The 72089-nt window shown below is 34.1% G+C and overlaps 1 long non-coding RNA gene and 3 pseudogenes across 1 annotated transcript; 3 read left to right on the top strand and 1 right to left on the bottom strand.

Annotated features, from left to right (window-relative positions):
- The first annotated feature begins 9430 nt into the window (after positions 1–9430).
- Positions 9431–15998, top strand: LOC120159001 (annotated as a pseudogene).
- On the top strand, positions 13623–14664 carry LOC120159002. The gene is made up of 2 exons (XR_005519304.1): positions 13623–13905; positions 14239–14664. It is a non-coding gene; the product is annotated as an uncharacterized LOC120159002 (long non-coding RNA).
- Positions 15999–36771: 20773 nt separating the features above from the next.
- On the bottom strand, positions 36772–40585 carry LOC120158986 (annotated as a pseudogene).
- Positions 40586–46866: 6281 nt separating this feature from the next.
- LOC120158987 lies at positions 46867–61616 on the top strand (annotated as a pseudogene).
- The last annotated feature ends 10473 nt before the right edge of the window (positions 61617–72089 follow it).

Here is a 72089-nt window from a genome sequence, read left to right on the forward strand (position 1 = left end):
AATCAATATAATTGAATATTAAATTTAATTAATGAGAAATTTCACTTTTACCATTAATGAACCTTGATAATTACTAAATGTCATTACATTATCCTACATTAAAATATTCCATGGTCAAAGATAAACCAATTTGGAATTGACTTTCTACTTTGACCATGCAATTTTCAAAAATTGTATTTTAGTCACTAAATTTCCACTGTTCGGTCAAATTAGAAATTTTACAATATTCTATACTAAATTTCTCTGATCTAAAATATGAAAATAATATTTCAAACCCTTATCTATCATCCGTCAACTTTTTGTAAAATTCTAAAAAATTTCCATTAGACTATCCAAATTCTATACCGAACGTTTTCAAAATTAAACATTTAGTCCCTAAAATTTTACAAACTTTATATTTTAACCACTAAACTTTCAAAACTTATATTTTAGTTACTAACCAAAATTTGGGGTATTACAATCAGTAATCTCTACAAATAGAATAGAACCTTGTGTTCCATGAGAGAACAAACCACATTGAGATATATTTTCATTTCATTCGAGAGATATTCAAGAAGGCCTTATACGAACATAACATGTGAAGACAATCGAGCATCTTGTAGACATAATGACTAAGGCTTTTAGTTCACAGTAGAATAGTTACTTTTTTTAATAAAAAAAAGAATGTGCTTCATTAAAAACCCTTCTACCAACACAAGGTTGGGGTCCTATAAAGGGAAAAGAGTACCCAACGAAATATCATTAATCTGGAAATAAATCGTTCTTTACATCAAATTCGATGAACTTGAGGTAATCCCGCCCAAAGAAAAAGGATATGTTCCAATCAAGTGCTCTCTTAGCTAACCGATGAGCGACTCGATTCATATCTCTACGGACGTAAATCTCATCAACTCCCAAAACAAATAACCCTTCACTATTTGTATTGCCAACATCCACCAAGTAAATGTCACAGTCGGAGGAGAATGACGAGAAAGCGAAAAGGAAATTGGGGAAAGAGATAGACAAGGGTTAGAGATTAAAAGTAGAATTGGGAATTGATACCTAGCATTTGGCACGTGAGAGGCACAGGCGATAATTAATCCAGCAACAGAGCAGCCCAAATGTGAAGCCCAATCCCTGTTAAAGTAACCAAATTAGTTAGGCAAGGACAGTCAGCTAGCTTTGCTAGATTCTCGAGTACTATTGTATACAAATAAAATAAGTACCTGTAAAGGGAGAATTATGCATGTTTTGAATGAGTTCTTAATTCCTTATCTCTTTTATGCTTCTTCTTCCTGCAATCTCTTCTCTTTATTTTCCAATATCTTGCAACCATCACAATTTAGTATCCAGAGCCAAATTTTTCTGGCAATCATTGTTGGAATGCCAAAGAAAACCCAAACCATGTCTGAAACACCTGATTTCACTGCTTTACAAAAATAACTTGAAGAATTAGCAACTTTAGTCAAACAATCCCAAGATGATACTAAAATTCCTAAATGGTGGGAGAACCAAGAGAACAATATCACTTGTTTGGAATCCAAGATGGCCACAAATCAAAGGTACTTGGAGGAACTTTTGAAGATTCTAACTGGAAGAAACGGGGATTAAAACCAGTCTGCTAATGACCAGGTACAGACCCCTAACACTTCTATAACAGATGGAAAATAACTTGTAAAGGTTACAGTGATTAATGATAAGACCAGGTTTATATATAAACCTTATGAACCTTGGATTTTAAGATCCAAACCGGATGATTTGCCTAGTTTTAAAATTGATAACCAAATGGGTAAGAACGGTGCTGTTAGAAACAATATAGTTGGCCTGGAGGAGGATAAAAGAGGTATGGGGGTCTTTTAACGCTTCAGGATTGATGTGGCATAGACCCAAGATTGAGATGCCTTTTTTGAAGGAATTAATTCACGAGGGTGGATACAAAAATGTCTTAACTATTTTTCTCTATGTAGTATTGCGGAGGAATAAAGAGTGGAGGTGGCCACGATGTATTTAATGGGTAAGGAAGAAATTTGGTCTGATGGTTACATCATGCAGAAACACCATGTAACATGGCATGAGTTTGAGACAGACGTTTACCATAGGTTCAGTGAAAGATCCTTTGCTGACATAGTAGAGGAGTTTACAAAATTAATGCAGAAAGGGTCAGTTGGGGAGTACCAGGATAGATTTGAGGAACTACAGCGTCACATGCTTTTACAAAACCCTACCCTAGGTGAAGAGTTCTTTGTCTCTCTTTTTATCAGTGAATTAAGAGAAGACATTAAACACAGAGTTAAGGCTCTAGAACCTAAGAAACTTTCTAAAACATGCAGGTAAGCTAAACTGTATGAGCTCTTTGTTGAATTTGAGAATAAAAGAGTACGAACATCTTTTAGAAACCCACCCTACCCAAACCAATTACCTAATTCTAAACCAAATCCCCCACCATTACCTCAAAACAGTCCAAGCATTATACCTCCAAAACAGAATCTTCTAGACTACAAAAGACATAATAACTTATGTTTTAAGTGTGGTGAAAATTTTTCTCCAATCAACCAATGTAAGACAAGATAATTGAAGATGAGATTGTTATACCTTCAGAAACCTTACCCCAATGATTCAGATCAACAAGTGTTACAAGAAGATGAGAGCCTAAAAATATCTATGAATGACATCACTGATGTATTGGCCATAATACTTTGAGAATTCAGGGAACCATTCAAGGCATACCATTAACCATTTTAATTGACAGTTGTAGTACCCACAGTTTTTAACACCACAATGGGTTGATATTGGTATTCAAGTGACTACACCTTACCCTTTGGCTATTACAGTTGCTAATGGCCAGCAACTCTACAGCTCAGCAAGATGTAATAAGGTAGAATGGCAGATGCAGGGACATTCTTTTATTCATGATTTTAGACTCCTTAAATTAGGTGGCGGTGATATAGTGTTAGGTGTTGACTGGATAAAATTATTCAGTCCAATCTTGATGCAGTTCAATAAAATGACACTAAGTTTTGTACATCAAGATGAACATATTATTATACATGGCCAACAACCCTTAAATTTTTTGCAGCAAATTTCAGGGGCTAATTTATTGAAAATGACAGCTTCAGACTCTGCTATTTTGGGGCATGTAGTACTGTTGAATATGAAAAAGAGTTCAAAACCCATTCCTGCAGCTATTCAACCTCTATTAGAGAGATATAACTCTATTTTTGCTGAACCTACAGGCCTTCCACCTACAAGAAATCATGATCATGTTAATCCTCTTAAGCCTGACTCTATTCCTGTTAATTTAAGGCCCTACATATTTCCCCATAACCAGAAGCTGAAGTGGAAAGACAAATTGCTACCATTCTCTCCTCCTCTATTATTCAACCTAGCAAAAGTCCATTTGTTTCTCCATGTCCCCTAATTAAAAAGAATGATGGTACTTGGAGGTTCTGTGTAGATTACAGACAACTAAATAGTATGACAATCAAGGATAAACTCCCTATTCCTGTTGTGAAAGATCTATTGGATGAACTATATGGTGCTGCCTATTTTTTAAAGATTGGTCTATGATCAGGTTATTGGAAAATCAGAATTAAGAAGGAAGACATTTACAAAACAGCATTCAGAACTCATCATGGCCACTATGAATTTAAGGTAAGGCCTATTGGTCTCACTAATGTCCTTGCTACATTTCAAGCATTAATGAATGAATTATTTAGTTAATTCCTTAGAAAGTTTGTCTTGGTGTTTTTTTGATGACCTCCTAATTTATAGCAGTTCTATCAGACCATATTACTCATTTACAATTGGTTTTGGAAGTTTTGCAAGCTAACCAATTATTTGCAAAGTTGTACAAATGTTTCTTTGGACAGACTCAAGTGGAGTATTTGGGACATATTATTTCAGCTGCATGAGTAACTACTGATCCTAGTAAGGTAGAAGCAATTTGGAATTGGCCTATACCTAAATCCTTAAAATCTGTACGTGGGTTTTTAGGTTTAACAGGCTACTACAGAAGGTTTATCAAACATTATGGCACTATTAGCAAATCTTTAACACAGATGCTTAAAATAGACAGTTTTAAGTGGGACAGTGCAGCCTTGACTGCTTTTGAAGATCTAAAACAAACTATGTGTGTTGCCCTTGTTTTAGCTCTACCAGATTTTGGTAAGAGTTTTTATTTAGAGAAATATGTCGGTTCTGGAGGCATAGGTGTTGTATTATCTCAAGATGGCAGACCTATTGCGTATCTTAGTAAAGCTCTTAGTCCTAGACATGCTGCCCTATCCATTTATGAAATAGAGTATCTTGCTATTTTATTAGCAGTTTCTAAGTGGAGAAATTACTTAGAAAGCAAACCTTTTGTCATCAAAACTGACCATGAACCTCTGAAGTATATATTGAATCAAAAATTAACTACCACTATTCAAAAGAAAGGATTGACTAAACTACTGGGGCTAGATTACACTATTCAATACAGAAAAGGAGGACATTTATAAGGAGGACCCAATGGCTATTAATACCTATATGGGAGGACATTTATAAGGAGGACATTTATAAGGAGGACCCAATGTCTATTAACTACAGTGGGAAGATCAAGGTCAATGTCTTGCTATGGGAACTACCTTATTAATACCTATATGGGTTCAGGAAGTTGAGGAAATTTATAAGGAGGACCCAATGGCTATTGAATGGATTTCTATATTGGCTGTCAATTCTAATGTTGATCCTAAATGGAAATATTCAAAGTGTATCCTTAGATTTAAAGATAGGGTGTATATTGGTGCTGTTGGGTCTCTTAGATTACATATTCTTCAAACATTGTATGATTCACCTCATGGAGGTCATTCTGGAACCCAATCCACCTATCAAAGGATCAGATCTTATTTCTATTGGCCTAGGCTTAAGGCTATGGTGGCTACTTATGTAAGATCATGTTCAGTTTGCCAACAAACTAAGGTGGAGCATATACCTAAATCAGGTCTGTTACAGCCTCTACCTATTCCTCAACAAGCTTGGGAGGTAATCACTATGGACTTTATAGAGGGTTTACCTACATCCTTCAAGAAGAATTGCATTATGGTAGTGGTAGACAAGTTTACTAAGTACATTCATTTTTGGCACTATCTGACGTAGCTAAGTTTTATTTGGATAATGTTTATAAGCTTCATGGCCAGCCTAAAATGTCCATTTCAGACAGAGACAATACATTCACTAGCCTCTTTTAGAAAGAACTAATGAAGTAATTAGGGACTAAAACCCTATTCAGTACTTCTTACCATCCAAAAACGGATGGACAGATAGAAAAGGTCAACCAGTGTCTTCAAAAAATATCTAAGAGGCCTATGTTTTTTTCAACCAAAACAGTGGGCTAAATGGTTGCCTCAAGCTAAGTGGTGGTATAATACTACCTACCACGCTGCCCTAAAACTTACACCTTTTCAATATCTATATGGTTACAAACCTCCAACAATGGTATGGCACACAGAGACACAAGTACAGACTATCAGTGAGTTAATGCATAGCAGAGAGGAAATTAGACAGCTAGTGAAGCTACAGTTAGAACACGCTAGCAATCGCATGAAACAACAAGCAGATAAGAAAATATCAGAAAGAGTCTTTCAAGTTAGGGATGAAGTTTACCTGAAATTGCAACCTTATCGCTAAACTTCCCTTGCCCTACGAAAAAATTTGAAGTTAGCAACCAGATATTATGGACCTTACAAAATTAAGGAGAAAATTAGAAAGGTCGCATACCGTTTGGACTTACCGGAGACATCACGCTTGCACCCAATTTTTCATGTGAGTCTCTTGAAGAAACACGTTGGGGACTCGGCAAAATCCTCAACGGATCCTCCTGCAGTGGATGAAGATGGTCAGTTCTGAATCGAGCCCTGTAAGATACTGGGCAGAGAATCGTGAATCGACAAAACAAACATGTCACTCAATTGCTAGTGCGATGGACAAACCTAGATGAGACGAATGATACTTAGGAAGATTATACCATTCTCAGAGGACAGTTTCCAACCTTTGATCCTTAGGGACAAGGATCGTCTCAAGCAGCGGGTATTGTCACCGTCGGAAAAGGAAGAGAAAGCGAAGAGGAATTTGGGGAAAGAGAGAGACAAGGATTAGGGATTGAAAGCATAATTGGGAATTGATACATGGCATTTGGCACGTGAGAGGCACAGGCGGTAATTAATCCAGCAACCAAGCAGCCCAAATGTGAAGCCAAATCCCTGTTGAAGTAACCAAATTAGTTAGCAAGGACAGCCAGCTGGCTTAGCTAGATTCTCTAGTACTATTGTATACAAATAAAACGAGTACCTGTAAAGGGAGAATTATGCATGTTTTGAATGAATTCTTAATTCCTTCTCTCTTTTCTACTTCTTCCTGCAATCTCTTCTCTTTATTTTCCAATATCTTGCAGCCATCACAATAAATCTCATCATCCGAGGCCAGAACCAAGTTGAGCTACCATAACCTCGTTGAAACGGCAGCAATTTGCCTCGAAATCGAAGCGATTGCAAGAGGTAAACATCAAAATTGGTCATCATGGAAGAAACCGCCTCACAAAAAGTTCAAGAAACTGATTTCAGATAAAGGGTTTTCACTATAATTGACAATGGTGATGGTTTATGATAAAGTCAGGTTCTGTAGCTGTGGCCACCAATATCCAGGAACCAACCAAACCGCCACCATAATTCATGTTTGACGTTGGAGAAATCAATGTGAAGTACTTTATCTGGTTCAACAGATACTGCGATGAAACTAAGTTTCCTCAAATTGAATATGAACTCCCAATTACTTGTCGGTTGTTGATCCGAGTATGAACCGAAACAACCTTCCGCCATGACACTTTTTCTCCTCCTTACCATGGTACACACTTTTTTCCTGGTAAGAAGTACTGTATGTTTAGATCGATTTTGAGGTAACTCACACTGATATGAAGTGCAGTGGCTGGATTGGATATCTACAGTTTACTAGTATATACTTGCATTATAATAATATTATGTCTTATTATACAAATTGTTTCTATATTTGATGCGTGGTTATCTAGTCTATGAGACTTTATGATGCAAGATCTCTACTTCTTGTTTGTGCGCATCTGCACTGGACTTTATAGTTCAATATTTTTTATTATTTCATCTTTAAACGATACTGAACATTAGGGGATTGAGCTCAATTTTCGGATCCTGAAATTTGATATAATAAATATTATTTTATTTGTAAATTCGACGAATTGTGACATGAGACGTTAGACTCATTTTGACATTTACTTCTACACACTGTATTTCATAATAAATATTAGATGGTCCACCTTATCATATTATATGTGGTCTCAACTAATAATATTTGTTCATATCATTTTTTATAAGGTGAATATTCACCTCTTTCCTGCATGTAAATAAGATGTGGATAGTAATTTTAAAATGTGTGACTCTCATTCACTAAGACCACAAATAACATGATGAACCGAGTCTATGAAATAATTTCTCGGTTTTAAGGCAGCCAAGTCAATAAATTGTGTGGTAAGTCATTTTGATGGCTTGTAAGATTGTATAGAAACGGTCATAGCGTTTGAGTTAAGAGGGTTACAGGTCCTCCAAGATTGAATTAGTTTTATAAATATGTTTTTTTCCGCTCAGTATCAATAGCTAGTATTTGTTTTCATTGTGATATAATGACCTAGCCTAGGCTTATCAATTTCAAGATAGAGCAAGTTTTGGCCGAATCAATACTTAAAAAACAGTCAATTTTGTCAAAATCAATGTCAAATGAGACGAAACATATCGTGAGCTATACGAAATTAATTCGATCAAATCTTAATTAATTATCAAATAGAATGGACTCAGACTTGAACTTAACTCGCATTCTCAATGAGCCGAAATAAGCTACTTGATACTCGACTCGAAAAACCCACAAGCAATTCAAAAAAATAATATATTAAAATTTTAAATTAAATTATTAATAATATTAACATTTATATATATATATATATATAATATTATAAGATTTCATGTGCTTAAAGTTCATGTTCTTGCTCAAGTTTGAGCTTCAATTAATTTCCGACTCGAAAATCTCGCAAGCAACTCAAAAAATAATATATTAAATTTTTAGATATTTAAATTAAATTATTAATAATATGAATATTTATATATTGATTTTTTAAATGTATAGTATAAGGTTTTATGCGCTTAAAGTTCATGTTATAGCTCATGTTTGAGCTTTAATTGAGTCAAGTATGAGAATATTTCGAGTTTAAGTTTTTTCGAGCTCAAGTTAAGCTTTAATTTTTTTATTTCGAGTCAAAATTAAAAATTTTAAGTTCGCAGACTTTCGAGTCGAGTCGAATTTTAATTATTTTATTTTAAATTCAAGTCGAACTTGAAAATTTAAACTCATGAGTTTTTAAAACAATCTAATCTAATTTTATACTTTTAAGTCAAATCAAACTTAACAATAATTAAACTTAATTTAATTTAACTCGACTTGTTTACAGCTCTACAAACAAGGATGCTTCTTACCATCAACTAACTTCTTTGAGGGTATGTTATGAGCCCATGTTGGATCTAGTAGATTTTGATCCATTGCGATATACATTTTCCTTATTCCTTCCAAAGACAATGATAGATGACCATGCGTGATGAATTTTGATTTAATACGGTACGATTGTGTTAATTTTTTATTTTAAAAATTTGAAATAGAATTGAGTGAGTCAAATTAAATTTATGATGAAAAATATTTAATTCGATTTGATTTAACATAATATTATAATTTTTTATATGTTTAAAGATAATTGTAATAATATTTTATTTTTCAACTAGATTATTATTTTACCTGATAATAATATTTTTATATACACTTATTTAGATCATGTCGAGTTAGCTATAAATTTTAATCAAAAAACCAAATCAAATTTTGAATCAAATGAACCTTCTTAAACTAAATCGGGTCGAACACAAGTTAAGGACTTTAATTTTCAAATGAATTATATTTTTTATTAATCTAATATGATTATAAGTGAGTATGTATCTTAAAGATTCAATCATTTGACAATCATTATTCAAATGTTCTATAATCGGTGACGCTCGAATCCAGAATTTCAAAATATAACAATTATCTTCTAAACTACTAATATTGTATTAAGACTTACATCATATATTAAATATTTATATTTATTAAGCATAATATAGCTGCAATATCTATGCACTAAAATCTGACTCGTTCATTCATCCCACCGAGTAAAATAAAATTAGCGACAAATGTACCAAACCATCCCTGTCAATCTATCCTTTATTGTTAATGAAATTAAATGCAAATTGAAAACTTTGTAAAAACCGGATTTATCACTAAGCAATCAATTAAACCCATTTACACAGGCTAAACAGTTTTTTTTTTTAATTATAACATTGGGGTAGCACCCCATTAATGGAAATTCATTTTCATAGATTGTAACTTGAAAAAGCCTCCAACCAAGACTCTTTCTTCTCCACTTCAGTTTTTCTTTTTGGGTGGTTTCATTATTGACTTTTGTCACCTCCGAGTCTTGACTACCATTCAAAGGATCATCAAATCAACAAAACCCAAGGCAAGGAATTGTCATGGTTTGGCTGTTCACGTACTCTTCATCCCTCGATAAGGTATGGGTTCATGGCCTAGTTTGCTAATTTTTCATATCTTTGCTTAAAATTTCACTCTTTCTTTTTATGGCTGTTTTATGCTCTTTGGGTTCTTTCCATCTTTCTCTTCTTTGTATCGATTAGCTTTTGGGGTTTTTTTTATTATGTATAAGTAATTTGATAGAATCTATTTAATATGTGATGGGTTTTCATGATCTGTGTTTATATATTCGGATTTATCAACTTTGTTTCTGAAGAATTTTTGTTTGTTAAAAAAACTGGGGAGAATGATTTGGCAGTGCCCTATATGTAGTGGCTGATAGTTGAAAACTGTTTGATTGGTTGTCTCAACTGTCAAGAAATTATATGGACATAACCGTTCAGCAATGGAAAACATAGTTTGGGTGCCTCTTCTATTTTTGCAACTAATGATGTAGGATTTCAAGTCTTTCTAATAGCTAAGATTTGGGGTTTTGAAGGTAAGAATAGGATCTTGTTTGATTCTATTATTTATTGCAATTTTCCCCTGATTCTGCCTTTCTAGATAGATGTTAAAGTTCATGTCAAACAATAAATTCTCACATTCGAGTTTTATTGTACAGTGTTTGATTATGGTGTTTGTATGTATTTCCTAAGGTTTTCCTTGTCTTAATGTTATTGTTTTTGTTCATCATTTTGCTTGGCTTTTATTTGCTACAGTTTCCTCTTTGTCTGCCCGCCTGATTGCCTTCAATATAATTAGGGCTATCAAAGGATTTCTAATTTGAACTGGATATTATGTTTTTTTTCCCCATCTTATGACAGTGACCCTGCTGAACTTGTGCATTGCAAGATGTTCTCATCGCCCAGATACTTAAAGAGACCAAAGCATGGTTCATGAAGCTGACTTAGTTTTCATCGGCAACTCCGTTGGCTTGGCCCTTGGTATCTTGATAGCTACACTGGTATTTTTGGGGATAAGGTGGTACAGAAAGTATGCAAAACTGAGATGTTCAAATGCATGTAGTGTTACGGTTCTTCCAATAAGATCAAATGGCTTTGGTACAAGCACCGACTTCAGTGCATCTCTCTCGAGTGCTTTAGCCGTTGAGGTACCAGAATATCATAAGAAAAGTTCTTCGAATTCTTGGTGGAGTCCTCGTATTAAAGATCAATTTGCTTCTGTTTCTGGCTTGCCAAAGTATTCTTATAAGTAAGTTCATTGCTAAATTGAGCATACACGATATACTTAAGTAGAATATCAAAGGAAATTCTTGTGTTGAGGTTTACCAATATTCAATTGGCTTGCCAAAGTATTCCTATAAGTTCATCGCTAAATTGAGCATACGCATTATACTTGAGTATCAAAGGCAATGCTTGTTTAGAGGCTTACCAATTTTCACATTTCCTATAATGATATGAAATTGATATATGAATTTTAGTTTACTGCTCCTTCTATTTTAATCTAAATGATTAATGTTCAATGTTTGTTTGTGATATTATGTTTAACTCATTCACTATACTTTTCAGGGATGTACAGAAAGCTACACAAAATTGTACAACTATTTTAGGAGAAGGATTATTTGGTCCTGTGTATAAAGCTCAATGCCTACTGGCGGCGTAGCAGCTGTGAAGGTGCTTGCTTCTGATTCTCACCAGGGTGAGAAAGAGTTCCACGCTGAGGTAAGCTGCACTAACCATGCAAAAGAAGGCGTCCTACAATCTTGGGAATGTATAGTTTCCTGGAAGTTTTTTTTCTATCATAATGGTACTGCCTGGATTAATCCAACTGTATGAAGAACTGGTCTATTTTAATTGAAATAAAAAATATTATTTGAATTTGTTTTGTATGAAAGCATTTTTAGCAAAAGTCCATTGACGTATCGCTGATTACCTTTCAGTAGCCAGTACAAGTAGGTTAATATAACCGATAATTCTGTCTGGACAGATGCTAACATTGCAATTCCATTCTTTGAACGAGTGGAATGAGATTACTTCTGAGAATATTTTAGTAACAAACATATTGGGTTAGCATTTTTACTATTAAACCTTTTTCCCTTTTTGCTTTTTTTCAGATTTGTCTACTAGGACGGTTGCATCACCGGAACCTCGTGAACTTGGCAGGATACTGTGTGGATAAAGGGAAATGCATGTTGGTTTATGAGTTCATGAGCAACGGAAGCTTGGCAACCTTACTATATGGTAAGCTTGGGAGCCACTTCTTTTTTTGCAGCTCTCGTATTATATGGTCAATTGTAGACGAGGCCTAGAACATTTATGCAAAATCATACCTTTTCTTTCCAGTGGTTTCTAGTCTAGGATCGTGGCCACCCGTACGACTTGCTGTTACTGCCCATTTCTGTTTTAACTAGTAATATAGACCAAAATATCTTATGTTATCAATAATAATGTCATAACCATTTTTTTACAAAAAAATTAAATATTATTTTAAAAAACAGTTATGATTATTTATTTTGAAAATTTGGTGATTTGAAATTAATTTGGAAAACGATTAAATTTTGGAGTCGCCACCAACCATTAAGTTAAGTAGGATGGAAACCTTAAACGTCAAAAATGGTATGCGTTTTACCAAAGATTCATTTTTAAGAGTTTGGGAGTCAGTTACGTGTGGGGAAGGGTGAACACCCCCACAACATCCAAATTTTGGTACTCAAATGATTATATATTGTTTAAATATTGGGAATTATAAACTCGAAAATATATTTAAATTTTGATCTTCTTATTCATTCGAATTTATTTAAAAAGTGTAAACTTTCAGATAACGAATGATCCTTTGTGTGAACAATCTTCGGGAATGCACTTCCTTTGCAGTTAGGAGACTTTTTCATAGATTACCCTCACAAAAATATCATTTCACAAATTTTTATAAAGATAAAATAAAATAAAATAAAACAAAACAAAATAAAATTGAAAATGAAAAGCAATGAAATATACTCAAAATAAATAATCGTGGAACAAAGAGAAATATCGAATACATAACAACATTTATGCGAAAAATCTTCGTAAAGACACCTTTCCTTGTAGTTGAGAGATGTCTTCATAGATTCCCCACACCATGAAATTTTCCAATTTTTATACATATATACATGAAATTAAAACGATCAATAAAACAAAGTTACAAATTTGGGACTAAATTATACATTTACAAACATGATAAATTAAAATACAAATAAAATTAGACATGCTTAATAAAATAAGGGACTAAATAGTAATAATAGAAATTTACAGGACTAAAACAACAAAAACAGAAACTGAAATGACTAAAATAATAAAAATAGAAAGTTAAAGGATTCAAATAGAAAAAACAAAAAGTTAAAGGGCTAAACCATAAATAGAGAAAGTTAAAGGACCATAATAGTGAATAAAAAAATTAAAGGACTAAAATAATAAAAACAGACATTTAAGGGATTAAAATAGCAATAACAAAAACTTAAGGGGCTAAAATAGTAAATAAAAATAATCAAGAGCCAAGAACAAAATATTAAACAGTATATGTACTATAAATGCAAATAACTCAAAAATAATATTAGGGACCAAAATAAAATGAATGGAAACATAAAGGACCAAACAATAATTGAACCAAATGCCAAACAGAACTAAAATGAAAAATACATAAATCACAGGGTCTAATTCGAACATCAGCCAAAATACAAAAACACACAAACCAATGACTAAAATGTAACTATTACAAATAATATAGCCAAAGTCAAACAATAACAAAGATAATATAACAAATAATAACAAGACTAAAATATAAATATAGAAACATAGGTGCTCAAAATAAAATAAAATAAATTTTATTAACTGAGTGAAAAATAAAATTACAAAAGTATGAGGACCCTAAGTGGGATTTACCCCTAAACCCGATGACAAATACAGGTAAGATTTACAAAAGGCAGGGACTAAACATGCTATTAACCCTAAAGCTTTAAAAACATGGAGATTGGGAGACGAAACTACATCGTTACGCTGCCAGTATATATAAATGTATTTTAAAGGCCAAAAATGACCTAAGCCTTTCATTTGATTTCATTTTGAAATGAGAAGAGAAAGAGAGCTCTAAAACTCTCAACTCTCATCAGAAGAGAGAAACTTCGCTGCCGCCGCCGGCAGCCCCGGCTGTGCTCACGGCGACGCACGGCGACCGACACAACACTGAACACCCTAAAACATTCTCCTCACCACCCTATACCTAAATCCCAAGCCATCTCAACCTAAAAGTGACCCTAGCCCCATAGATCTTCCATTTACCTTTCGAATGAAATAGAAAACATGACGATCGTGGGGCTTCCACGGCGGACCCAAGGTAAAAAGCCTCCCTCTCTCTTTTTCTTTTTGGTTCTTTTGGTGTTTGGTTCGAATGGTTTTTTTCTTGGTTGTGGTTGTTCTAATCCCCTTAATTTTTTTGGTTTTTCGAATGGGTTTTCCTCCCCGAATGATTCTCTCATTTTTTTCTTTCTCTAGCTTTTTCCCCCTGAATCCCTCTGTTGAAATCCTCTCTTTGATTGCATGTTATTTTTTATGGTCTCTTTGGGTGAGATGATAACATCTATGGGGTAGGTTCATTATTTTCTGATTTTCTGACTTGAATAGGTTATGGGTCACTGTTTGATGGATTGGTGTGTCACTGTTAGTGCAGGGGAAGACGACGGCGGCGGCGACAGCAATGACAGGCGGCTGGGGAAGCCAGCAGCGACGGCTCACGCGGCTCAGGGAACGAATGGTGGAGTGCACGTACGGCTGGGGAAGCCTAAGGGTTGTTGGTGGCGGCTGTTTTAGGGTTAAGGGATTAAGATGGAAATCCTAATATGCTTAGGGTTATTGGGACGGTTCGGGCTTCGGGTCGAGTCCGATCATTTGTAACTAGGTCGGATCCTGGGCCGGTTGGGTTGGGTCTCAATTTCATATTGGGTTGTTGGCTGTTGGGTCAACAGCTTGGGTTGATGGGTTTTGGGGTTTGGGCCTTGTATATGGGCTGTTGGGGCTTGTTGGGCTTCCGGTATTAAACCTGCAAAAAAAATGTAATATGTATTAATAATAATAATTAATAATAATAATAATAATAGTAGTAGTAGTAATAATAATAGATTAATTTTTTTGGTAGACCCGGACAACAATTGGTGTCTACAAATAAGCTTGCTTCTGATGGTTAATGTTCTACTATTATCTTCTTGCGCCAAGTTCAATTCTGTCAGATGCTTCTAGCTAGCAAGCTTTTAAATCCATCAAGATTTTAATGTTATTTGGACCCATAAATGGCATGGTGCTAATATTGTCATTCCTTAACAATAACCGACCTGATCTATTTGTAATCAGGTGAAGGGGAACGTGGTCTGAATTGGGACGAAAGATTTCAAATTTCTCTTGATATTTCACATGGCATAGAATATCTTCACGAAGGGGTAAATGATGGAATGATTCAAAGTTGGTATTCTCCAACTTGTCATTTGAGTTAATATCAGCCATTCTTGGACAGGCAGTCCCTCCAGTAATAACATCGTGATTTGAAGCCTGCTAATATATTATTGGACCATGAGAGCCAAGGTGAGCAGCCATACGATGTCTTGCCTTTTTCGATTTTTCTCCTTTTAACCTATTGAAACAACCAAGATAACAATAATGGACTCTAAATGGCATGACTTTATGACTTCACAACTGTTCCTTTGCTAGGTTGCTGATTTTGTGCTGTCAAAGGAAGAGGTTTATGATGGCCGAAACTCTGGCATTAAAGGTACATATGGCTACATAGACCCGGAGTATATATCCACAAACAAGTTCACAATGAAGAGCGATGTATACAGTTTCGGTGTTATCATCTTTGAGCTAATTACAGCTATCCACCCACACCAAAACTTAATGGAATATGTTAATCTTGTGAGTCTCTTCTTCATATGTAGTCAAAGTGTTGTTTGTAGTTCATATATCAATATTTATGTAACATAAAGTTTCCTTTATAAGGCCGCTATGAGTCCAGATGGTGTAGATGAAATCCTTGATAAGCAACTTGCTGGAGAATGCAATATTGAAAAAGTGAGGCAGCTAGCTAAAATTGCTCATAAATGCTTGCACAAATCACCGAGGAAGCGGCCTTCAATGGGTGAAGTAACACAGGCAATCCTGAAGATAAAGCAGAGGCGCCTGGGTAAAGAAGACACGAAGTCCATGGCTGAAATGGATTTTTCGCTAATTATGAGCTGGATACAGGAGCACCATATAGAGCTGACCAAATTGGCAAGCTTTGAGCGAGAATAACTGAACAACAGCAACTTCCGTTTTACTGTTTCAGGTTTGCTTCACTTCTTCGTTCTACAAAATCCGGATTCTGGCAAGTGATGCCGGAGAGAGATACATAGAAATGAGGTGTTTAAAGATTTTCTGATCCTGCATATGTTGTAGTAATGGTGATTTATTTTGGTCTATGCTCATCAGCAGTGGCCTTTGATTTGGTGACAATCACTCAGTTCATCAACTCGTGAGAATCAAACATTCCTAAAGCTATGAATAGACATCAGAGGTTATCATCCATTCACTTATCTTCATCAAATTTTATATATTTTACACCATATTTGCAAAATTGACCGTTTCTAAAAAATAATAATCAACAAATTGATTTTTTGTCTTGAGACATCAGAATGTAAAACTTTTTCTTGATTATATTTTTCCACCCACATGCTTGTTTTCAAAACACTTTATCAAAGAAATCTCTCTTATAACTTCCTTTTAGCGATGAACAAAATTAGGGTTCTTATTAATTTTGAGTTTTATCGAAATTCAAGACAATGATATATATATATATATATATATATTATTAAACTAAGGTGATTACGAAGTAGCATTTGTTCTAAATAATGTCAATCATTTGACAATGAACGTTCAATCACCTTGCTGCAACCGTTGGTGCTTGAATCCATGACCTCCAAGAACAATAACGATTCTTTTAACTACTGAGGTAAGTTGGTTCGCGCCAATGATATACTTAAGGTTTTGATAGTCGGGACACCAGAGTTTCTTATTCGAAGTCTTTAGGGTCTTATTAAGCCAATGCTAAGTTAACTCGGAATGGTTGTTACTTAGACTGGTAAAGGTATGACTCATACTATTAAATAAATTTATCAATTAGATCATATGAAGATAAAATCTAATATTGAAGCTGAGATCGTGTAGACACCCGTTTTTGTCCGGATCTCGAAAAAAATATTAATTATATTATTATTATCTTTATTATTAATATTGTTAATAATTATTTTGTTTTACATTTTTTGTAGGCTCGAAGTTGGGCCCAATTACATCAACTCAACAAGCCCAGCACCCAAGTGAAAACCCAACAGCCCAACCCAGACCACTCATCGACCTGGATTCAACCCTACTCAGCCACCCGACTTGAGGCAAATAGGGTTTTAAAACCCTAACTATAGCTACTATTGTCGCCAATCCTTGCTGCCGCCGCCGATTGTCCCCATTGCTGTCGACAACTCTGGTCGTATAGTGACACTCATCCATCGAACAGTGACCACCTACAGTGCAAGATATCAGAACCCAAATAAAAAATAAGGAACAAATCACTCAAAATCCCAAGGGGATTTTTCAGATATCAACATGCATCAAATAAAAAACATCAATCAATCACTAAAGCAACATAAAAACGGAAGACAGAGAAGATATCAGGCATTCGGTGAAAGAGGAGAAAACAAAGATATTTAAGGAGCATTTTTCGAAACGAAAAAAGAGCAAAGAAAAATATTAAAGGGGATTCGAGGGAGAAAGAAAAAAATGAGTGCAATGAGACCACAACAGAAAATATCGAGAAAAAAAAGGAATATTACCTTCAAGTCTTCGATGACGGCCGCTCCGACGGTCAGGCGATGAATCCCAACGGTAAAGAGGTGTGTGGAAATGAGGAAGCCAACATACCTCGGCTGTGGGCCCATCAAACGGTGGGTCTAGTGACGGCGTAAGGTATACCTTTTGGTTTTTCTTTTTTAGATCTAGGCGTGTGGGGGGTGTTTTTAGGCCTAGATAGGTGGAGATTTGGGGAGTGGGGAGTGGGGAGTGAGAGGAGCCTTTTGGGATGATTTGATCCCTCTGGCCACCGTGAACCATCGTGGGCTCCATCGTGAGCTGTCGCGGCTACCGCCGATGAACGACGACTTCCTTTCTCGACGACGGGCAAGTTGAGAGAGTTCTCAACTCTCTTTCTCCATTTTCTTGGCTGAAACCAAATGGGGGGAATTAGATTATTTTCCTTGGGTTGGGTTTAAATACCCACACGAAACGGTGTCGTTTTAGCACCTTCCCCTCTTCGTGTTTTCAAACAATGGGGTAATAGCTTGTTTAGTCCTCCTATTTTGTAAACTCACCTATTATTTTTTAATTTCTGAGGATAAATTGTAGTTTAGGTCCCCCACATTTGTAATGTTCTTTTATTAGCCATTTAATGAAATTTCGTTTTATTTTATTTTGAGCACTATTGTTTCATTATTTTTATTTTAGTCTTGTTTTTAATTATTCTGTTATTATTGTCAATGTTTGACTTTGACTATGGTATTTGTAATTATTTTATTTTAGTCATTGACCCTGCGTTATGTTATTTTCTTTAATGTTCGAATTTGGTCATGAAATCTATTTTTCTTTTGTTTTAGTCATTGTGTATTATGAATACATTTTGGTCTAATTATTTATTTTCCCTTTCAGATTTTTGTTTAATTTATTTAGTCCTTAGTTACTTGTGGGTTATTCTCGTTTTCAATCCCTATTGTTTGTTATTTTCGATTAAGGTTCTGGTGGGTGTTGTAATTATTGTTTCATCCCTTTATGTTTCTGTTTATTTCATTTCAGTCCTCTATATTATTTTTGGGTTATTTTCATTTCTAGTACCTTTATTTATTTTAATTTGATTATTGGAGCTCTGATTTGTTCATATTTTTTATTAGGTCCTTTCAGTTTCTATTAATTCTAGTTTAGTCCTTTAAGTTTTCAAATATGTGTATTTAGTTATTTATATTTTGATGTGTAAATTTTATTTGTTTTGTTTTAGCCCCCATGTATGAATATTGTACAATATAATATATTATATTAAGTAAATATTATCCAGGATTATTGTATAAATGTATGTTGTTTTTTTCATTTGTATGTTGTTATTTTTTATTTTATTTTATTTTATTTTTATTTTATATTTATTTCCCTTATGTTTCTTTATCTAGTGTATGGTATTTGAATACTTTCAAGAACGTTAATTGTAGAATGGGCATGGAAAGCATCACTTGATCGAAGTGATGTAATCTGATATGACATTCGAACAAAATGCGATCTTGAAATAAACCGATTTCATCTCATTTTAAGTTGAACAATGTCATGAATGTTTCTAAATAGCTATCTATTTTATTTTATGCAAATCGTTGATCTTCATTTTATATTTGATTCGTATTTTTACATCGAGGGGTAATATTCTTGTAAACAAAGAAATAAACGAGATAACTTTCCCGACGGAGGATTGCTAATCTCGAGATTTCTTTTCGAATTCAAGAATTTTCCCTAATTAAATAATTTGAAGCAAATTAAATCAATCTCAATAAATGGATCATAATTTAGTTTTATATTCAATTCATTATTTCCACCATTTACGATAACTTGTAAGCAATTCAGTACCAGTTTTTGGGTGTTGTGGTGGTGCTTACCATTCCCCACACGTAACCGACTCCCGAATCCTTTTAAAATAAATATTTGGTAAACACATACCAATTTTCATCTTAAAAATAATTTTTCCTTAAAATTGTTTTAAAAGATGTTTTTAAGTATTCGACCTACCTAACTCTATATAAAGTCGCCACTCCATTCAATTTAATTCAAATTAACCCAATCTCAATTTTTTCAAATTAAAGTCATAATCGATTTTTTTAAAATAATATTTAATTATTTTGTAAAAAAATGGTTATGACACATGAATTTCTCAAATATCGAGGTCGTATTATGAACAAAGACAGCATGTGCTGAAGATGATTCTGCGATATGTATCAAAGCTTAGAAAGTAGGATGGTTTAACTATTCAAAAGGCTTCGAGGGTTCAGAAATTGTTGTTGCTTTTTATAATTTGAGGAAGCACGAAATGATTCAAGGTCCACATACGCAACTCTAAAGGATTGTCTCAGGAAAGGCGGGTTAATATACGGTTAATATACGGCGTTACCGGATACATTAAAAGATATTTAATAAATTCGGTTTAGCGCTACCAGAAATGTTGACTAATAATAATGTAGTAGGTCTAAGTCATAAAGAAATATTAAAAAATTGTATAACCGACAAACTTAACTTGTCGGTTCGTGTCGATCCAAATTAAAAATATGTCGATCCAAAATGATATAACAGGTAAAACTATGACAAAACCGGTATTGAAATGATAAAACCGGTAAAGCGCTACCGGATACATTTAAAGTGTCGGTACTTTAATATAAGGATCGACACTTCATGAATTTAAAAGAGAAGCAGTTTTAAATCCTATAAAGTGTCGATACTTTTAAAAAATGTATCGATCCGAAACGATATATCAGGTAAAAATATGATAAAACCGGTATCAAAATGATAAAACTGGTAAAACGTTACCAGATATATTGAAAGTGTCGGATACTTTATATAAGGATCGACACTTTGTGAATTTAAAAGAGAAGCAGTTTTAGCGCCTATAATGTGTCGATACTTTAAAAAAAATATATCGATCCACAACGATATAACAGGTAAAAATATGATAAAACCGGTATCAAAATGATAAAACCGGTAAAACGATACCGGATATATTGAAAGTGTCGATACTTTCGTAAGTACGTGTAATAAATTATCGACACTTTCAAAGAAATAGGTAATTATCCTTTCGAAAGTATCGACACCTGACATAAAAGTATCGACACTTTGTATTTGTATCGATTAAATATAAATAACATATCCGATGAAAATATAAAGGCCATATCTAAATATCCTCTGAAAATCGATAGAACGGACGAGTTTTTGAAATCGAAGCGTAATTGTTGCTGCATTTCAGAAGGCGTTTCTAAAGCGATGCTTGTTTGTTTGTTGATGCAGTCGAATCGAAAAGTATGTTGTCGAAACCATAGTTTTTTATTATTACAGTAATCGCGAATAAGGTTTTTATGTGTTGTTTGGGGTTTTGGAGTAAAGAAGCATTTGTGACCGATTGCAGATAGAAAGTGATATTGAAGGTAAAATATAAATGTCGATACTTTTATTAAATATTATAGGTAGAAAATGATATTATAGGTTGTATAAATGTGCCGACACATTTTGTAGTGGCCATTCAAATTCTTTTGAAGAAAACCGTTTTACCACAAGAGTAGTTATCTATATTTGTATATTGAATAAAGTGTATGTAACAAAATAATTTGATTTGTGTAAACTGATATATGAAGGAAAAATGGAGTAAATGGGTTGGAAAATTGTTGGTGGCACAGATGACTTTGAAATTGAGGTCGAGACTCGAAAGCAACCAAAGGGTGGATATATGTACTTCTAGTAAGTATCAATGTCTTTTTGTTATTATTGTTAAAATGGTAATTGGATTAAAGTATCGATAAACTTTAAATTGATTACAAATTTTAAATGTTGACAGTATGGCCGAATGCAAAAGAATGAAGGAAGATGGCACACAGAGCGGTTCGGTATGTAAAATGAAATTGACATTGAGTAGTATTTAATGTTAATGTATTGATTAAGAAACGTTTATGTTTAATATTAGGTGACAAAAGATGTGAGGTCCAAATGGAATTCAATGAGTGATGCTGAAAAGGAACCTTACATCACACAGTTAAGGAATGATAGTAAAGAATACAAAGAACGGAGGAAAGCACATGAAAATAAGGTATTCATTAAACTTGTAAATACGTTAATACAAAATATATAAGAACTATAACATTATATATTGTTAAAAAATGTAGGAAGTGTCGACAAGATGCAGCATTAAAAGGGTGAATTCATTAATTAAACACCTTAAGGAGAATGGTCAGTTGAATGTGCTGGGAGAAATAGGTTTTGGATCGTTGGTAGGAGTAAGGGATCGACCTATTCGGAGGGAATTGTGTCGATCCTTGATGGCGCAATTTGATGTCAGACAATGTATTGCTAAGTATGGTGATTTTCATTTCCTCTCGGGATCCCATGTGCTGCAGCCGTATTGGGGGTAGAAAATGAAGGCAAAAGTGTTGTAGAAGTCTGTAAGAGTAAGGACTGGAAAGCACTTGCCTCCAAATATGGTTTGAAGCAGAAGGTGACATATGCTGAAATTGAAGAGGAAATAAAAAGTGGATCTTACGTTGGGGATGAGCTGAAGGCCAGAGTTCTATTATACCTTGTCGGTATCTTTCTTTGTCCAACGGGTCATACGTCAACGAACAAGGAACATATGAAGCTCATTTGCGATGAAGGCTTGAAGGGTGAATTCAATTGGGCTGAATATATCCATTCGAGATTGATTGAATCAATAATCACCTTTAAAAAGGGCAGCCAGAGATACCTCAAAGGGTGCATAGCAATCTTAGAGGTAAATGAGTTGAAGAACTTTTTTGTGTTTTTATATAAAAATATAAATTTTATTATAAATGCAGGTTGCACTGTTCGATTTTTGGTCGGGCTGTGAGGCAGTGCCGACTTATGAAAGAACCGGAGTGGCACGCATCCGTGCATGGGGGAAGGAAGAGGTGGTTAGAGTGATGGTGAAGTTGAAGTTGGATAGAGCGAAGAAGCAAGAAAGGGTAATAAATGTAATTAAATAATATTAAGAATATAATCAATGTCTTAATATTGTAATTTAATTTTGAAGGTTATTGGCAAGGATGTAGAGGAGGCAGTGGAGGCAGAGGAGAAAAAAGGAGAGATGGTTGTATTGGGGGATGACGGTGAGTGGGACGAAGGTGAGGGAAAACATAGTAACTTCGACATTTTGATGTCTGAATTGGCTGATATCAAAAAAATCCAATTTGATATCATGCAAATACAATCAAGAGTCGAAGAGAAACTTGAGAGAGTCGAAGATACACTTGAGAGGCATAAGGGGGTAGTGGAAGGAAAAATAGAGGGGTGAAGTGGTGAAAGAAGTTGAGGTGTTAAGGGGTGATATTAAGATAGTGACGGGTGAAAAATTTGAGGGAGTGGTGAAGGAGGTTGTGGAATTGAGGAGTGAACTTACAGGGGTGAAGGGGGTGGTTGATAAATACTTGGATGAAGGAGATCAATTGAAGGGTGAAATAAAAGAGATGAAGAGCTATGTAGAAAAAAATACGATGAACTGAAAAAATATGAAGAAGAAAAGAGGGAGGAGGAAGAAGAAGAGATGGAAGAAATGAGGAGGAAGGAAGTCGATGTCATTTATACACCGGAGTGTGTTATAGCAGCAGATTTGGATTTGGAATGTCCTGCACCCCAGAAGAAGAAGCAGAAGGTAAGTTGAATAAAAGAAAACTTAATTTTATTTTTATTATGTTGTTGTGACAAAAATTTGTATGCAAAATTGTAGGTTGAAAAAGCGGATATTCCAAGCGGAATTGATGACATCGAAGCTGCAATTTGTGATTATATTATGGAATAGTGAGTTAGAATCGAAGTAAGTGAAATATATTGCTTTGTGAGTTATATTTAAATATTTCATGACAACATATTAATCCTAATGATTCATATAAATATTCTGTAATCTCAATGGGAAATCAATTCGCTAGTGTATACGACGTTGCAACGTTGAAGCCTACGAAATGGGTTGGCGGTGTGGTAAGTAGAAAGTAGAAAATGTTAAAACTTATTGAATATATTCTGATTGTGTAATTAATTTTGTTAGGTTATTTATTTGCTTGCCTGGACAGTATGCTACGATTCTCAGAAGTCACTCCGGAGGATTGGCTACCTTTCATACCACTTAGCGGTGAGTTAAATTAATAAATGGAGATAAGTAGTGTTATAGACGGTAAATTAATAATGTTTGTTGCGTAATTGCAGCAGCAGGCGTTGGATGCCAACAACAAAGAAAATGTTGAGAGTATTGCTACCTTCTGGGGTCCCATATTGAATAACTATGTGAAATTCACCGACTGTGAGAAGGTAAGACACCATACCAATAGCAAATGATGTTTTCGGATATAGAATGTTGAATTTTGTCAAATTGGGTGTGAAATTTGTTGCAGATCATGATCACAATAAACTACCATAATTCACATTGGTATCTGTTGGTGTTGGATATGGTAGATCGTGTTGCAATAATATATGATAGTATGTTTACAACTGAAGCAGCTAAACAGAGAGTGAAGGATGCTAAGAGATTGGTATGTATGTATGTATGTATGAAATGACATTATGTAAATTATAATGCATAATTTTTTTTGGATCATAACTTCTTCTATTTTAATGCAGATTAAAATATTAGATTTTTATAATAAGAAACGCATTTGGGTTGAATCCTATGGATCTCTAGGAAAGTATCCCTTGAAAAATTTCAAATTTGTGGAGCATAAGAAGAATAAGCAATTGAATGGGTATGAGATGTTATCACAAATAGAAAGCTTAATTTATGCAGTATTCATCATAATTGACATGTGTGGTTTTCAAATTTTGTAACAGACATGATTGCGGCATGTATGTGATGATGTGGATGGAATCGATCGGTTCTACAGGGGCAACTGGTGATTTTGTAAGTGGAAAGAAAAAATCGTTTGTGGTAAAATTGTTAAAAGTCGTAGATTGAATGCTGTAGTTTACAATACTTAACGTTCTGACAATTTGAATATAGGTTGTTGGAGAGTGGGATCGATCGCGAATATTAAACGATCTCGTAAGCCACAATCAAAATCAACGAAGACAGGAGATAACAAAAGCTGCCATGATACATAAGAATAACAAAAGGATGCAATGATGTAAATGTAGGGTTAATTTTGTATAAGATTTATAATTTTGTATATGATTTATAATTTTGTATGTGAATATAATTATGAATGAGATGAGAAAAGTTAGCAGTATGTTGTTGTAGTTTCTTATACACATTAAGGGTCATGTGATACTTATGATATATGGAGATTGTTGTCTGTATTATACCAAATGTCATCATAATTGTCATCATGTGCGAGAATGAATGGCCATTCCATATATATTGAGGGTATGTACAATAACTACAAAATTCACTTTAAAGTAAAAGGCAAATTTACAATATGGCAAACAGGGTGCAACCATAAAGTGTCAATCCATATATAAAAAGTGTCGATCCCATAAACATCGAAACCCAAAAGTATAATGTAATAGGTAATTTTTCAATCTAATCGGTACAAGTATATCGGTTTTATGAGAGAATAGGTCTAAATAATGTATCGACACTTTTGTAGTTTGTGTCGATATTTTTGGTCCAGAATGAATGGCAAACAGGGTGAAACAATAAAGTGTCGATCCATATATAAAAAGTGTCGATCCGATAAACATCGAAACCCATAAGTATAATGTAATAGGTAATTTTTCAATCTAACCGGTACAAGTATACCGGTTTTATGAGAGAATAGGTCTAAACAATGTATCAACACTTTTGTAGTTTGTGTCGATATTTTTGGTCCAGAATGAATGGCAAACAGGGTGCAACAATAAAGTGTCGATCCATATATAAAAAGTGTCGATCCCATAAACATCGAAACCCATAAGTATAATGTAATAGGTAATTTTTCAATCTAACCGGTACAAGTATACCGGTTTTATGAGATAATAGGTCTAAATAATGTGTCGACACTTTTGTAGTTTGTGTCGATATTTTTGGTCCAGAATGAATGGCAAACAGGGTGCAACAATAAAGTTTCGATCTATATATAAAAAGTGTCGATCCCATAAACATCGAAACCCATAAGTATAATGTAATAGGTAATTTTTCAATCTAACCGGTACAAGTATACCGGTTTTATGAGAGAATATGTCTAAATAATGTGTCGACACTTTTGTAGTTTGTGTCGATATTTTTGGTCCAGAATGAATGGCAAACAAGGTGCAACCATAAAGTGTCGATCCATATATAAAAAGTGTCGATCCGATAAACATCGAAACCCATAAGTATAATGTAATAGGTAATTTTTCAATCTAACCGGTACAAGTATACCGGTTTTATGAGAGAATAGGTCTAAATAATGTGTCGACACTTTTGTAGTTTGTGTCGATATTTTTGGTCCAGAATGAATGACAAACAGGGTGCAACAATAAAGTGTCGATCCATATATAAAAAGTGTCGATCCCATAAACATCGAAACCCATAAGTATAATGTAATAGGTAATTTTTCAATCTAACCGGTACAAGTATACCAGTTTTATGAGAGAATATGTCTAAATAATGTGTCGACACTTTTGTAGTTTGTGTCTATATTTTTGGTCCAGAATGAATGGCAAACAGGGTGCAACCATAAAGTGTCGATCCATATATAAAAAGTGTCGATCCCATAATTATCTAAACCCAAAAGTATAATGTATTAGGTAATTTTTCAATCTAGCCGGTATAAGTATACCGATTTTATGGGAGAATTGGTATATAATATGTATCGACACTGTTTAATGTTTTGTCGATACTAATTTAAATATCAAGTGTTTTTCCACCGTTCATTATATATAGTACTCTAAATCAAAAAACCCTAAACATAAAGACAAGCAGGCAGAAGATAACTCTTCCTCTTCGAAGAATACTAGCGTTATCATAACAGTGACGATCAGATATTCAGGTAAATTTATCGATATTTTATGGGTTTGATTGATTTCTATATTAGAGTTTTTTTCCTGAATGTGTTTGTGTTCCATTGTAATAGCATCCAACCAAAATGGCTCCAAAACGTCAGCGTCAGAAGCGCGGTCTTTCTCAAAGCTCTTCTCAACCCAGTTCTTCTCAACCACAACCTCCTTCTGAAACAAACGATTCTTCTGAGGAAATCAGGTCCTTCGAAACTCTGAACTTTAGATCCGATATGGAGAAATAAAGATGGCAGACGAGTTTTAAAGTAAGGAAGATTCGTCCCGAACGTGTCATTGACCTGGGTTTCTTGTTTGATGATAAATATGCATTTAGTTTTAAATCTACATTTACATCTTGGGGTTGGCTTGAATTCCTTGGTGTAGAACCAAGATATTATCCCAACCTAGTTAGAGTCTTCTACAACAATGCTTCCTTACAGCACGAGCCTAATAAGACTAATATAATAGGAATTAATACACATATCATGGGGAAGGATATATATATATCTCCAGAAACTATTGCGGAGGGTTTAGGTGTAGCGAATAAAGGGGATTCAGATGAAAATGGTGTAGATTGGTCTACAATTAAACGGGTTGCTAGAAATAGCCCAATTCACCTCGATGTAGAGTCGAGAGTGTTTCACAAAATTCACCTCGATGTAGAGTCGATTATTGGTGGATAGCAAAGTATAAATCCAAATCCAAAACGGCTCCAAACATTGCAAAACTCATATTTAATACAATTGTATATATGGTCACAAAGGGAGCAACAATTTCAACTACACTATCATATGGATGTGTCATCACCCATCTGTTGAAGAAGAAGGAAGTTGATTTTTCGCATGACGCCCCTGTTCGATTAACCCGCAAGATTGACATGGTATTTATTAAAAAAACGGGATATGATTTTGTTGAAAAAATCGATTGGAAGCGTGTCAAAAAGGTCGAATTAAATCAAGAGAGGGAGAAAATGGACCCCGTTGGCCATGAAGAAGAGCAACCAAGTGGAGATGCAATGATGGAAGAAGCTCCAGTTGTAGAGGATGTCACAATTAAGACCGTGATGGAATACATGGTCAATTTTCGGGAGCATATTGATTCCCTTGTGAGTGGAATGCGATCCGATATTTCATCATTGCAACATGAAGTCTCCATGTTGCGTGACGAATTACGTCAACAACATCAAACGAGTTAGGTAATTCATTATTTATGTTTCAAAACATTTACACATTCTGAACTGTATTTTATTTTCTTTTAACAGATGTGGACAACCAAGCGGTCAATGAAGATGAAGCTGACGATGAAGATGACGATGAAGATGACGACGAAGATGATGATGATGATGATGATGATGATGATCCAAACAAGTATACCGTGTCTGCAACGCCGCCTTCAAGAAAACTTTTAATTTTTGATCTCAATGGCGTCCTTGCCTACATCCCAAGACTGCCTGCAGGTTTTAATTCTATTCTTTTGTATCCATTATTTTAACATATAAGCGTAGAACTTTAATCTCATTTTCTTCATGTTGTAGATGTTGTCCTCAGAACAGGATTATTTGAATTTATGCAATTTTGTGTCGACAATTTTGTTGTTGCCCTTTGGACTTCAAAGATGAGGTTAGAACATGTTTGGAGCAATTGAATTACTGTAGTCAAAATCGTTAATATATATTTGAATGTTAACATTCAAACTTGATTACAATCTCAGGCATAACGTCGACCGTGTACTTGAGAAACTACCTTTATTTTCTGAGCATTTTCTATTCGTGTGGGTAAGATGAATGTCATTACAGTTTGCTGACTTTTCGTTGTCTATGATTCCTACATATTTATGTTCGACTGTTTGTGAACAAGATCAAGAAAAATGCAAAACATACGATACTATTACCTACTGTAAAGATCTCAATGATGTTTGGAACGCGTGTCCAGATTTTAACGAGCTAAATACACTTTTGGTCGATGATTCAGCGGAAAAAAATGATTTATAATCCGGTAAGTTGCATTTATGCAATATGTTTTTCCAGTTGAACAGGTGTTCAGACATGATTATTTTAACAACTTATGTGTTTATATAGAAATATAATTACATATGTCCACATACCTTTGACGCTGCTTCCCATTCGAACGACAATGCTCTAGGTATGACACAAATTTATTCATGCTTATACGAATTTAGTTTATTGTTAGTAAAATTGCACCTCATTAGTTTGATAATTGAAATTATTTATGTATGTCCTCAGAAAAAGGCGGAAACATACGAGAGTATTTGGAATATTTGTTGAAGGCCTCTAATGTTCCGGACTTCGTTAGAAATAAACCTTTTTCATCGGATTAATTTCGTTTGTCGGTACATTATTTGAACATTCTTGTGTATGTATATTTTGGTGTGATTATATTGTGTGTATATTTTCATTAATTATTCCATATTTGCTTCTCTGTATACACATACATTTGAGGATTGTTGAAATATCAATACTAGTTATTAATGTATTTTACATCTGCTTGCAAATGTATCCAAACACATTACTATATCATTATTTTCCATGATATCCACAACAAAGTTTTCACACTTTTTAATATTGTGTCGGTACTTTATGTCCAGAATGGAAGAAAAATGTGTCGATACCTTTTCAAAAAGTGTCGATTGAAAAAACATCGGAACCCATAATTATAATGTAATAGATAATTTTGTAATATAATCGGTATAAATATACCGGTTTTATGAGCGAATAGGTCTACAACCTATATCGACACTTTTGTATATTGTGTCGGTACTTTATGTCCGGAATGGAAGAAAAATGTGTCGATACCTTGTCAAAAAGTGTCGACATTTACACATCGGAACCCAGAATTATAATGTAATAGATAATTTTGTAATATAACCGGTGTAAATATACCGGTTTTATGAGCGAATAGGTCTACAACCTATATCGACACTTTTTAATATTGTGTCGGTACTTTATGTCCAGAATAGAAGAAAAATGTGTCGATAACTAGTCAAAAAGTGTCGACATTTACACATCGGAACCCAGAATTATAATGTAATAGATAATTTTGTAATATAACCGGTATAAATATACCGGTTTTATGAGCGAATAGGTCTACAACCTATATCGACACTTTTTAATTTTGTGTCGGTACTTTATGTCCAGAATTATAATGTACTAGATAATTTGTAATATAACCGGTATAAGTATACCGGTTTATTAGCGAATAGGTCTACAACCTATGTCGACACTTTTTATTATTGTGTCGGTACTTTATGTCCATAATGGAAGAAAAATGTGTTGATACCTTGTCAAAAAGTGTCGACATTTACACATCGGAACACAGAATTATAATGTAATAGATAATTTTGTAATATAACCGGTATAAATATACCGGTTTTATGAGCGAATAGGTCTACAACCTATATCGACACTTTTTAATTTTGTGTCGGTACTTTATGTCCAGAATTATAATGTACTAGATAATTTTGTAATATAACCGGTATATGGACATAAAGTACCGACAATATTAAAAAGTGTCGACATAGGTTGTAAACCTATTCGCTAATAAAACCGGTTAGTTTGTGTGCTTGTACTCAAACTGAGCTTGACTTGAGGACATGTTAGTTTGTTATGTCCCTCACCGTTGCAGTACCCACATCGCCTAATTTTCTTCTCAACCTTGTTCTTCGGCACTTCTTTTCGCTTGCGTTGTTTTCGTTGAGGGTCACGAACGTTGTTTACTACAATGCTCTGGTTGACTGAATCATTCAAACCAAACGAGTTTTCTAATTCTTCTATTAGTTTTTTCATCTCATCTCTTGCGGTTTTGAAAGACTCGTCTGTCTTTGATGCAATGTAGCATAACCTACTTGACGTTGAACGTAGAGCAGCGAACCTTGCCATTTGTATCACTTCTGGAGACACATTCAAATCAACATAACTGGGTGCAGAAGCCTTCGCATCATTAGTCCACCTACTTTGAATCAAAGTCCCGGGCAAATATGTGTAGTCCAAGTTCTTCAAAATGTGAAGTTGATGGCGACACGGAAGTCAAACGGTCTCGAATTTTTTGCAGGAGCAAATTAGAGTTTTCGTACGAGAATCAAAACTAATTTCAAATTTCCTATTTTTTTCTGCATACTTTGACAAAATATAATGTTGACATTCATCTGATAAGGACTTAATCTCTGCCTCAATCCGGTACAATGTCTCCCGTATAAGTTCATCTTGGAACACACGAAAAGATTCACGGGAAAAAATCACAGTGGCATGGCTTTCAAGGTCGACCAGTTTTGTGATCTGGAAGGGCTTCGTATGGGAACTTAAGTAATCCACTTTCAACTCGTTCATACGCATTCTACTAATTCCATCTTCAATTGCACGAACAACATCTAAATATGTCTTCTTGTGTTTCCGTGCAATAGCTAGTGAAGCATTCATAGACTCGCACCTTTGTGTTGAGCGAATATTGGCAAAGAAATGACCGGTTAGATATGCTTGTGCCCATAAGTGTCGTGTATTTCCCTTCTCAATCACCCATGGATGCTTTTAGACGTTGAATTCTGAAACAACCGAATGCCATGGAATATCAAATTCCTTGGTTGTCCACCAGGAAGCCATGCATTTTGAGAATGCTGCTGTAAACTTTGGGTCACCAATGTTAGCTTGTGCATTGCGAGAAAGATGCCAAGAACATAATCTGTGCTTAGTATAAGGGATAACAGATTTGATAGCCCTCTGCATTGCCCTATCCCCATCGGTGACAACTGAAATAGGTGATTTATTCATCATGGCTTCTAAAAAATTCTGTAGCACCCACTCGAAAGATTGAGACGTCTCGTCAGCGATTATGGCAGTGGCAAACACAATTGTGTTATGTGATGATTGACACCAACAATAGGCATAATTGGTCGACCATACAAATTATCTTTGTACGTTGTGTCGAACGCAATTACATCACCGAAGCATGTGTAATCCGATCTCGATCTAGAATCCAACCAAATAAGATTATACAATGCCCCCGATTCGTCTATCGAGTATGTCATAAAAAACCCGGGATCATCATGTTTCTTATAATCAAAGTAGGCAATAAGCGCATTCACATCCCCATCGACGATTTCCTTTGCTTTACCTCTTTGAAGTGCATTATAGAGGTCTTTATGTGTAAATCCAACATTATGATAGCCCCCTGCCTGCTGCGTTAAATAGTTCATTACTTGTGACGTGCCAACACTGACCTCTTTCAATGTTGTTGCCTCATCGATATCAGCCTTACTTACAGTTCTATTAGAACGCATAAATGGTGTCATAGCAGGTGTGCACAATGCATGATTATGTTTCTGGTCAGACTTACTTATAACCCACTGATCGTTTGTATTTGTTGCTATAACTACGACTCTAGCCTTACATCCTGTTCTTTTGACTGGCGTATGAGCACGTTGACGATCAACAGTATTGACTTTTGATACTCGAAACCCTTCTTTGGAACAACAAAATTCTTGTGTCTTCACATTCCCTTCCACGTCAAGCCGTGTTGTTCCCTACGTGCACTAAACCCATGTTCCGTGCGAATCCCTTGTAAAAGTACCAAGCTTGATCACGTGAACAGAAGAGCTGACCAACCAATCTGTCAGATTCATCAACATTATGTACTTCATGGCATTCTCGGTTGGCTTAACATTGTCTACATCAGTATTATCCATGGCAAAAATTTTGTTGTGCAAGTTCAGTGGTCCAGGAGTGATGGGATATAAGCAAAGGTTCATTTTGAACATGTTTCAGTCGTGCTGCTTTCAATAGGATGTGGTATTGGTATTGGTAGTTAAAGGGTGGGTACAACATTAAATCGCAGTAATATTTAGGTATGTACAATAACTACAAGTATCGACCCAAAAAACATCAAAACCAATAATTATAATGTAATAGGTAAATTAACAATGTAACAAGTATCGACCCAAACGAGGTGCACGCATAATATATTAGGTCAACATAAAGTATCGACACTTATTAAAAGTATTGATCCCGAAAACATCGAAACCAATAATTATAATGTATTAGGTAAATTTACAATGTAACCGATATAAATATACCGGTTTTATGCTAAAATAGGTCAGCATATAGTATCGACACTTGTTAAAGTTGTGTCGATACTTACGGTCTAGAATGAATGCCAAAAAAGGTGTACCATTAAAGTGTCGATACATTTATTAAAAAAGTATCGATCCCTAAAACATCAAAACCCATAAGTATAATGTTCAATGAAACCGGTATAATTATATCGGTTTTATGAGAGAATAGGTCTAAATCATGTATCGACACTTTTTTAGTTTGTGTCGATATTTTTGTCCAGAATGAAATATTAAAACCAACGAGGTGCAAGCATAAAGTGTCGATACTTACGGTCTAGAATGAATGCCAAAAAAGGTATATATTAATTTAGTAATTATAGGCGTCTAATGATTTATTTTTTACGTTACGGTATATATTATTATTAAATTAAAAACAATAAACATATATATTACATATTTATTATTATCTTTGGTTAATATTGTTAAATTTAAATACTAAATAATATTTTATAAAATATCAAAACAATCAAATTATTTTTTGTGTAAATGAAATTATTAAATTAATATTGTAGGTGGAAAACATGAAACACTGTTAAAAAAATTGAAACATAAATTACATAACTTTTAAAAAAATATCGATCCTTTTTATAAAAAGTATGGACACTTTCAATATAATAGGTAAAAATATGATGTAATAGGTAGCGCTTATATAATGTAATATGTAGCGTTTATATAATGTAATAGGTAGTGTTTATATTGTAAAGTATCTATCCTTTTTATAAAAGTGTCCATACTTTTTTCACTGTAGAAAACATTAATTTAAGGTTATCTTTTAAGTGAGTTTTAAGATATTAATTTAATAATTATAGGTGTCTAATGATTTATTTTTTACGTTACGGTATATTATTATTAAATTAAACAAAAAAACATATATATTACATATTTATTATTATCTTTGGTTAATATTGTTAAATTTAAATTCTAAATATTATTTATAAATATCAAAACAATCAAATAATTTTTTGTGCAAATGAAATTATTAAATTAATATTGTAGGTGGAAAATATGAAACACATTAAAAAAAATTGAAAACAATTAATAACTTTAAAAAAAAGTATCGATCCTTTTATAAAAAGTATGGACACTTTCAATATAATATGTAAAAATATGATGTAATAGGTAGCGCTTATATAATGTAATAGGTAGCGTTTATATAATGTAATAGGTAGTGCTTATATTGTAAAGTCTATTTTTTATAAAGTGTCCATTTTTTCACTGTGGAAAACATTAATTTAAGGTTATCTTTTGAGTGAGTTTAAGATATTAATTTAGTAATTATAGGCGTCTAATGATTTATTTTTTACGTTACGATATATATTATTATTAAATTAAAACAATAAACATATATATTACATATTTATTATTATATTTGGTTAATATTGTTAAATTTAAATTCTAAATATTATTTTATAAAATATCAAAACAATCAAATAATTTTGTGCAAATGAAATTATTAAATTAATATTGTAGGTGGAAAACATGAAAACTATTAAAAAAAATTGAAACATAAATTACATAACTTTAAAAAAGTATCGATCCTTTTTATAAAAAGTATGGACACTTTCAATATAATAGGTAAAAATATGATGTAAGAGGTAGCTTATATAATGTAATAGGTAGCGTTTATATAATGTAATAGGTAGTGCTTATATTGTAAAGTATCTATCCTTTTATAAAAGTGTCCATACTTTTCACTGTAGAAAACATTAATTTAAGGTTATCTTTGAGTGAGTTTTAAGATATTAATTTAGTAATTATAGGGTAATGATTATTTTTTACGTTACGGTATATATTATTATTAAATTAAAAACAATAAACATATATATTACATATTTATTATATCTTTGGTTAATATTGTTAAATTTAAATTCTAAATATATTTTAAAAATCAAAACAATCAAATAATTTTTTGGTAAATGAAATTATTAAATTAATATTATAGGTGGAAAAATGAAACACTATTAAAAAAATTGAAACATAAATTACATAACTTTAAAAAAAGTATCGATCCTTTTTATAAAAGGATCAATACTTTAAAATATCAGGTAAAAATATGATGTAATAGGTAGCGCTTATATAATATAATAGGTAGCGCTTATATTGTAAAGTATCTATCCTTTTTATAGAAGTCCATACTTATTTCACTGTGGAAAACATTAATTAAGGTTATCTTTTGAGTGAGTTTTAAGATATCAATTTAGTAATTATATGTATCTAATGATTTATTTTATGTTACGCTATATTATCATTAAATTAAAAATAATAACATATATTACTATTTATTATTATTTGATTAATATTGTTAAATTTAAATTCTAAATATTATTTTATAAAATATCAAAAAAATCAAATAATTTTTTGTGCAAATGAAATTATTAAATTAATATTGTAGCTGGAAAACATGAAACACTATTAAAAAATTGAAACATAAATTACATAACTTTAAAAAAAGTATCGATCCTTTTTATAAAAAGTATGGACACTTCAACATATAATGTAAAGGTAAATTATAATGTTATGGTATAAATATACCGGTTTACTTATAAAATAGGTCAATATAAGTTTTACCTATACATTATATAAGCGCTACCTAATATGTATTGTACTTATAATATTTCCGGTTAAATAATATAACATAACCGGTCTAAATTTTAACCGGTCACTTGTTTAACCGGTCACACCGTATATTAACCGTTTTTTAAGCGCCGCACCGCAGAACTACCCCGCAACTGAATCATCAGACACTACGACATTATTCAAAATGTATTTGATTGTATTTGTCACAAGTCAATTAAGAAATAACAAAATTTAAGTCCTTAAGTGGTATATATCGACTTGAAGCACAATACAAACATCGGTTTAATCTTAGAATCATCTAAATCTATGATCTAATACCTCCAAATATAATTATCCCAACCTAATCCAATTGGAAATCTAGCTAAAGAATGACATTCAAGAATGGAGATGGACATGAATCGGGTTGGATCGGATTCCTAATCAACCCTACCTGAATTAGAAAATATGCATCCTCTACTTGAAACTCACCCAACCCAAATTTAGGGTGATTTCACCCGACCCAAAATCGATCCTCGTTTTTTTAGATAAAACTCATAGCCAATTTAACCCAATCCGAAACAAATATATTTATAAAAAATATTAACTTTATTTCAATAAAAATATGGATCTAATTGAAAAAATAATACAAAAAATATATTATTACAATTATCTCTAAATATATAAGGTAAAATTACATTAATTTTTGGGTCGGGTTAGATAATTTTCACTCTAAAGCCAAATCCGACCAAACCTAAATACATCCTCTAAAAAAACAACTCAACACAATCGGAACTTAATCCTTTTAAAAAAAAACCCAACCCAATAAGATTAAATTAGGTCGTAACTTGGGTTTGAATCTCGTGCTCATCTCTAATCACATCAACTAATAAAAACTTAGCAAACACAAGATATTAAGGTTCGTAAACACATCGAATATAAGGTTCGTAATGCAAAATCGATCATCGTTTGATACTGCTAGTAGATTATTTTAATTTCACAAGAAATATTTAAATAGAATTAAGATGTCTGTATTTATAGCTTTGATTGGAATTTTAATTTTTTTTAAATATATTAATAAACACATGTCCCCATTTAACCCTGCTTGTCCACGGACAGAATATGAAATGGTTTTCCTAATAAACAGAAGCGAAGCAATTACGGGCGTAACTAGGGATGGGAGCAACATCACACCCGTACACCACACAAACTCAACATCCTAAAAAATGCAAAATCGTCCTAATAATGCAGTGAAATTTCTTAATGCGTCTGCTCGGGCATAGCGAGGCAGTTATTTCATGCAAATGAAAAAGTAGACACCGATGAATGAAGGATTTTATGCTCGGGAGTAAATTTCTAAAATTTTAGGAGAACGGACTTATAAGATTTTAAAGATAAAAGTAAATCATCAATAAAAAAATACAAAGAAAATATTTAAAATATATGATAATTTGAGACTTTCAAAGGGCGACTGCCCACGTGAGTCCATCGTTGGACACAACTAAGGCATGAGTTCCATTCCCAATTGCCAAACTTCAATCAACAATCCTCTAAGGGATTTTCTATTTCTTACCTTTTTCTCACTTAACAACCAACACAAGTAAGAGTTGAAGCTTCAGAATAGAGTTCCGCAGCATCAGATAAAAGTGCAATGTAGCCAATATGACTCAAAACTATAGCAAACCAGAAAACTTCACATAATTAGAATCCGCAAATATCGTATACATTCATTATTTTTCTTCTTGCAAATTCCATATGTTCTATTCAACATTCAGCCTTCTCTAAACTTCGGAATAAAACCAGATTATTTATATACGAGGACACCATAGCAAAATCAAACAAAAGCAAGGTGGAAACGGTGAGAGTTAAAAAGGGAAAAAAGAAAGAGTCGGCGAAATATGTAAACAGTAGTTCTCACCTCTTGCAACTGGACACCAGAATTTCATGCTCTACAAGGTAGTAACCTATATCCAATAACAGTAACTTCAACTCATCAATGACAGGAAATCCTTCGGGTAACCTACAGTTTTGCTTCCTGGTTCCAACAACACTCGAACCTTTTTAACCTTAGGCTTCCGATTTCTACACTTTGAAAACATTAACCAACTCAAAACTTGCACGAGGTTCCAAGCCTCTGTCTCTGCCTCTGACCTACACTCCCCGACTTACGATTAGAAAATTCCTGGAAAATCAAATGCTGGAAATTCTCAAGATACTGTACCCACTCCTCTTCACTCATATCACCCAGTTTCACGAAACTGGTGCATCCAGCTAGCTGTTCATTCACGCTGTTTCCCATGACGTAGCAGACAAATAACCATTTTTCAGTATTACATTCTCATGCCTCCAACTCTTTTCTCCAATACTGACATTTTCATTGACATTGACATTGACAGTCTTGGAACAGTTGGAACCTTGTCTTGAGAAGCAGTATTAGCACATTCATCTGATCTTGGTGGTATTATATTCCCATCATCCTCGGTCCATTCGTCTACATTCTCTTCTACCATGGAAAGTGGATTCCTGGTATTTACACCGACTGGCCAACAATAAGCACGTGATGCAAATTTCTTTTCTATATTAGAAAAATTGAACCCCTCCTCGCAGTCAATTTCAAACTGAAACTCATTATCTACAGTTCTCACATTATCAGAAACCATATTCCTTTCCTCTAAAACTCTCCTTGCCTCAATACATATGAACTCAAACTCACTTGGCTCTTCCTCCGGGCCACAAAACTCCCTACTCATCATCTCACCAATCTCAGATAAACACAAACCAGAAATTGCTGCTTCCTTGAGGAAAATGTGCAGAGGGATAAACTGCTGCGAGAAGCAATCTTGCTAAATTCCTTTCTCTCTTGCTGCTTGTTTCCATTCACTCCATCATTGACATTAAAAATCGAGTGTGTAACCTTCACAAGAGCAGTAGAGGGAACATTGGCAAAGTGATCATAGTCAAGAAGATACGCTGCTACCTCCCTAAAGCCAGCCTCCCCAACACGTACTGAGCGTTTCAGTCCTGGCTGCCCAAGGGCTTTGCCAATAAATCCTTTTGGGTTGTTTGGGGCATAAGGCTCTTCATCAGTTGGTTTAACTATTGCACAATTTTCACCCTGGCTATTTCGAAAATAGTAGGCTCCTAGACCACCACAAACAGGGATGGATCAATCCCAATTTCATAGCTTCCACAATTTCCCTTACCAGTTTTATCCTGAGAAGTGATTTGAACACACTAATATTTCAATGGGATCACTCTGATCTCTCTGCTGAATATCCTTCCCAGTAGGAGAGAGACATGGTGTAGATGAGCTTCTGTGGAAGAAGTTTCTCGTGAGAAGAAGTGGATATCATTTCTGACAGTACTCAAATCATTCTTCAGCACCACATCCCCAAATATGAGAGACCTCTCCTCTATTGGAACATTAAGAGCAATCTGTAGTTTCCTTTTCACAGTATGGGCATTGTCACTCCTATCTAACTCTATACCAAGAACAGAGCCAGTTTCAGTCTGAACAAATACACGTTTTCTTCCAGAAGGTTTTGTTTCCATCCTCTTATTTCCATGACATTCACTATTAAAGAGTCCCTTAAATGCTGCAACAGCCATGGTGTTATAAAATAACGGAACAGTTCGGATCACGATATGTGAAATGAAACGAAGTACCGGTATAGTTCAGTGCCAGCAGTGACAATGGCGACGGCAGAGAGCTTTTCTCTCAAGCAGACGCCAAATTCAAATGCTGGTAAAACTTGAATGGAAATGATTGTGTTGTATGTGTTCATAATCACCCAGATGAATCGAATCGGTAACTCTTTGTTTTACATTGTAACCGATTCTGTAAAACAAAAGCAGATATAAAAGTGAAACTGCTACATGGTGGAAGTAAGCTGATACCAGTAACCAATGGAAAGATAAAACAACCATTAAAAGAAACACAAGAAAAACTGATTCAATTTCTTAAAGAAAAAAGGAAGTAAAGCTGAAATTCCATTCTCAAAGATCACAACGAAAATTAGAGGACTACATACATCAAGCTAGTAGTAATCAAGGAAAGCTGCAATAAATCGAAGTCATTGGAACCAAAAAGAAAAAGCAGACTATAAACATTTTACTAGAGTATTATGTAGTAATTCTATGTCAAAATTAACAACTATCTATGGAAAACACCAAAAGGAAGTAAACTTAATTTGCTTCATAATATATCTTGAAATAATAGAAAACATAACTCATGCTTTCTTGATCTAATAACTATTAAGTTAATATTTTAAATAAGAAACCATTTGTGATGAAATCAAAATGTTGCTATCAATTTATCCTCCTAAATATTATAAAGGAAAAATAAAATAATAGACCACGTATCCATTCCAAACCTAAAGGCTGCTACATGTTTCCTTTCAAACGTACCCTTCCTAAAAACCAGTTGCCAACAGATTTGAATAATTACACTTCCTTAGATAAAACTAAGCAAAGATGCAGCCATGCTAGAAATATAATGCCAAACGAAGACTGTAAATTAGAACCAAAAGAAACAGAATTAGAAGAATAAAATAAATTTTATATAAATCATCACTGCAAACCGTAGTTTATATAGGAGTACAATCATTCTTGTTTACTAAAACAAATATTCATCGAAAATATTGTTTGCTTTTCCGAAGGCGTTTTTCCTTTCATTTTTGCTTTCAAAAGTAAAAAAACAACAGCAAAAATTCTTCAATACTTTAAAAAATCAAATAATTTATTCTTTCTTTTCTTAATACTTCATATGATTTACCGAAAATATGTTTTCCTTCACTTTTTGCTTCCTCAAAATTCTAATAGACATCTCACTATCAACACGAAAATGGGAAAAAAAAAGGAGAAACAGTTCGATTTCATTCTTCTGAACAATAAATAAATAAAAAATAATAAAAGAGAAAGTGATTGCATTAATTAAGAAAACAGAGGAAAGTGAGGACGAAAGACTCACCGGACGGAAAATTGACGGCGGACAGTGACGGAGAAAGAGCTACCAACACTAATGAGATAGAGATTCGACGGTGAGGAGATAACGAAGGGGTATGATCCGATCAGTGTTTTTTTCGGTACCGCTTTGGTTTTATGAGATTTGTTTGTGTTTATTTTTGCTTTCAAAAGTAAAAAAACAACAGCAAAAATTCTTCAATACTTTAAAAAATCAAATAATTTATTCTTTCTTTTCTTAATACTTCATATGATTTACCGAAAATATATGTTTTCCTTCACTTTTTGCTTCCTCAAAATCCTAATAGACATCTCACTATCAACACGAAAATGGGAAAAAAAAAGGAGAAACAGTTCGATTTCATTCTTCTGAACAATAAAATAAATAAATAAATAAATAATAAAAGAGAAAGTGATTGCATTAATTAAGAAAACAGAGGGAAAGTGAGGACGAAAGACTCACCGGCTACGGAAAATTGACGGCGGACAGTGACGGAGAAAGAGCTACCAACACTAATGAGATAGAGATTCGACGGTGAGGAGATAAACGAAGGGGTATGATCCGATCAGTGTTTTTTTCGGTACCGCTTTGGTTTTATGAGATTTGTTTGTGTTTAACCTCTTTTCAGGAGAGGGAGGGAGGAGTGTTAACAGTTAAATAATAAAAATATTAAAAGTTTTGGAAATTAGCTATTGGGCTGCATGGAATACGTGGATGCTTCAGATTGCGCCTTGCCATAGATTGGTTACGTGGCCACATCTTGATTGGGTGGAGCAGTTAATCGGTTGGCCTCTGGCGTTATTGCCGAAACTTGGGATTAGTAACAGTTTTCATTTTGTCATTTATTTGTCAACAACTAAAATCAAAATTTGTACTATTATTTATGTATTGTCTCGGACAATGGTCAATGAGTGGGTGATTGATAACAAGCAAATGATCGTTGGAGGATGATGACCCGGTGGCAATAAAAGAGTTTAAAATTAGGAGTTTGAGTTTTTTATTTTAGAATTTTTGAAAAATTAATATTTTTAATTTAAAAAATATAAACATGATATTTTTTTTATGAAACTAAAGTGATTATAAAATAATATACACAATATTTTTAAATACCTAAAATAAAATAACAAAAAAAGAATGGATCGTGCTGTGCTAACTTAAAAAGTTGAAAATCGTAATAACCTCCCCAGAGATACCTGACGATCCACATGTTTCTAAAAAAATAAAAACGGCGTGACGACTCTCCGCTGGTCAACCTTCTGTCCCCTTTGGTTCTGGTTGCCTCCTCTATGGTCTGCGATCTCAACCTAAATTTTCAACATAACAATAAACAGATCTCTTATAAAGATATGTGCTTGGTTTCGATAATCTCTCTCATATCGAAGATCTCCACCCCATGAACGACGATGATATAGACTTATTGGAAGCAGACGTTAACTTGTCATCAACAACATGAATTTAATGTTAGTAGTTAAAATCCTTAGTTGCAAGGTATGATATAGCATCCTGAACAATCGCATGTTGTTCACATCCTATTAAACTAGTTGGCATTGAGAATGACTTCTATCTGTTAAAATTCACGACACGTGGTGACTATCTCAAAGTTCTTACATGTGGTCCCTGGATTATTTTTTATCACTACCTTACTATTGAATCATGGTTTGAAGATTTTGACGTTTGTTAAGCTCATCTGAGTCCTATAATGGCATGGATCCATCTCCCAGATTTACCTATTACTTGGCAAAAAATAAGCATGATCGAAACGATAGACAATAGAATCAGATGAGTAATTAAGATTGACTATCAAACTGATAATGACCGTAGAGGTTGATTTGCATGCATGGCTGTTACTATCAACATCAAGAAACCTTTGCTTTCCGAACTCATGATCGATGCCTAAGTTCAACTCATGGAGTATGAATCCCTTCTCATCGTTTGTTTCAAATGGAGGACCTATGGCCATGTTAGCCATTTTTGCCCCCTCAATACCCCAACAAACGAAGAATCTTATACTCCCCCACCGTATGAACTCCTGAAAACCTCAATAGAGCCCTTTAGTCCCTGGATGCATGTTGATAAAAAAATAACGATGTCCCTTCCATTAAGTCATCCCACAACAACAATACGACTCCACCCGTAACATTTCTTACCTCTTTAATATCCTCATCGATATGGAGGAAACCGACCTTATCCAGAGTGATCTTCCCCTTTAAGCCCCGAACAAAATAATGCTAGGCCATCTCTAGTCTCAAACACCAGACCTGGTAAAGAAAACAACTGAAAGGAGTCGATAAATCTAAACAAAGAGGTAAAAGTCTTGTTTCTGTCCAAAAACCCCAAATAGTCATCTTAAGGACGAGAAACTCTAACATCCCCCTTCCTGCTTGATCAGTATCACACCCCCGTTTGTAGGCTCCCACACCCTGACTTCAACCCATCCAAACATGATGCCAAGGAACTTGCTCCTGACGAAAATTTGGTCAATGTACTCCCACCCTCATCTGTCTGCTCTACCAGTAATGCTAGAGTTGGGGCCGTATATATAGACCAAGCTTCTACTATCCTAGCTCACTATGATAAAGTGACTACGACATTTACTCCCCTGGTAGTGGAAAATAATGATGCAGGTCTGGAAGACCCAATAAATGGCCACACAACCATGGTTGAATAACCTTCTTGCCTCTTCTTATCATTTTATGGATTTTAAAACTTTTATTTGAAGCGCTCAAGCATAGCTTTTCCCGTGTTACCAAGTAGTACATTAGAGACAATCTCCTCGATGTTTACGTCTTTATTAAAACACTCATTAGTAGAGGCAAAACAGAGAAAGCGATCAGTGATTTGGGATTCCCGAACTCCTACAGAGCAGAACTCATTGGTTTTTCCAACGGCGTTTGGCTCTATTGGTATTACCATGTTTCTATTGATATTCTTTATTGCCACTTTCATTTTAACCATTGCAGGATATCGGATAAAAATCAGCAAATGTTTTCCTTGCAACCTTCGTTTATGCCAGTCCTAACACCCGAAGGCGGAATACCCTATGGTCTTGCTTACATGCTCTGGCATCTTCTATTTCGGAACCATGGATTATTATTGGTGATTTCAATGCAACCTTATACACTAAAGACCGTAAAGGTTGTGCTTCATCCCCTCCGGATTCTAAATTTTAGAAATTTATTTTCGATTGTGGGTTGATTTGGGATTCCACAGCCCATAGTTTACTCGGTATAGAGGCCCTTGCTATGTCCGTCTTGATAGTGGTATGGTAAATGCACTTTGGTATGACTATTTCCCCGAGTCTTTGATTAAACACCTTCTACGAATGAAATCTGATCATAGGCCACTATTCCTCTCTTTATCAACTACTCCTCAGAGTCGTCAAGCCAAACCTTTTCGTTACTTTTCAGGGTGGAATAAACATAAAGATTTCGAGCGTATTCTCAAGGATAATTGGAACTCTTCCCTTCCAATTTCTGAAACTATCTCATCATTCACTACAACAATCGACAATTGAAACAATGAAACTTTCGGGTCTATAGGTCGCATAAAAAAATCTTTATGGCTCATCTTCGTGGGGTTCAAAGATGCCTTGATGTGTGTCACACCAATTACTTAGTTAACCTTGAGTCAATCTTCAGACTAAACTTGAAAGTATTCTAGATCAGAATGAGCTATTTTGAACAGAAGTCTAGAGCTGACTAGATCAAGTTTTGAGACATGAACACCAAATTCTTCCATTCCAAGGCTATCATTCATCATCGTCAGAATTGTATCCGTAAACTTAAAATTGATAATGTTAATTAAAGAAAGGATGGGGAAGAGTTAAAAGAAGTTGCGACCAATTTCTTCATCAATTTATTCTCTACACCTAGCCACACACTAGACACCTACCCATGCGTTGTTTGCTTTCCCCTATTGACAATAATGATTATATTATGTTAGATGGAAGCCTTCAGAAGATGAAATGAAGTTGGCTATGTTCTACATGGCTCCTTTAAAGGCTCTGGGTATAGAAGGATTTCATACATACTTCTATCAAGTCAATTGGGGTATTGTTGGCCCTTTGGTCTACTTGCTAAGAACTTGTAAAGAAATAACTCAAGAAACTAATGCATTCTCATTGATAATCAGCTTGATACGGTTTACATTCCTTATATAGCTTAAGTTGATGAACCTTCAAGCAACATTATTAACATAATTACAAATATAAATGCTCCTAACAACTTGAGCTATTCCTAACAACCTTCCCTAACATCCTGAGGTTGTAATCCTCTGCAGCACAACACACCCTTTGCACACGAATCTAATTGGAACCTTCTTGAACCTTCTTCATCCATGCACATGCAACGTGACCAGCTCAATCATTCATCTAACATTCCTCCTGCTTCTTCTTCTCTTCCTTCCTTTGTTAAACAAATATGTACCTTCTCTCGGAATAATGTAAAAGCTATTTTTGACAGTGGTTTTGTGAAGCCATCAGCAAGCTGATGTGCTGCTGGAAAATAACTAATAACCAACTGATTTCCAGCAATCTTTTCTCTGACCAAATGCACATCTAAATGTACATGTTTAGATTGTGAATGTTGAACAGGATTGGCCCTCAATGATATTGCGCTTGTATTATCACACCATATGATTGGTCTTTTTTGCCTTATAATTCCAATATCATTTAATAATGCATCGATCCATGTAACTTCTGCAACCGTATCTGCTAAGCTGCGATATTCAGCTTCCATGGTGGACCTGGAGACAACTTTCTGTTTCTTTGTACTTCAAGACACTAAGTTGCCACCAACTAGCACACATTGACCAGACATGGATCTTCGATCATCTACGCAGCCACCCCAATCTGCATCTGCAAATGTAGTTACTCTCATTGCTTCCTTTGATGGTTTAAAGACTAATCCATATTCAGTAGTGCCGGCTAGATATCGTAGAATGCGTTTGGCAGCCAATAGATGATTCTCACGAGGTTCATGCATGAATTGAGCAACCTTTCTTACACTATAAACTATATCAGGTCTCGCGTGACATCCATAGAGTAATGCTCCAACTGTACTTCAAAATTCTCAAGCATCATCAACAAGCTTCCCTGTCTCTTTTTGAAGCTTATTGGAAACCACCATAGGAGTACTGGTAGGTGTTGCTTTTGACATGCCAGACTTTGCTAACAGTTCTAAAATGAACTTCTCTTGAGACAGCATAATACCATAATTGGTACGTTGAACTTCAATGCCTAAGAAGTAATGCAATTCACCAAGATCCTTCAACGAGAAATTGACTTGTAGTGCACGAACTACACGATCAATTGCAACAGTGGACTGACCAGTAATTAAAATGTCACTATATAGACAAGCATGTAGGTTACTTCCCCTTGAGCAAGTGAGTCAAACAACGATGCATCTGCCTTTAACATTCGAAAGCCCATCTGTAACAGACTTTGTTTTAATTTGTTGTTCCAATTTCTGGGAGCTTGATGCAGCCCGTACAGTGCCTTATGCAACTTACACACTAGCTTGGTCCCATCCTCAACCACCTTCTCAAACCTCGGTGGTTGTTTCATGAAAAAATCCTCACTCAACTCACCATGAAGGAATGCATTGTTAACATCTACATGTCGTAGTGGCCAGTTGTTTGTTACTGCAATAGATAAAATAATGTTAAGTGTTGGAAACTTAACTATTGGGCTGTAGGCTTCTTTAAAATCTTATCCTGGAACTTGCGAAAACCCTTGAGCAACAAGGCTTGCTTTGTATCGTTGAATTGTGCCATCATGATTCTTTTTCAATTTGAATAACCATTTACAACCGACTACTGTTCTTCCAGTTGGTAGTGAAACTAAAGACCATGTTTCATTTTGTTGCAAAGCAACAAGTTCATCATGAACTGCGGATGTCCATTGAGTGGACTACAAGGCCTGATGAATATTAACAGGAATAGTAGCATATTCCCTATCAAAGATCACCTTTGGTTTAAAAATACCATGCTTACTTCTAGTAACCATTGGATGACCATTAACCAAGGGTACTTGATCAGGCACATTGTCTACTTCAAGAGATTGATGTTCAGAACTTTCTTCAGTATCAATCATTGGAGTAGCACTGAGTAGAGGAGCATCAGTTGAGTGATTCAAATGTGCAGGCACAACATTCACAGGGCTCGTATCATTCTCATCGTGATTTGTCTGAGAAGGTATACTGCTAGAGTCCATAGAATGGACCACATCATGTGAACATTAAATATGTCTTCTAGGTGTGATTTCAAGGGCTGCAGATCATGTTAAATGAACTACCTGTTGACCAATACACTGTTTAATAACTGCAAAAGGAAAGACAACTTTATCAAATTTCACATGTCTACTAATAAATATTCGACCATTTGTACTAAGACATTGAAATCCTCGATGTTGAGGACTGTAGCTCAGAAAAATGCATTCTTGAGAACATGGCATCAACTTATGCGATTGAAAATCTCGCAAATGTGGAAAGCATCTACAACCAAACACTCGCATGGTGTTATAATCAGGCTTCTTGGCAAACAATTTCTCGAATGGTGATACGTTGTGCAGTACCTTAGTTGGTAATCTATTTATCAAATATGCAACTGTTGTAACTGCATAAGACCAGAACCTGATTGGAAGTGAGGCTTGAGCCAGAAGCACGAGAGCCAACTCTATTAGATGTCTGTGCTTGTGTTCAACCACCCCGTTTTGCTCGAATGAATGGGGGCAGGTGACTTTATGCAAAACACCTTCATGAACCAATTCATCAGACCAGTTCCTGTATTCGCCACCCCAATCGCTTTGGATTGCTTTGATTGGTAATGGGAATTGAGTTTGAACCATTGTTTTGAACAACCTAAATGCAGTGATAGCTTGTGACTTGTTTTTCAAGAGATACAACCATGTGTGCCTCGTACATTCATCTAAAAAGGAGATGTAGTAGCGAAATCCAGCTGAAGGCTCAGGTCAAGGCCCCCAAAGGTCAGTGAACACAAGTTCAAATGGTATGTCATAAACTGTAGTTGAATTGGTAAACATGATGCTGAAGAAGAAGAGAGAAACTAAGCAGCAACGAAAACGAAGACCCCAGGACCCTTAGAGAAAGATACCATATTAAGAACTTGTAAAGAAATGACTCAAGAAACTAATGCATTCTCATTGATAATCAGCTTGATATGGTTTACATTGCTTATATAGCTTAAGTTGCTGAACCTTCAAGCAACATTATTAACAAAATTACAAATATAACTGCTCCTAATAACTTAAGCTATTCCTAATAACCTTCCCTAACAACCTGAGGTTGTAATCCTCTACAGCACAACACACCATTTTCACACAAATCTAACTGGAACCTTTTTGAACCTTCTTCATCCATGCACATGCAACGTGACCAGCTCAATCATTCATCTAACACTACTCCATTGTTAAAGATGCTTTTCATAACCGTTCTATTAACCATTTTTTGAATCGTACTACTTTGTTTCTCATTCCCAAGGTGAACACCCTGAAACTCTTTGTTGATTTCTGACCCATCAACCTTTGTTCTGTCTTATACAAGCTTATTACTAAAGTCATTGTTTTCCACCTTCAACATATCATTCTCACCCTCATCATTCCAAACCAAACAAGTTTTCTTAAAGGGATATCATCTCTGAAAATGTCATCATCAATTAGAAAATCATTCACATCATGCAATATAAAAAGCTTACCATTAGAAAATCTCAGGTTTGGTGGCCATCAAAGTTGACCCTTAAAAAGCTTTTGATCATCTCCATTGGTCCTTTATTGAAGACACTCTTGTGGAAGCGGGGCTCTTCCCCTTAGATTATCAGTATTATCATGGAATACATCACGACTTCTTCCACGTAAATTTAATGGAATGGTAAATTGAGTAACACGTCTCACCTAGCGAAAAGAATTCGACAAAGTGATCCCGTATCTCCTTACCTCATCAACCTTACCATAAAACGATTGGGTCATAAAAATTTTCCACCTTGTTCATTCTGGTGATTGGAAGGATTTCAAAATGGCTCAAAAGAAATAATAATAATAATAATAATAATAAATAATAATAATATATAAACGTATATATGTGTGTGTAAAAGTTCAAACAAAAACCCTAGACGAAAATAAGTATCTACAATTATAACACCTCAAATCTCGGGTTAATAGTTTCAGGCCAACCCGATAGAGTTTTGGATCAACCCATTAGCCTTGTACAAAGCCTTCGTCCAAGTTTGAGTTAGATTGAGCTTGGTTTGAGCCCAATTAGAGACGAAAAGAGTATTTTTAAGTTAAGACCAAAGCTTGAGGGATCAAGGGAGTAATTATACCATTTATAATTTGAAATGCTAAATCCATTAATTAAAAATAAGGTCACGGTTAGGCATATCATTTTTTTCACTCTTTTGTCTATTTCTCCTCTCTTTATTTCCCTCATCTTTTTCTCAACTTAGAACTATCAAATATGAGAACTTTGTACGAATTAAGGAAGGCATGAATTAAAATCTCTCTATTTAGAACTTTCATCCAAGCCTTTAATATAAAGTTTTGACCATGGTGGCCATAGGTGGGGGTTTAGCAGGGGTTTAGGAATCCTTGCCAAACCAACTCATTTTTTTTATGGTTTAAAGCTTTAGGGAAACCTTTTTAGCTTCCTAGTTACTCATTTCCTTGAGTTTTATATAGTGAAAAAAGTTGGTGAAAACTTCAAGACCGTGACTTATTCAGCGAGCTAGAGCTCCTATTATTCCCACGCCAGCTTCCACTCTTGCTCTTTTCAGCCTCGAAGATCATCAATAGGTCTGTAAATGAACTGAACGTTCAGTGAACCATTCATGAACAGTGCGGCGGGAAGTTCGTTTATGTTCGTTTATTTATTAAATGAATGAACATGAACAAGATTTTGTGTTCGTTTAATTAAATTAATGAACACGAACAAAGGGCTCATTTGTTCATTTACGTTCGTGAACGTTCGATTATATGTTCATTTATGTTCATTCATTTATGTTCATTTATGTTCGAACAAAGGGCAAGTTGGATATGTTACGAAGATTATTGAAGTTGTTTGGATTTCAAGAAGATTGTTTTGTTGAACAAATTAACTTTAAGACTTTATTATGTTCATATAGCTTATTTATGGTTTATGTATGTTTTTTTTCGTATTCGAACAAATTAACTCTAAAGTTGCAGGTTATATTAAAGAATTTTAAGTTGTTATTTTTGTTGTTTACTTTTTTTTACATTCATTTGTTGTGTTCGAATAAGTTTGTTTTTTATGTGTTTGTGTTGTTCGTTTATATTCATTTATTGTGTTCGTTTATGTTCATTTATTATGTTCGTTTACGTTCGTTTATCATTTAAATGAACGAACATGAACAAAAAAAATTTGTTCGTTTATATTCGTGTTCGTTTGTGTTCGTTTATTTATTAAATGAACGAACATGAACATACATCCGTTCGTGTGCGTTCGGTTTGTTTACAGGCCTAATCATCAGGTTCCATCCAACTCACTCTAGTTTCTATGTTAATTGGTTTTTTACTTCTGCATGTTGGGAATCAAAATAGAATAATATTTTATGCTTGATTTTCTAAGTGATCAACTAGGTTTTTAATCCCTAGCTTACACTCTTTTGGGGTAGATTCAGTTGGAGGTCATACATTTCACCAGAGAAAGGGGGAGTTTCATACTGAAATCAATTTACCCGAAAAGGGGAAGCAAGGCTTTTCCCTTCCGCGAGGAGCGAATAGATGATTGTTTGTATTTGGCTAAGTTAAGATTGTTTCCAGCAGCTTAGAACTAAGGTAACATATTTTTAATTCACCTATTCCACTTGTATGTCATTATGTGTCCTAAATTAGCTTGTATGGGTTAATTAAGCATGTGAGTGGATTCATGATAGATTACGACATTAATGTTATACAAAATGAAAAATGACTTATTATGACCCCTATCAGCTTACATAAGACTTAAAAGACATTTAAGGGTCTTAGATAGGTAAATGGGTAAAATGAGATATCATTTTCATGAGAAAACATAATATTTCTAGGCTTGAGTATTGGTACTAGATGAACAATACCGATAAAATTCTTCATATAGTAAAACAAAGGGTTTACAAATACTTTTTTCATATAATATCGATATTGTTCATAGAGTATACCCAAGCGTGGGGTATCGATACCACTGATAAATTGTAAATTCTAATAGCCAATTTTGGTATCGGTACTTGGGAAGTATATATACCACTCAAAGTAGAAGTATCAATACCTTAATTAAGGGTATTGATACTGAATTATTTACATCAAACATCGAGTTCAATTTCGGTATCGATGTCCTAGTAGAGAACTATCGATACTACCAAGCTTTCTCAGATTCTAGTAAGCAGTTTTGGTATCAGTACCAAGGGTGGGTACCGATAATAAAGGGTCAATATCGCTACTAAAGGTCTTAATATTGGTACCATCATCCTAAATTAGGCAAGATATCCAACTTTGATCCAAGGGTTTGAAAAGGGGTCTAGAATCACCATAACTCCTTAAATAAACTTACAAGTGAGAACAACTAATGAATACTATAAAAACCATGAACAATATGATATAAGATGTTTATAAAACTAGCCATTGTGTGACCCTTGGTAAACAACAATAACATCCGAGTTACTCTAGCATTACGATGATTGTCTTGTTTTTTTAGAGTATCATGATATATCTTAGCTAGTGCTAATGCACTTTAGTTGCTGGTCGAGCGCAGATGCCCCAAGTACTCACGAGGAGTAGGTTGACTGGGTGTACATTTTCAATGCAGAAATTATGGATCTCACCTTAGGTAGGATGGAGTGTGTGTGTGTTTCGAGATGCAACAAACCCTATGACCACACCATGATGCCTACCTCAATAAGTGTGTTTAGCATACTTGTATGCTTATATCTTTACTTGCTAGCATGACCATATAATAAACACATGTAGTATGTAGTACAATTATTAGTATGACACCGAGCTTGTGAGCTCAACATTCGAAATTTGTTTTTGAGTATAGGTTCTTTTGGGGATCTCAAGGAGTTTATCGCATAGCTTGCATTTTAGATTGTTCAAAGCAGTAGAATACGTCTTGAGTTTATTTTATAGGACATGTACTATCCATAGACCTTCATGTATTAAGTCGTAAGTCTATTTTTTATTCAAATACTGTAATGTTAATTTAGGATTTATTTGGGGCTCCACGTTTTGTAAACTTGGATACTTATGATTTTATTTATGTTTTGAACTAAGGATATTTTTATTGACGAATGAAATGTTGTTTTAAAAGAAAATTTTTGGGTTAACCACTTTGTTGGTCACGTATGATGTTTTAATCCTTCGATCTTCGGCTCGGCTTGGATTAGTGTGTTACAATTCAAATATTTAAAAAATTTAAATATAAAAATACTAAAAATAAAAATTAAATTACTAAAAAATTAAATATACATATTAAAAATACTAAGACTATTATAAAAATATTTTTTTGAATATATATCGTTATAAAATGATAACTTATAAATTATTAAAAAATTGAAAAATATTTTTAAAAAGATATTATACATAATATATACATGTAATATACAGACACATCATCAACACTTATACAAAGTATCCTTACTGGATTAATCGAGACTTACAAAATTTAAATTAGTTAAGATTTACAAATTTTGGATTAATCAAAATTACTATGTTTTCTAATTATATTTTATGTCGAAACTTATTATATAATTATCTTTTAAATTAGTCGAGACTTACAAAAAGTTGATTAGAAAACGTAATAAGTTTTGACTAATTCAAAAATTATAAGTATCGACTAATTTAAATTTTGGAATACTCAATTAATTCAGAAAGAATGCTTTGTATAAGTGTTGATGATATGACTATATGTTACATTAACATGTATATATTGTGTATAATATATCATTTTAAATTTTTAATTTTTTTAATAATTTATAAGTAATTATTTTATAACATATTATATATATATATTCAATTTTTTAAAAATATAATAGTTTTAGTATTGTTAATATGTATACTCAATTTTTAAGTAATTTAATTTTTATTTTTAGTATTTTTTATATTTATTTTTTAATATTTGAATAAATTTCTTTGGAGTGACCAAGTGAGGTTTTGTGAGCGCGCTGGTAAGGTTTTAAATTTTATATTTTATACTAACAATGTCTTGTGATCTTCCATCTTTCCAAACATTAAAGGATGAACAGCAAAGAACAAACACATTTCACACTTGTTGCCATGTAAATGGTAAAGTGTGTCTTGTAGCTATTGATGGACGAAGTTGTACAAACATTGCAAGCACATACATGGTGAACAAATTGGGGCTTTCAACGATTAAACATTCCAGCCCATATGAATTGCAATAGTTGAACGACGAGGAAGAGTTGAAGGTCACTGAACAAGTACTTGTGCTATTCTCAAGCGGAAGGTACAAAGACGAGATTCTATGTGATGTGGTGCCTATGAGTACGAGTCATTTACTTTTGGGGAGGCCATGACAATTTTACAAATGGGTTGTCCATAATGGATTCACAAATCAGTACTCATTCATCCATAATGAAAGAAAAGTCACATTGACTCCATTATCTCCTAGCCGAGTGAATAAACATCAAACTCATTTGAAAGGAGCATTGAAGTAATGAAAGAGCAACTTAAAGACAATGCAATTAAAGGAGAACGTTTGGAGGAAAATTCAAATGAACAAAAGCATTTTCAGGTTGAACAAAAGAGAGTAGATGTAGAAAACGTTGGAATTGAAAATGAGAGGAATGAATTTGGAAATAAAGATGAGAGTGAAGAAGAAATTTTATCTAATATTACTCTTTCTCCTATTCTTTCTTTTGTTTTGTAGGATAATTCAAGAGACATGTCTTTTCAAGGAGATGATTCAAGAAACATGTCTTTTGAAGAACCAATAGGTGTGACCTTTGGTAAAGACATGTCTTTTGACGTTCCAACAGTTATTCCATTTGAAATTCAAAAAGATGTGTCACTTGAAGTGCCACGAGTTGTGACCATTGAGGCTCTAAGTACATTACAACTATTGAAGAGAATTCAATAACTAATGGGTTTTCCATCATCAAGCAACCAACATCCATTAAACATCCTCCATGGTTTGTTATTTCTATTCATATTGTTAATAGTTTTTCATTTACTAACTTTGAATTGTTTTGCATAACTTGTTCATCCTTGTAGTGAAATCCTACCAACCTTAAAGGAATCATTTGGAGAGTCACAAAGGTGAAAGGACATGATCATTTAAATCAGCACCAATGAGTCATTCAAATAACATTATCTTCACAAGGGGAGTGATGACTCAACCAAGAGACAAACCTTTTCACCAACAAGCATTGTGAATTAAAAGGAGAAATTGAAGAGGTAGAGGTCTTTTCCAAGCATTGTGATGATTCAAAGAATAAAGAAAAATAATCAAGTTAGTTCACGAAGGGATATGTCTCTTTCATTCAAGGACATGTGATGGTTCCCAAACATTGTGTGCTCCTATCAAAGGACGTGAAGTTACTAGATTTAAACCCAAGAGGTTGAACATTTTGTGTGAATCATCTATTGGATGAAAGTATAAGGGTTCAATCCTTCAAACATCAAGAAGGTCTTTAATGAGAAACTACTTCGATTTGAGGACTAATAGCCTAAAAGAAGGGGAGGATGATACGATCCAAACTAGCTCCAATTTTCTCCATGACTTAATCACACCATGGATGTTATTCAAAGCTGGTTCTAACGGAGTTCTTCCTTACTTTATCCTTTTTCATCTTCTATATGCATCACTTAATGTTATAAGCATGCTTTTTCTCCTTAAATTATGCTTGAATAATCATATGTTATCATTCACTTGCATACTATATGATTTTCATGCATAACATATGTTTTCACATCTTTACTTAGCTTTATATTATGTTTACATATGTTTTAGATTCATTTATTATGTTTTGCATATCATTTACATATCATGGCAGCATGTATTCATTCATTCATTAACTCATGTCATGTTATTCTAGCTCACGTTATGTTTACTTTAGCTCACTAACTTTAAAACCATGTTTCTTTAGCTCATTTGCATTCACACATATATTTTATAGCTCATATATGTTTTCTTAAAGGTCATGAATGTCCTATGCCTTCTATCTAGCTTACATACATGTTATCTTAGCTTCTAGATGATCATTCATAGCTCATATCACTCAAACACTTCACGACAGCATGCATTTTACCTTAAATGAGCTCACACATTGCTTACTTTGTTTGTTTGTTGATTCTTATAGGTGAAACACAAATCAAGGCATATTATGGTAACCTGGTTAGTTAAAAGGACAAGCATAGCAACTCACTCTAGCTCATGAACGTTATGGCAGCTCATTTCATCACTTAAGGAGCTTCAACTTAGCCGGAGGAGCTAGCATGTAGCTGAACTTAGCTGGAGGAGAGGTTTGGACCAAATTACTGAAAAGTGGACTAAAGGTAGATGGAAGTAACTGGGAGAGTAGCTGAGGAGCTAAGAAGACCAAAGCTAACTAGCTTGAGTTCATCATGCTATAGCTCACCTAGTTAGCTACCAAGACACTCACCTAGCTTACCTTGAAGCTAGTTCATCTCTAGTCTGCCCAAGGACTTCAAGAAATTATCCTATGGTTGCAACCTCATCAAATCATTATAAGAAGACCCATGTGCATTCAAGTAAGCTGCCATGTGCATCATTCAAGCATGTGCACTCCATGTGACATCATATAGGTGCAAAAACACCAAGGGATGGTTCCTATTTGGCCAAAGACTCATTCCTCTTCATTTTGCCACCAAATAACTTCCAAATACATTCAAAACATCCTTAGGGCTGAACGAACACCTTACCATTCGGCCAAGAGCATGTATCTTCATTAAAATCATGTATTATCATTAAAAATCATGTATTTTCAAAGGGGTTTCAACCTTAGCCGAACCATCATGTGTCTATTCGGCCTAAACCCTTTGAAAACTATAAATAGGCTATTGCATTTCATTTGTAAGCAACCCTTTTAAATATAAAAACTCTTTGTGAGAATTCTATCTTGCAAGTTCTTTAAGAACTTTATCAATTAAGAAACCTTTTCTAAGTTTTTGGCATCATTCCTTTCATTTGATACTTTTGAGTTCCTAGTTTCCATAACTAGAGGGTCCAAGTCCTATCCTACCATCCCTTACTTAAGTTTATAAAGAACGGGGTTAAGCTTTCTATAGTTTTTCTTTTTCTTTAACTTATTTAAGATATTATCTTCATCATTTCCATCTTCCATCACTTTCACGCCTGTACCATCACCATTTTATCACCATAGAAACATCCTTCATTCATCATCAAGGAAAACATCCATTATCATCATTAAAGGCTGAATCATCTTCCATTTGAAAGATATTTCTACATCACTTCTGCAGCATACTTTGATAACATCTATATTCCTTTATTTCTTTATCAATTCATTTCTTTCAATTGTTTCTTATTCCATTTAATCATTTCTTTTTATAATTTGTGCAGATTACTTATAATTCAAGTGTAACATTTGGTGTCTCTCCTAGATCGGGAAATAAAAAGGCTGTCATTTTCTTTATCATTAAAGAAGCTTGGATAGCCTTACATCAAATGGTATTCAGAGCTTAGTTGGATTGACATTCAAAGTACTACAATAAAATAAAAAGAAAGAAGAAAAGTTTAAAAACAAAAAGATAGAACTCCTACATCAAATAAGGAGTACAAAAAGAAAAGTAAAAGAAGAAGGAATTCAAATCAAAGTTCTAGCAAAGAAAATTTAAAGAAAAAGTTAAAATTCACATTCAAAAGGAAACACATTACAAACTGCCAACATCAAACTTGAAGGAGGTATCATTGTTGTTTCTTGTGAAGAAAGATAGTAAATGTTGCAACTTGGGTTATATGTTATCTTCATCTTTCTCCTTACTTCAAACATCATCTTTTTCTTTCATTATTACCTATTAATTACCTTTTCTTTTCTTACCTATTATATCTTACCTTTACCATATCTATTTCTATATTAACCATTTCCTTTAACCGACGTAACAAATAAAGAAAAATTGTTCAATCTTGAGTTAGTTCTATAAAGGACCCAACAAGAGAGAATTGAGAGGAAAAAGGCAACATAGAGGGTGAGAATAAAAGGGGTTTAGAAAAAGCCAAGAAACATATCACTGAGTGCAAACACGAGCGTGAGTGGAGTGAAATCTGAATTTTCTTTAGAGTGACCAAGTGAGAAACATATCACTGAGTGCAAACACGAGCGTGAGTGGAGTGAAATCTGAATTTTCTTTAGAGTGACCAAGTGAGGCTTTATGAGCGCACTGGTAAGGTTTTAATTTTTTTTATTTTATACTAACAATGTCTTGTGATCTTCCATCTTTCCAAACATTGGAGGATGAACAACAAAGAACAAACACATTTCACACTCGTTGCCATGTAAATGGTAAAGTGTCTTGTAGTTATTGACGGAGGAAGTTGTACAAATATTGCAAGCACATACATGGTGAACAAATTGGGGCTTTCAACGATTAAACATTCCATCCCATATGAATTGCAATGGTTGAACGACGAGGAAGATTTGAAGGTCACTGAACAAGTACTTGTGTCATTCTTAATCGGAAGGTACAAAGACGAGATTCTATGTGATGTGGTGCCTATGAGTACGAGTCATTTAATTTTGGGAGGCCATGGAAATTTTACAAACGGGCTATCCATGATGGATTCACAAATCAATACTCATTCATCCACAATGAAAGAAAAGTCACATTGACTCCATTATCTCCTAACTGAATGAATGAAGATCAAACTCATTTGAAAAGGAGCATTGAAGAAATGAAAGAGCAACTTAAAGAAAATGCAATTGAAGGAGAACGTTTGGAGGAAAATTTAAATGAACAAAAGCTTTTTGAAGTTGAACAAAAGAGAGTGGATGTAGAAAACGTTGGAATTGAAAATGAAAGGAATGAATTTGGAAATAAAGAGGAGAGTGAAGAACAAATTTTATCTAATATTACTCTTTCTCCTATTCTTTGTTTTAATTTATAGGATAATTCAAGAGACATGTCTTTTCAAGGAGATGATTCAAGAAACATGTTTTTTGAAGAACAAATAGGTGTGACCTTTGGTAAAGACACGTCCTTTGACGTTCCAACAGTTATGCCATTTGAAATTAAAAAAGATGTGTCACTTGAAGTGCCACGAGTTGTGACCATTGAGGCTCTAAGTACATTACAACTATTGAAGAGAATTTAGCAACCAATGGAGTCTTCCATTATCCAACAACCAACACCTATTAAACATCCTCCATGGTTTTCTATTTCCATTCATATTGTTAATAGTTTTTCATTTACTAACTTTGAATTGTTTTAGAACAACTTGTTTCATCCTTATGATGAAATCCTACCAACCTTAAAGGAAATCATTTGGAGAGGCACGAAGGTGAAAGGACATGATCATTTAAATCAACACCAAGAATTCATTCAAAGAACAATTATCTTCACCAAGCGACGTGATGACTCCAACCAAGACACAAACCTTTTCACCAACAAGCATGATGAATTAAAAGGAGAATTATAAGAGATAGAGGTCTTTTCCCAGCATTGTGATGATTCAAAGAATAGAGAAAAAGGATCAAGTTGGTTCACGAATGGATGTCTCTTCCATTCAAAGGACATGTGATGGTTCCCAAACATTGTGTCCTCCCATCAAATGACGTGACGTTACCAGATTTAAAGCCACGAGGTTGAACATTTTGTGTGAATCATCTATTAGAGGAACGTATAAGGGTTTAATCCTTCAAACATCAAGAAGGTCTTCAATGAGAAACTACATCGATTTGAGGACAAATTACCTAAAAGAATGGGAGGATAATAAGATCCAAACTAGCTCCAATTTTCTCCATGACTTAATCGCACCATGGATGTTATTCAAAGCTGGTTCTAAGGGAGTTATTCCTTACTTTATCCTTTATCATCTTCTATATGCATCACTTAATGTTATAAGCATGCTTTTTCTCCTTAAATTATGCTTGAATAATCATATGTTATCATTCACTTGCATACTATATGATTTTCATGCATAACATATGTTTCCACATCTTTACTTAGCTTTATATTATGTTTACATATGTTTTAGATTCATTTATTATGTTTTGCATATCATTTACATATCATGGCAGCATGTATTCATTCATTCATTAACTCATGTCATGTTATTCTAGCTCACGTTATGTTTACTTTAGCTTACTAACTTTAAAACCATGTTTCTTTAGCTCATTTTCATTCATGCATATATTTTCTAGCTCATATATGTTTTCTTAAAGGTCATGAACGTCCTATGCCTTCTATCTAGCTTATATACATTTTATCTTAGCTTCTAGACGATCATTCATAGCTCATATCACTCAAACACTTCATGACATCATGCATTTTACCTTAAATGAGCTCACACATTGCTTACTTTGTTTGTTTGTTGATTCCTATAGGTGAAACATAAAATAAGACATATTATGGTTTGGTTAGCTAAAAGGACAAGCATAGCAGCTCACACTAGATCATGAACGTTATGGCAGCTCATTTCATCACTTAAGGAGTTTCAACTTAGATGTAGGAGCTAGCATGTAGCTGAACTTAGCTGGAGGAGAGCTTTGGACCAAATTACTGAAAATTGGACTAAAGGTAGGAAGAAGTAGTTGGGAGAGTAGCTGAGGAGCTGAGGAGTTGAGAAGACCAAAGCTAACTAGCTTGAGTTCATCAAGCTATAGCTCACCTAGTTAGCTACCAAGACACTCATCTAGTTTACCTTGAAGCTAGTTCATCTCTAGGTTGTCCAAGGACTTCAAGACATCATCCTATGGTTACAACCTCACCAAAGCATTGTCAAAAGACCAATGTGCATTCAAGTAGGATGCCATGTGCATCATTCAAGCATGTGCACTCCATGTGACATCATAGGCGCAAAAACAACAAAGGATGTTTCATATTCGGCCAAAGACTCCTTCCTCTTCATTTTGGCGCCAAATAACTTCCAAATGCATTCAAAACATCCTTAGGGCCGAGCCAACGCCTTACCATTCGGCCAAGAGCATGTTTCTTCATTAAAATCATGTATTTTCATTAAAAATCATGTATTTTCAAAGGGGTTTCAACCTTAGATGAACCATCATGTGTCTATTCGGTCTAAACTCTTTGAAAACTATAAATAGGCTATTGCATTTCATTTGCAAGCAACTCTTTTGAATATAAAAACTCTTTGTGAGAATTCTCTCTTGCAAGTTCTTTAAGAACTTTATCAATTAAGCAAACTTTTCTAAGTTTGTGGCGTCAATCCTTTCATTTGATACTTTGAGTTCCTAGTTTCCATAACTAGAGGGCTCAAGTCCTATCCTATCATCCCTTACTTAAGTTTATAAAGAACGATGTTAAGCTTTCTATAGTTTTTCTTCTTCTTTAACTTATTTAAGATACTATCTTCATCATTTCCATCTTCCATCACTTTCACGCCTACATCATCACCATTTCATCACCATAGAAACATCCTTCATTCATCATCAAGGAAAACGTCCATTATCATCATTGAAGGCAGAATCATCGTCCATTTGAAGGATATTTTTACATCACTTTCGCAGCATAATTTGATAACATCTCTATTCCTTTATTTCTTTATCAATTCATTTCTTTCAATTGTTTCTTATTCCATTTAATCATTTCTTTCTATAATTTGTTCAGATTACTTGTAATTCAAGTGTGGCATTTAGTGTCTCTCCTAGATCGGGAAACAACAAGGTTGCCATCTTCTCGATCATTGAAGAAGCTTGGATAGCCTTACATCAGTTAATGTCACGACATATCAAACAGTTGTGTTGAGTGGTATTGGCTCATATCATATGGTTTGCTAATATGCCATTGGCTTTATGTTGTATTATTTTAACATAATTGAAGCCTTCTAGTGATTCTTTTGTCAACTAAACTTGCACAATAAGCCGTTTTCTTATGGGTAGCTTGGTGTATCTGAAAATAGATTCTGAAAACTTCTTTCAATTCGATCATGTCATATTCGTGGCACCGTTAAGTTTCGATTCTTTGAATATATTTGAAGCACTCTTTTATTTTTTATTCTTTTATGTTTTCAGGTTCCAGACTTTGAGAGATATTATACCTCAAAATGATCAAAAGAGAGACAAGGCATCTTTTCTGTCAGAGGTCACCACTCAATGATGCTTTTTCTATAATATACTACAAGCATACAATTAGATATGTATGTACATGCATAAATGTAATCATTTCTAGTTCGTTGATGGATTTTGAATACAACCTACTTAATGTGTAGGTCATAGAGTACATTCAGTTTTTACAGGAAAAGTTGCAAATGTATGGGGGATCATACCAAGGGTGGAGCCAGGAGCCAACAAAAATGATTCCATGTGTAATCTTATTTGTGCTTCATATTTGAGCATTTGTACGTCCATGCCAATGTCGTTATTTTCTATGAACGTTTTCTTCTTTTATCTAGTTATTTTACTGGTTGAGAGTCTTACCTATTGAATATTTAAAATACTAAAGCATGAGTGTTGAAGTTTTAGTTCATATTTTGAATTTGTTTTATAAATAATTGTTGCCATGCATAGCTAAATAGTAGTTTTCAATAGAAAGTAGATGAATGCGCCCTATGCTTTGGGCAACAGAAAATATATGGCAATAGGGTGGATATTATTTCTCTCTGCTTTGGACTTCTATGTTTATGAGTTACAACTGGAGCCTTCTTGAAATAATAATTTTGTTCACATTACTTTCCATAATTCAAGGGGAAGCAAAATGATTTTATTTTATTTTATTTAATAGAGAAATCATCGTGGATTTGCAGAGAATTTTATTGACCATTCTCAAACTATGAAGAATGGATATGGTTGTGAGAATGATGGTTTCATTCCGTCAATGGTTGCGAATATGCAGAATTACTCAATTGAATCCGACTTGGGTGATGCTTTAGTTTTTAAAGCACTGGATCACCCCCTGTATCTGCTACTTCTATGGTTAACACGCAGACATGATCTAACACAATTGCTACTCATGGAAGAGGTAGCATTGCTTTTTATGAGTCTGTTTCTGATTCTGAGGACATGGTACATCAACCCCAGTTTCAGTCATGGCAAAGTAGAGACTGTCTGACTGAGAGTGTTGTTCCGAACAATTCAGCGCTTGACCAGGAGGACTTGACTATCAGAGATGAATCAGTAGGCTTGTCAAATGCTTACTCTCAAGGGCGAGCAACTGCTGTGTATTTCTTACAGTTTTGCCTGACATGATGAGTTAACATTTTCACGATTTATGTCTCAGATTTTGGTTAATTGTGGTATCTGTTTAATGATATCATTTATGATATGCCCTTACATGATAGGTTTTATAAATGCTATTAAAGATTACTTTTTGTTTTCAACAGGATATTGACTTTTTTGACCCAGGCTCTACAGTCGTCAGGAGAAGATATGTCACAGGCAAGCATCTATGTGAAAATTGATGCTGGCAAACGAGTAGGTAGTGGAGTGACTTCTATGCCATCTGATTCTATGGTTTAGTTATAATCCTTTTTGGTTATTAAGAAACACTTGTCCGGGTTAAGTATTACCTAGGCATGTTTCAGAAGCATGATATAATTACATCTTAATTTTCCATTATAATCACTATAAAAAAATCCTTGAATAAATATTTAAGTATTTGACAATGGAATTATTAATAAAATATAATGAATTATATAGGGTTAAAAAAGTGTTAAAATTATATAATTGTATAAATTACACCCATGGCTGCTTAACTGTGGATAAATTTTATCTGACTATTGATCTTTTAATTTTATCAATTAAATTATCTAATTATTTAAATGATGTTAATCAAGTCACCTATAGCCAATTAATATACACTAAAAGTCTTGATTTCACAATTTGAATATATATATATACCGATAATTCTACTTTAACATAAAGTCAAGTACACGTTTATAATCATAAACTATTTTAAATCTCGACTTGATCTTTGAAATTATTTCCAGAATAATAATTAGTATTTAAAACCATTATGGGATATTTAGTATAAAGTAAAATTCGTAATATTAATTGATTCCATGGTCGAAAGTTAGATTTTATGAAAATTCAATCAGATAATTTAAAACACCAAAAAACTATTTAATATTGATAAAATAGTAATCATTGATATAAAAATCAATCATTTGAAATTATATTTGAACTATACAAAAAAATGTTAAAAATTCAATCAAAAATTCAAATAAAAGATATATACAAATATATCAAAGTGTATCGGTAAATGTACCACAAAATCTATCAAAACTATTGAAAGATCATTGATAAGTCGTAAACTAGAGTTAAACGACATGAGAAAATTATCTACAAAATACAAACTGCGTATCTAAATTCATATGATGATTCAAATAGAGAAGATTAACAAAATAACAAATAAGTGTCATCTTAATCAGTCGAGACGATATCAAATCCAACCATAATAAATAGATAAACGAAAAGATCGACTAAAGGATCAATAAAAATACAAAAAAATGTAGTAAAAGATAGAATGCTAAAAAATAAAGAAAATATATCATAAAGAAACAATTATACTAACTTAAAAAAATAAAAAAAAATATTGTAAAAAAATAAAGAAAAAATAAAAAAAAAATATAATAATCAACAATGAGCATCAAAATAGATACCGTCGCTTGACATGCAAAGATGAAAAAGAGTTGTAAACGAAGCTTAGAGGGGTTTGACAGAGTCTGTCTTAGTCTCTGTACGTGCTTAAAAATTTGACGTTCTATTTTGTTTTATTAATGATGACGTTCTATTTGTTTGATTCAATTATATATTAGATTAATTTTAATTACAATTATATATTAGAGTAATTTTAATTACAATCATATGTTGGGTGTCATAACGTCTCCCTCGGGGATCCGTTAGACTTAAAAATTTTATTCGGGGAAGGCGATGAAATATAACTTTGAAAACAATTTGATTTTGGAGTCGCCACCAACCTTTAATTTAGGTAGGTTGGAAACCTTAAAATCATTTTAATGAGTTGAGAAAAATCATTAAAAGAAGACGAAATGGTCTACGTTTTACAAAAAATTCATTTTTAAGAGTTCGGGAGTCGATTACGTGTAGAGAATGATAAGCACCCCCACAACGTCCAAGTTTGGTACTTAAACGATTATAAGATGTTTAAAAGTTGGGAAATTACAAACTCGAAAACATATTTAAATTACGATTCTTCTATTTATTCGAATTTATTTAAAAAGATGCCAATTTTCTTAAACTAAAACAACGTTGCTTTTCCAAATAAGAATATGATGACAAATAATAAATGCAATAAGCACAAAAATTAAAGAGCACAAATATATTTTTATGAAATAAAACTGTTTATTTACCCAAAAAAATTAAATTATTTTATAAAAGAAAGCACATCATTTTGTATGAACAATCCTTGAAAACGCACTTCCTTTATAGTTAGGAGAATTTTTCATGGGTTTCCCCCACAAAAACGGTGTTTCTTTAATTTTATGGATGATATAGTTTAAAAGAGTATAATATTATATTAAAATTTTAGGAATGCTCGGATAAAAGAATATTTTTTGTGCGAACAATCCTCGGAAATGTATTTATTTATAGTTAAGAGATTTTTCCATAGATTCTCCTCACAAAAAGACATGCCTTACATTTTAAAATATCGAGATAAAGTAAGGATAGAACGAGATAAAATAAAATAAGATAAAAGTAATAAAGGAATAAAAGCAAGATAAGAAAAGGAAAAGAAACATCATTAAGAAAAAATCGAATATAAAAAAGGTTTTTGTGTGAAAAATCCTCAAAGACACACTTCCCTTCTAGTTGGGAGAAGTCTACATAGTAATAATGAAATGCGTTAGATAAATAATAAGGTACACATACATACGATATATATCTATATATAGTACAAAACGTGCTTAACATATATAACAGATTGCAAAATTGAAGAAAATGGTATACTATACATGCGCACGTAATATATATAATATATGAATGGATGTTTGTAAGGGATATATACTATGTACATATGTCTAAATATAAAAGATATACAGTGCTTTCATTATATACATTTAATGAACTATAATGTGGGCATATAAATGGGGGTGGTTTAAAAAAGGCACATCACATCAAATAAGTTATAGTAGGAAGTAAAATGGATCATGACATGAATTAAGGAAACAAATATTTAAAAGGAGGGCAAAAACCATGCATAACTTTAAAGAACAAATATGTACCGTGAAGAATAAATGGCATCAATTAAAGGACTAAAATGAAAAGCTGGAAATTAAAGCGGCAGAAAAATGGAATTCTGAAATTTAAAGTGCTGAAATAAATAAATAAATAAAAAGAAGTATTAAATTGCATGAATTTAAAAGTTAGGGGGTTGTTTTTAACGTTTAACTCGGACCATAAATAATGCGGATAGTCCCCCAGGGCGGATCACCGCAAGGTCGTTGAATATTCGAATATTAGAAAATTAGCAGGTTAGTTTGTGCAATAAAATAAATGTTAGTAAGTTAATAAGAACAATAAAAAAAATAGTATGTTAGTATGAACAATAAAATAAAAGTTAGAATGTTAGTAAGTTAGAAAAGTTAGCGGTTAGTGGTTAGCAGAGTCCGAACCATAATAATGTAGATCTTACCTCGGATCGAGCCACCACAAGGTCGAATCGAATAATGCAAAAAAATAGATATAAAAAAATAAAAAAATAAAAAATAAACAATGGTTAGAATGCAAGAAAATAAAACAACAACAACAACAACAACAACAACAACAACAACAACAACAAAACCCTATTCCCATATACAATGGGGTAAGGAGGAGGTAGAGCAGTAGGCTACCCCCAACGCATGGTTAAGAGCAGCTTCCGTGGAAGACCTCCAGCAGTCAGAAAATTAAAAATAAAGATAAAATGTGATGCATGTATAAATAAATAAGTAAATACATATTTGAACAGTCTTCATATACAATATTCATATGCGCGTCATATAATGGGAAGTAATCCTTGCTAATAAATCCATGCATAATAATATCAGCATATAGACAGAAACGTAAGACCCGACTAAAATTAAAAAGAGGAAACATGAAGAGAATGATACACAGAAGTGAACGATAGCAACATTAATCCGCTACCCTAGTTCTAAGCCTTCATTAATTCCAATGACAGAAAAGTATAAAAAAGTGAAGTCATGAGAATTACTATAAAGACATTTAAAAGAAGACAGAAATGCTACACCCTATGGATGTGACCCGCACTAATCGACTACCTTGGTCTTAAGTCTCCATAATTTCCTATCAGAGGTCATGTCCTCGGTAAGGGCTAAATCCTTCAAATAAGATCTTAAGCAGTCTTCCCGCTTAATGTGCAATAAAATAAAAGTTAGCACTTAATTCAAAATAATAAAAATGTGTAGATCAGTGACCAAATTAAAATAAAGCAAATCAGGGGGTCAGAAACGCAATAAATAAAACAACAGATGCATAGTGACCCAGATGTAAAAACAAGGCTAAAGATGGGGGGCTCTATTGTAATTTTACCCTAAAACAGGCGACCATAACACAAAAGAGGTACTAAATGAGGGGGCTTAGGCGTGATTTACCCTTTTTCTTAAAACATAAAAAAAGTTAGTGATTAGCAGAGTCTGAACCATAATAAATATACTGAAAATAAATGTTAGTAAGTTAATAAGAAAAATAAAAAAAATCAGTTAGTTAGTATGAACTATAAAATAAAAGTTAGAATGTTTGTAAGTTAGAAAAGTTAGCGGTTAGTGGTTAGCAGAGTCGAGACCATAATAATGTGGATCTTACCCCGGATAGGGTCACCACAAGGTCGAATCGAATAATGTAAAAAAATATATAAAAAAATAAAATAAAGAAAATAAAAAGTTAGTGGTTAACAGAGTCCGAACCATAATAATGCAGATCTTACCCCGGATCGGGTCACCACAAGGTCGAATCGAATAATGCAAACAAATATATAAAAATTAAATAAATAAAATAAAAAGTTAGTGGTTAGCAGAGTTCGAACCATAATAATGTGGATCTTACCTCGGATCGGGTCACCACAAGGTCGAGTAATAAGAGAAACAATAAATAAATAAATAAACAATGGTTAGAATGCAAGAAAATAAAAGTAAGTGGTTAATGTGCAAAAAAATAAAAGTTAACATTTATTTCAAAATAATAAAAAATGCATATTGTTAGGATTTTCGGAAGCTCGAAACGACAACCGGAACGATTTGCAAAGAGGGGTCGGAACGGTTTTGTGTTTAGGGAGTAAGGAGATTGAAAGATAGAGAATGCACAGCGATTTATAGTGGTTCGACTTTCAATCAAAGTCTACGCCACTACCTTAGCTCCTCACCAAGGATTTTCCAACAAATCACTAATTTGTTCTTTCTTTTGAGGACAAAGAGAACTTACAACTCCTAGTTTTTCCGGGCTAAACTAGAACCTTCCCTAGCTTTACATGGGCTAAGCTATAACCTTTCCCTTTACAAAAGGATAAAAGATGTAAACAATAAAACCTCTCTAAGGTAGGTGTTTACAAGAATTAAGCTCACAAGAACAAAATATTTACAAGAGAAAGATGAAATAAGAATAAAAAACTCTTCTCTTGTGTTTGATTACTTGGATAGTTGTTCTCTTTCTTCTTCAAGTGTCCTTAGCTTGTATTTATAGCTTGAAATGTGTTTGAAGTCATATCTAGCCGTTGGGGATGTTTTGGAGTCGTTTGGGAATGATTTTTCTGCAAAAATAGGCTGCCCAGATGGGGGGATCGGTACCCCTTCATAGGGAATCGATACCCTTCATATATTCAAATATTATGACCGTTGGGCTGATGAAAAGTGAGGGAATCGGTACCCCCTTGGGGGAATCGGTTCCCCTTTTACATACTGGAATTTTTTAGCCTCGGGGTTACTGTTCAAATAGTGATTTACTGTTCAAATTTAAATAAATTCATTTTATTCATAAAAACATTTTTGTGCTCAATTTTAAATTAAAAGAACTTTGAATTATTCAGATGCTAATGACCCATATGTAAAAACAAGGCTAAAGATGGGGGACTCGAGTGTAATTTTACCTTAAAATAGGCGAACAAAACACAAAAGGGGTACTAAATGAGGGGGCTTAGGCATGATTTACCCTTTTTCTTAAAACTGAAACTATATTCCCCCCAGTTCACATATTCCCGCTGAAGCTTGCCAAGCTTCCCAAAACTTTTCATTTCCGGCCACACACCGTCCCTCACACGTCGACCACCGGGCCGATGACAACCCTACTCCAATCGCTGACTCCGACACGATCAAAATAAGCACCAAAGGCTTAAACAACCAAAACTTTCCCTGTTAAACTCTCGCTCTCGTTTTTTCTCTCCCTATGTCGAGAGGCTTAAAACGAGCCTCAACGCCACAACGCTTCCGTCGCTCAACGAAAAACACCCGAACTCCGACCGACGCCCAAACCGAACGAGGAAAATCCAACAAAGGTCTAAAGGAACAAGCTTTTCTCCCTTCTTTGCTCTCGACCAAAGCCCCCCAAGGACCTTACGAGCTTACCACCGACCACCAACAGCCGGCGCTTCCTGATCGAGAGATGGCCTCTCTCTCACACTCCAACCACCGCTCAATGGTGGCTACCACTATGCATCTATACTCTCCCGAAAAAGAAAGAAAATAAGAAAGAAAAGGAAGGAGAAGGAAAAACCCTTTTTTTGTTTGTTTACAAGAAACCGGGGGCTCCTTTTTGCTTGTTTTTTCTGGCTTTTAAAGCCCCCACTATTACAAATGGGTAAAATTGTTAGCTTAGTCCCTGGATTTTGTTCTTTTTAAATTTTAGGATAAAATTAGGGTATTACAACTGCCCCTTCTTTCTCGTCTGTTATGTAAACAATGACAAAGCAAAGATAAACAATGGCCTAATTTTGTCTAGCTATAATGTTCGCTCCGCATCTGAAGTTCCAATTATTTGTCTGAAAATAAAGGATTCAAAGATGATATTGTTCCTTCAGGTTGAGGACTTCAGGTCAATCTGGATATAACTTGGTGTCGAAGATGACACTACTCATCCATGTTGAAGAGATCTGGTCGCTTTCAGATAAATTGTTTGTTGAAGAAGACGTTGTTCCTTCTCGTTGAGAAAGTCGGGTCAATTTGGAGATAATTTGGAGACAACACGGTTCCTTCGCGTTGAGGAAGGTTGATTGTCTAAGGATGACACTTCTCCTTCGCGTTGAGGAGATCGAGTCAATATGGAGATAATTTGGTGTTGAAGATGACTTTGCTCATCCGTGTTGAAGAGATCTGATCACTTTCGGATAAATTGTTTATTGAAGATGACGATGTTCCTTCTCGTTAAGGAAGTCGGGTCAATCTAGAGATAATTTGGAGACAACATGGTCATTCGCGTTGAAGAAGTCTTATTGTCTAAGGATGAAACTGCTCATTCTCGTTGAGGAGATCAGGTTAATCTCGAGATAATTTGGTGTTGAAGACGACTCTGCTCATCCGTGTTGAAGAGATCTGGTCGCTTTCAAATAAATTGTTTGTTGAAGATGACGTTTTTCCTTCTCATTGAGGAAGTCGAGTCAATCTGGAGATAATTTGGAGACAACACGGTTCCTTTGCGTTGAGTAAGTCTGATTGTCTGAGGATGACACTGCTCCTATGCATTGAGGAGATCTGGTTGGTGGACGACATTATTCCTTCGTGATGAGGACGTTTAGCCATCTTTAGGGATAATTTGGAGACAACACGATTCCTACGTGATGAAGAAGTCTGGTTGTCTAAGGATGACGTTGCTCTTTCGTGTTGAGGAGATCTAGTCGATGGAGGATAGTGTTTCTATGTGATGAGGATGCATATCCGTCTTTAGGGATAATTTGGAGACAACACGGTTCCTACGTGATGAGAAAGTCTGATTGCCTAAGGATGACGTTGCTCCTGCACTTTGAGGAGATCTGGTTGGTGGACGACATTGTTCTTAATGATGAGGACGTCTAGCTGTCTCTAGGGATAATTTGGAGACAATACGGTTCGTTCGCGTTGAGGAAGTCTGATTGCCTGAGGATGACGCTGCTTTTACGCGTTGAAGAGATCTGGTCGGTGGACGACATTATTCCTACGTGATGAGGACGTCTAGCCGTCTTTAGGGATAATTTGGAGACAATACGGTTCCTACGTGATGAGGAAGTTCGATAGCCTGAGGATGGCACTGCTCTTACATGTTGAGGAGATATGGTAGGTAGACGACATTGTTCCTTCGTGATGAGGACGTCTAGCCGTCTTTAGGGATAATTTGGCTTTGGAAATGACATTACTCCTTCGTGTTGAGGAGAGCTGGTTATAGTTGCCAATGATTGACTTGAAATGAAATCTTCTTTTTCGACATGGAATTATGAAACGAAGTCGTTGCTAATGTTGAATTCCTGTCAAATATTTGAATGAAATAAATGAGTGGAAGGAAATTTGTTTCAAGAGGAGCTATCTCAGGTGAGATAAAATTTTGTTTCGAGTGAAACATTTCAAGATTTGCGTTTCAAGGGAAAACTGTCTCACGCGAGAGAAAATTTGTTTTTAAGAAAAATAATCTCTTATGTTTTCAATTTTGTTTCAAGTGAAACAATTTCAAAATTTGTGTTTCAAGGGAAAACTGTCTCAAGCGAGATGAAATTTGTTTCGAAAGAAACAATCTCAAGAATTTGTGTTTCAAGAGAAATGTCTCAAGCGAGACAAAATTTATTTTCAGATAAAACAATCTCAAGTGAGATCAATTTTGTTTCAAGAAAAATCGTCTGAAACGAGACGAAACTGTGTTTCGAGAGAAACAATCTCTAAGGTGACGGGCAGTCTGCTCTTGCAGATTGAGGAGATCTAGTTGCCTTTGGAAGATCTGATCATTCATTTCAGGATGCCAAATCTGTGGATGACATTGTTCCATCGTGTTGAGGATATGATACATGCATCACAAGACTCACATCAAAGGAAGAAGTAATAACTTTTCCATATGATACACTCGTCCAAGAATTGGAAAAGAGGATCAGAATAGAAGCATACTTGTGACGACTTTTTGAATGGGATAATGATCTTATTTGGTCAATGTCTTATGGAGATATGACCGTCTATCTCTTATCTTTCCAACGGTGCATGTAGGAAATCCTATACGGGATTAATACGTGATTTTATAAATATTACTAATTTTCAATATTTATATTGATTATTTGTAATATAATTTAATATAGGATGAATAATTATCTTTTAGGATAATATTTATTATTTCATTAGGAATTAAGGTTGGGTTAAAACAATATTTTTAGTTATTATTATTTTAATAGGAATTAGAGTTAAGACATGTTTAGTTTATTATTATTTTATTCTTTAATTATTTAGGACCTTTCGAACTCAGCCCCTATATAAAGGAGGCTTCATTCAACTTTGTAAACAAGATTTCTTTGATTAATAATACAACGAGAGTTCGTTTTTGCAAGTGCTGATTGCCTTGTGCCTTCGAAGCTTATTCTCCTTGAGTTCTTTCAAGTTCTTGTGAGGGAGATTAATCTTCACACTCGAATTTGCCTTTTTATTGCGACTAGGAGGGTTGGTTAGAGCCATATTATCGTTTTTGCCTTTTCATTGCGACTACGAGGGCTCGATAGGACGTTATCCATCGATTTTCCACATATCCATCCACACCATCGATCATCTTTACCATTAACCTTCATAAGGGAGATCTTTTGATTTCTTAGTTATCTTACTTTATTTGCAATTCCTTTATCTTTTGTTTATCTTGTTCTAATCTTGTTTCTTACCTTGTTTCCAGCACTAAAAAGAAACCCTAAGAACCCTAGCTAATGCCGCCACCTTCCCTATCCATTCCCTATTGTTCTTCATCGAGTCTAGAGCTTTCATGGTTTGATTCTTCAACAAGAGAAACATTCATTAACCCACCAGCGCTTCCCTATCAATTGGTATCAGATTTGGGCCGACTCTTGGAAAGAAGCAAGCAATCTTGCTTGTTCTTGCACACAAAACCGTCAAGGTACCCCAACGGAGCTAGTTCACAAAAGATTCATTGTTTTAGGTTTTTTTTAATTTTTAATTTAGATTCAAATCATTCTTGTTAGTTTGCTATTTTTTTCAAATAAAAAAGAACAAAAAACAAATAAAAAACAAAAAAAAACAAAAAAAGCCAAAATTTCAAAACAAAATTCAAACAAAGGTATTTAGGGCTGATTTGCTTCAGATATCATATTCATCCTAAGAGTAATCTCCAGTGCAAAATACACCTCAGTCAGAGTTCATTAGAGCCTTCAAATACATCATTTAAGTTTCATTGGCAGATTCGATCTAGAATTTTGTCGAATTTCATGAAAATTATATAGGAGGAATTTCATAGTGAAAATTTCCATATTGAAACTTCATATATTCAAGATCATTCACACAAAAATTCAGAATTTTTGGAGATCAAGAACACTATCGAACATAGAAATCAAGAAAAATATATTGTTTGAGGACTTACCGTTCAACAGAGTCTACTGGATACTACTGAAGGTATTTGGTTCAGAAATTTCATAGGTGGTTTCTTGACATCGAAAAAAATTCAAGAATTTTCCAAAATTTTCGGACACCGGTGACTTCCTCAAAAACGTTGCTCAAGTTGATCTAGCGTTTTCCAGGTTTCTGGGTTGGTTCTTTTTTTTTTCTTTGACTCTTAGTGCTTTAGGTTCTTTTGTTTTTCCTTTTTATTGTTCTTTTGCATTATCTAACACATTATCTTTCTTTTTTTAATAGGACTAAATAATTTGCATACTTCTTCCTTCTTTCTTTGTTGAATTTTTTTTCTTTTATTTTTATATTACTTTAAAATTTTCTTTTGAGTGTTATGATTTCAGGATGGGCGATAATAACAACAAGACACTTACGACTATCTTAGCCACACTTTCCCGACTCACGACTCAAGTTGAAAGATTCGATGAAACCGTGAGAGAACGACAAGAACCACAA

Source organism: Hibiscus syriacus, unplaced genomic scaffold (assembly GCF_006381635.1).
Source record: "Hibiscus syriacus cultivar Baekdansim isolate YM2019G1 unplaced genomic scaffold, ASM638163v2 tig00111338_pilon, whole genome shotgun sequence".
Lineage (NCBI taxonomy): Eukaryota > Viridiplantae > Streptophyta > Magnoliopsida > Malvales > Malvaceae > Hibiscus > Hibiscus syriacus.